This window comes from Haematobia irritans, chromosome 4 (assembly GCF_050003625.1).
Source record: "Haematobia irritans isolate KBUSLIRL chromosome 4, ASM5000362v1, whole genome shotgun sequence".
Classification (NCBI taxonomy): domain Eukaryota; kingdom Metazoa; phylum Arthropoda; class Insecta; order Diptera; family Muscidae; genus Haematobia; species Haematobia irritans.
The window spans coordinates 18,110,889-18,182,977 of record NC_134400.1 but is presented as its reverse complement, the minus strand read 5'-3'; the positions used below and the strand labels follow the sequence as shown (position 1 = coordinate 18,182,977).

General features: G+C 26.8%; 6 protein-coding genes and 1 long non-coding RNA gene across 8 annotated transcripts in view; 5 read left to right on the top strand and 2 right to left on the bottom strand.

Moving 5' to 3' along the window:
* LOC142234280 (uncharacterized) overlaps positions 1-10,459 on the top strand; it is an 86,609-nt gene extending 76,150 nt beyond the window's left edge. Inside the window, exons 7-8 of the mRNA XM_075305371.1 lie at positions 5,676-5,989; positions 9,523-10,459. Of these exons, the coding sequence (XP_075161486.1) occupies positions 5,676-5,989; positions 9,523-9,789 (581 nt within the window). The 3' untranslated portion in view covers positions 9,790-10,459. The remainder of the gene's footprint in view (positions 1-5,675; positions 5,990-9,522) is intronic.
* A 13,307-nt stretch (positions 10,460-23,766) lies between these two features.
* Hsc70-1 (Heat shock protein 70 cognate 1) lies at positions 23,767-36,331 on the bottom strand. Of its 2 annotated transcripts, XM_075303529.1 has the most exons (3): positions 35,832-36,331; positions 35,520-35,724; positions 23,767-25,684 (listed from the first exon to the last, which is right to left on the bottom strand). In XM_075303529.1, exons 2-3 carry the CDS (start codon positions 35,722-35,724, stop codon positions 23,961-23,963), a joined length of 1,929 nt encoding a protein of 642 aa, XP_075159644.1. In that variant the 5' UTR covers positions 35,832-36,331; the 3' UTR covers positions 23,767-23,960. The 2 variants fall into 2 exon arrangements, with proteins under 2 accessions (XP_075159644.1, XP_075159645.1); XM_075303530.1 differs by lacking the exon at positions 35,832-36,331 and having other exon boundaries at positions 35,520-35,765.
* Positions 36,332-38,819: 2,488 nt separating this feature from the next.
* LOC142235164 (U3 small nucleolar ribonucleoprotein IMP4) lies at positions 38,820-39,948 on the top strand. Its single transcript, XM_075306421.1, has 2 exons — positions 38,820-39,081; positions 39,155-39,948. The coding sequence occupies exons 1-2, from the start codon at positions 38,898-38,900 to the stop codon at positions 39,865-39,867; spliced, it is 897 nt and encodes a 298-aa protein (XP_075162536.1). The 5' UTR covers positions 38,820-38,897; the 3' UTR covers positions 39,868-39,948.
* An 848-nt stretch (positions 39,949-40,796) lies between these two features.
* Positions 40,797-52,389, top strand: emei (transmembrane protein 161-like emei). The gene is made up of 8 exons (XM_075307569.1): positions 40,797-41,036; positions 41,247-41,630; positions 41,694-41,773; positions 41,849-42,064; positions 44,134-44,391; positions 44,457-44,631; positions 44,691-45,008; positions 52,036-52,389. Exons 1-8 carry the CDS (start codon positions 41,034-41,036, stop codon positions 52,153-52,155), a joined length of 1,554 nt encoding a protein of 517 aa, XP_075163684.1. The 5' UTR covers positions 40,797-41,033; the 3' UTR covers positions 52,156-52,389.
* A 330-nt stretch (positions 52,390-52,719) lies between these two features.
* On the bottom strand, positions 52,720-57,863 carry Hem (Nck associated protein 1 Hem). Its single transcript, XM_075307567.1, has 3 exons — positions 56,404-57,863; positions 55,160-56,348; positions 52,720-55,099 (listed from the first exon to the last, which is right to left on the bottom strand). The coding sequence occupies exons 1-3, from the start codon at positions 57,581-57,583 to the stop codon at positions 54,100-54,102; spliced, it is 3,369 nt and encodes a 1,122-aa protein (XP_075163682.1). The 5' UTR covers positions 57,584-57,863; the 3' UTR covers positions 52,720-54,099.
* A 3,517-nt stretch (positions 57,864-61,380) lies between these two features.
* LOC142234158 (uncharacterized) lies at positions 61,381-62,470 on the top strand. Its single transcript, XR_012721577.1, has 2 exons — positions 61,381-61,599; positions 62,257-62,470. It is a non-coding gene; the product is annotated as an uncharacterized LOC142234158 (long non-coding RNA).
* Positions 62,471-63,324: 854 nt separating this feature from the next.
* On the top strand, positions 63,325-69,383 carry IleRS (Isoleucyl-tRNA synthetase). Its single transcript, XM_075308358.1, has 6 exons — positions 63,325-63,466; positions 63,527-63,710; positions 63,882-64,500; positions 66,184-67,661; positions 67,719-68,211; positions 68,274-69,383. Exons 2-6 carry the CDS (start codon positions 63,541-63,543, stop codon positions 69,210-69,212), a joined length of 3,699 nt encoding a protein of 1,232 aa, XP_075164473.1. The 5' UTR covers positions 63,325-63,466; positions 63,527-63,540; the 3' UTR covers positions 69,213-69,383.
* Positions 69,384-72,089: the final 2,706 nt, after the last annotated feature.

Sequence of the window (72,089 nt, the reverse complement as noted above, 5' to 3'; positions counted from 1 at the left end):
AAATTTTCTATAGAAATAAAATTTTGCTAAAGTTTTCTATAGAAGTGAAATTTCGACAAAATTTTCTATAGAAATCAAATTTTGACAAAATTTTCTATAGAAATAAAATGTTGATACAAATTCAAATTTTGACAAAATTTCTATAGAAATAAAATTAAAAATTTGAAAAAATTGTCTATAGAAATAATCTTGACAACATTTTCTATAGAAATAATTTTGAGAACATTTTCTATCGAAATTAAATTTTGAGAAAATTTTCCATAGAAATAAAATTTGGAGAAAATTTTCTATAGAAATTAAATTTGGAGAAAATGTTCTATAGAAAAAAAATTTTGACAAAATTTTCTATAGAAAGAAAATATTGACAATATTCTACACAAAAATAAAATTTTCTATAAAAATAAAATGTTGAGAAAATTGTCTATATAAATAAAAAAAAATTATAGAAATAAAATTAAAATTTTCACAAAATTTCTATTGAAATAAAACTTTGACAAAATTTTCTACTGAAATAAAATTTTGACAAAATTTTCTATGGAAATAAAATTTATTTTTGACAAATTACTCTAAAGAAATAAAATTTTGACAAAATTTTCTATAGAAATAAAATTTTGACAAAATTTTCTATAGAAATAAAATTTTGACAAAATTTTCTATAGAAATAAAATTTTGACAAAATTTTCTATAGAAATAAAATTTTGACAAAATTTTCTATAGAAATACAATTTTGACAAAATTTTCTATAGAAATACAATTTTGACAAAATTTTCTATAGAAATACAATTTTGACAAAATTGTCTATAGAAATAAAATTTTGACAAAAGTTTTTATCTATAAATTTTGACAAAATTTTCTATAGAAATAAAATTTTGACAAAATTTTCTATAGAAATAAAATTTTGACAGAATTTTCTATAGCAATACAATTTTGACAAAATTTTCTATAGAAGTGAAATTTCGACAAAATTTTCTATAGAAGTGAAATTTCTATAAAAAAAAATTTTTCAATAGAAATTGACAAAATTTTCTATAGAACTTAAATTTCGACAAAATTTTCTATAGAAGTGAAATTTCGACAAAATTTTCTATAGAAGTGAGATTTTGACAAAATTTTCTATAGCCTTAAAATTTTCAATAGAAATAAAATTTTGACATAATTTTCCATAGAAATAAAATTTTGACAAAATTTTCTATAGAAATAAAATTTTGATAAAATTTTCTATAGAAATAAAATTTTGACAAAATTTTCCATAGAAATAAAATTTTGATAAAATTTTCTATAGAAGTAAAATTCAAATTTTTGGCAAAATTTCTATAGAAATAAGATTAAAAATTTGAAAAAATTGTGTGTAGAAATAATTTTGACAACATTTTCTATAGAAATAATTTTGAGAACATTTTCTATCGAAATAAAATTTTGAGAAAATTTTCGATAGAAATAAAATTTTGAGAAAATTTTCGATAGAAATAAAATTTTGACAAAATTTTCTATAGAAATAAAATTTAGAGAAAATTTTCTATAGAAATAAATTATTGACAATATTCAACACAAAAATAAAATTTTCTATAAAAATAAAATGTTGAGAAAAATAAATAAAAATAAATTTTTGACAAAATTTTCTATAGAAATAAAATTTTCAATAGAAATAAAATTTTGACAAAATTTTCTATAGAAATAAAATTTTGACAAAATTTTCTATAAAAATACAATTTTGACAAAATTTTCTATAGAAATAAAATTTTGACAAAATTTTCTATAGAAATGAAATTTTTATTGTTGTTTTTGATCTCAGCTTAAAGCCATGCATTGACTAAACTACAAGTGTAGCTTAACCAACAGAGGAAATGTATGCTTGTCAAATTTATTTGGACAAAGCCCTATAGACTGCAAGATGGTTGGATGTACAGCTGTTTCGGAATTACCACATTCCTCATCAGCATCCTCTACTTGCAGCAAAACTATCAACCAATTATCAGAATAAATTCGGGTAATTCACTCAACCCAAAGTGAAATACACTTGAACCTTCCGAAAAAGGGTTTAATAGTCGGCTACTGCCTAAACAAATTTGCAAGCATATCTCTTTTCCTTTGCCAAACTCAAATCATCGATTTGTATTTAGTTGGCTGGGTTTGTTTTTGAGCGTGCTTCCTCTATCTTCATTCGTTTTGTTTGTTATTGTTGGCTTCTTTCTATAAAATTTTGACAAAATTTTCTATAGAATTAAAATTTTGACAAATTTTCTATTGAAATAAAACTTTGACAAAATTTTCTATTGAAATAAAATTTTGACAAAATTTTCTATGGAAATAAAATTTATTTTTGACAAATTTTTCTATAGAAATAAAATTTTGACAAAATTTTCTATAGAAATAAAATTTTGACAAAATTTTCTATAGAAGTGAAATTTCGACAAAATTTTCTATAGAAATAAAATATTGACAACATTCTACACAAAAATAAAATTTTCTATAAAAATAAAATGTTGAGAAAATTGTCTATATAAATAAAAATAAATTTTTGACAAAATGTTTTATAGAAATAAAATTAAAATTTTGACAAAATTTTCTATTGAAATAAAATTAAAATTATGACAAAATTTTCTATGGAAATAAAATTTATTTTTGACAAATTTTTCTATAGAAATAAAATTTTGACAAAATTTTCTATAGAAATAAAATTTTGACAAAATTTTCTATAGAAATGAAATTTTGACAAAATTTTCTATAGAAATAAAATTTTGACAAAATTTTCTATAGAAATAAAATTTTGACAAAATTTTCGATAGAAGTGAAATTTCGACAAAATTTTCTATAGAAATAAAATTTTCAATAGAAATAAAATTTTGACAAAATTTTCTATAGAAATAAAATTTTGACAAAATATTCTATAGAAATAAAATTTTGACAAAATTTTCTATAGAGATAAAAATAATTTTTTTTTACTTGTTCTCTGTGATTTTGTTTAAACAGCTGATCAGTGTTGCACCTTAGTGGAACAAGCCTATTGTAAGCTATCAATAAAATAAATATCATCTAGCTGCCCCTTCTACAATAGTGGGAATTTGGTAACACTTCGTTTTAGTCGAATTTAATCAAAAATCTAAGTGTTTCAAATATGAAGGAAATGGATGATTGATCCTTGAATTTATATAAATATAGATTACACATGAAAACATAGGAAACTCTTTTTCTCCTCCTCAGTCATAAAAAACTACAGAACATAGCATTTGAAGTGAACGACAAATTAAAAAAAAAAAAAACAAAAAAAAACATTTTACACAGAATGTTATATTTAGAATAGAATTAATTAAAATGCATTACACATATTTTGATTTACTTTTTTTGGTTAAAAAAAATAACCTCTTTTAGAAAAATAAGTAAATGTGTATAATTAATTTTGCTGCATTCTTGTTTGAATCGATGTTAATCTAATCTAATGTCTAATGTGTTAACGTTTTGTTTTTTTTTTTCCTTTTCCTTTTGTTTTTTTTTTTTTTTTGTTTCTATGTAAAACTTACAATCATAACTATATATGTGAAACTATTATAAACTATATTCTAAATTTATTTAAAAATCTTAACTTAATTTTTTTATTCCTTAAAACAATTTTAATCTTTATAAGTTTATGATTTTTGATTTTTTTTTTGGAACAACACAGAAAAAAAGAAAACCTCAAAACCACATAAATAAAGTGATATATATCCAACACATAACTATTTCACAGGCAAATAGACAAAGACAAATACTATTTATTTCAGAATTTCAAAAGCCAAAAAAACCCAAACGCAAAAAAATTAAGCAAAAAGGTAAAACAGTATAGAAAAATCCAAATGAAAAAGAATTTCCCAAGATGCGATAGTAGTGAGCATTAAAAAGCAATATGGCGGTGATTAAGTCCAAGTTTTATTAAATGAAAAAAAAAATATTTTTTTTTGTTCTTTGTTAAGTTTTTCGTTTATTTTGTTCCTTGTAATATGAGTACTTTGATTATAATTATTTTCAAGAATGCCATGTTTTATAAAAAAAAAACTTTTAATAAAAAAAATATTGTGGAATTTGAAATATTGGTCATTATATTTATCTTCAAAAAAACAGAACTCCTGCTTGAGTAAATGACCTTCAGTGGCAAATGCAAGTAGGATTTTTTTAGAGTTAAAAACCAATCACAAAAAATAGTCATCACTAAAACTCTATATCCTATTTCCATTTAAGCTGAAAGCATGTCATTCATATTTCCATGAAATTTGTTTAGAGAAAATATATATTCCATAATTTGTTATACCCTTATCGAATGTATAGTAAAAACAAAAAAAAACTTTCCAAATATAATTAAATCGATGTTAATTAACTAAAATCAAAATACTTTCAATTTCATCAAAAAAAACATAAAAATTTAATTAAATCTATATAACTTAAATACAATCAAATCAAAATAATTTGTAACTTAAATTAGAAATTAAAAACTTTCAAAATTTAATCAAATCTATGTAAATTAAATCAAATCAAAATAATTTCAACTACATTAAGTAGGTCTGTGTTAACACCAAATTAACTTATACCGCATAGTATGCAATATTGCATCTCAACAAATTGATGATTCTTCGGTAAGGGTATATGTGTAAGTCGGTCTGCCCCGACTGATGCGTGCTTACTTATTTCCTTAACCCTGGACAGTCATCCTTCGTCAAAATGACGACGCGTAATTTCATTTTCGATCTAAAATGCATTTTAGTCGATTGGGAAATGATAAATTTAAGTTATACAAATGCAAATATTTTATGAATTTTTGTTGTATACTAATTAAGAACAAAATGAACAAGAAAATAAATTCAATTTTGGTTCACATTTTTGCTCACAGTGCAAATTATAGCATCTTGAAATAAGCCGTAGTCAAAATGACGAAGGATGACGTTAGTGTACAAAAAATAAGGATGACTGTCCAGGGTTAAAAAAAATTACCACACATATATACACCAGTTTTTCTTGATTTTCCCCTCTCTCAAAATAACAACTATTTTGTGTATCTCTAACTTTGTTTGTTTATTCAGACACAATTCCCTACACCAACAATTTTTTTCCAAAAAAAAAAAAAAAAAAAACAAAAACTTTCAAATATTTTTTCAAAATTTCTATTTATTTCTCTCTATAAATTTATTTTCAAAATTCCAAAAAAAAAATAAATTTTTGTTTAATTGTTGGCTTTTTTATATGCAAGCAATATTAATTGATCTGAAGCTAATGCATTTTGTATGAAACTCATGTTCATAAAAAAAATTAAAAAAAAAACTTTTTTTTTTTGGTTTCCAAAAAATCCAAACATAAATGAATTCTAATGTGGCAATATTTTTTATTAATTTTCTATCATCCCATGCAAACCTTGTAAAACTTATAAGCCTTTTTAGCTTGATTGCTTTCAAAATCCGAAATTCTCCCTCCAAAGAATACTTTCCTCAACCACCTAAAAGTCACTAACAACACCCAAAAAAAAAAAAATATTAACAAAAAAATAAAAACCCAACCAAAAAAACAACCCCAAACTAATGCTGGTCACTTTGTAATTATGGCTTCTATCGTATAAATGCTTCAAATTTATTTATGTATACATTTTTAGATATCCGCTTTAGAAATACAATAAAATTATTGTAATGCTGTTTTATTTTGCTTCTCAACTATAGGTTCTCGAAGACCAAGTCTAGCGTCTGTCCATAGTACCAGTTCATCCGTTCGTAGTTATAGCATGATGCGTTTCGAAAAGGAGCAGCAACAAAAGGAAATACGTCATGAGATGAAATTACGTTTGGCCCGTCTGCAACAACATCAACAGCAACAACAGTTGGGCCAATACAAACCCCAAATAATAATAGGCGATACAGCGACGACAATGCAACAACATGGTATTGCTTTAAATCGAGTAACTATGGCCACGCCCAGTCCCATGACACCAAATTCAACGGATGAACTGCTGCCCTCAGTCGATGAAAATCCAGAGGTAAGTTGGAAATTCAATTGTGACAAAATTTTTTTATTGAAATAAAATTTTTACAAAATTTTATATAGAAATTCAATTGTGACAAAATTTTCTATAGAAATAAAAATGTGACAACATTTTCTATAGAAATAAAATTGTGACAAAATTTTCTATAGAAATAAAATTTTGCCACAATTTTATTTCTATAAGGAAAATTTTGCCAGAAGTTTATTTCTATATAGAAAATTTTGTCAAAATTTTATTTCTATAGAAAATTTTGTTAAAATCTTATTTCATAGAAAATTTTGTCAAAATTTTAATTTCTATAGAAAACTTTGTCAAAATTTATTTCTATAAAAAATTTTGTCAAAATTTTATTTCTATAGAAAATTTTGCCAAAATTGTATTGCTATATGGAAGATTTTCTCAAAATTTTATTTCTATGGAAAATTTTGTCACAATTTGTCAAATCAAATTTTATTCTATAGAAGATTTTCTCAAAATTTTATTTCTATAGAAAATTTTGTCAAAATTTTATTTCTATAGAAAACTTTGTCAAAATTTATTTCTATAGAAAATTTTGTCAAAATTTTATTTCTATAGAAAACTTTGTCAAAATTTATTTCTATAGAAAATTTTGTCAAAATTTTATTTCTATAGAAAATGTTGCCAAAATTGTATTGCTATATGGAAGATTTTCTCAAAATTTTATTTCTATGGAAAATTTTGTCACAATTTTATTTCTATAGAAAATTGTATAAAAATTTTATTTCTATAGAAAAATGTGTCAAAATTTTATTTCTATAGAAGATTTTCACAAATTTTTATTTCTACTATAATTCATAAATTTCAATCTTTTTGTACTGGAAAATTAAATAAATGAAATTTTATTTCTATAAAAATGTTGTCAATTTTTTTTTTCTATAGAAAATTTTGTGAAAATATTATCTCTATATAGCAAATGTTGTCAAAATGTTATTGCTATATAGAAAATTTTGTCAAAATTTTATTCTGATATAGAAAATGTTGTAAAAATTTTATTTCTATAGAAAATTTTGTCAAAATTCTATTTCTATAGACAGGGTTATCAAAATTTCATTTCTATAGAAAATTTTGTCAAAATTCTATTTCTATAGACAATTTTGTCAAAACTCTATGTCTATAAAAAATTTTGTCAAAATTCTATTTCTATAGACAGGGTTATCAAAATTTCATTTCTATAGAAAATTTTGTCAAAGTTTATTTTCTATAGAAGTAAAATTTTGACAAAGTTTAAAATTTTAACAAAATTTTCGATAGAAACGAAATTTTGACAAAATGTTCTATAGAAATAAAATTTTGACACAATTTTCTATAGATATAAAATTTTGCGACAATTGTCTATAGATATAAAATTTTGACAAAATTTTCTATAGAAGTAAACTTCTATGTCAAAATTTTATTTCTATAGAAAATCTTGTCAAAATTCTATTTCTATAGAAAATTTTATCAAAATTTTATTTCTATATAGAAAATGTTGGAAAATTTTCTCAAAATTTTATTTCTATGGAAAATTTTGTCAAAATTTCATTTCTATAGAAAATATTGTCAAAATATTATTTCTATAGAAAATTTTACCAAACTTTTATTTCTATATGGAACATTTTCTCAAAATTTTATTTCTATGGAAAATTTTGTCAAAATTTCATTTCTATAGAAAATATTGTCAAAATAATATTTCTATAGAAAATTTTGCCAAAATTTTATTTCTATATAAAACATTTTCTCAAAATTTTATTTCTTCTATAGAAAAATTTGTCAAAATTTTATTTCTATAGAAAATTTTGTCAAAATTTTATTTCTATATAGAAAATTTTGTCAAAATTTTATTTTTATATGGAACACTTTCTCAAAATTTTATTTCTATGGAAAATTTTGTCAAAATTTCATTTCTATAGAAAATATTGTCAAAATATTATTTCTATAGAAAATTTTGCCAAAATTTTATTTCTATATATAGAATATAGATATAAAATTTTGGCAAAATTTTCTATAGAAATGAAATTTTTACAAAATTTTCTAAAATTTTGAGAACATTTTCTCAAAATTTTATTTCTATGAAAAATTTTGTCAAAATTTTATTTCTATAGAAAATGTTGTCAAAATTTTATTTCTATGGAAAATGTTGTCAAAATTTTATTTCTATAAAAAATTTTGTCAAAAATTTATTTCTATATGGAACATTTTCTCAAAATTTTATTTCTTCTATAGAAAAATTTGTCAAAATTTTATTTCTATAGAAAATTTTGTCAAAATTTTATTTCTATATGGAACATTTTGTCAAAATTTTATTTCTATATGGAACATTTTCTCAAAATTTTATTTCTATGGAAAATTTTGTCAAAATTTTATTTCTATAGAAAATTTTGTAAAAATTTCATTTCTATAGAAAATTTTGCCAAAATTTTATTTCTATATGGAACATTTTCTCAAATATTTATTTCTTTGGAAAATATTGTCAAGATTTTATTTCTATAGAAAATTTTGCCAAATTTTTATGTCTATATGGAACATTTTCTCAAAATTTTATTTCTATGAAAAATTTAGTCAAAATTTTATTTCTATAGAAAATGTTGTCAAAATTTTATTTCTATGGGAAATGTTGTCAACATTTTATTTCTATAAAAAATTTTGTCAAAATTTTATTTCTATAGCAAATTTTGTAAGAATTTTATTTCTATAGAAAATCTTGCCAAAATTCTATTTCTATAGACGATTTTGTCAAATTCTATTTCTATAGACATGGTTGTCAAAATTTCATTTCTATAGAGGTTAGGTTAGGTGGCAGCCCGATGTATCAGGCTCACTTAGACTATTCAGTCCATTGTGATACCACATTGGTGAACTTCTCTCTTATCACTGAGTGCTGCCCGATTCTATGTTAAGCTCAATGACAAAGGACCTCCTTTTTATAGCCGAGTCCGAACGGCGTTCCACATTGCAGTGAAACCACTTAGAGAAGCTTTGAAACCTTCAGAAATGTCACCAGCATTGCTGAGGTGGGATAATCCACCGCTGAAAAACTTTTTTGGTGTTCGGTCGAAGCAGGAATCGAACCTATGACCTTGTGTATTCAAAGCGGGCATGCTAACCATTGCACCACGGTGGCTCCCTTTCTATAGAAAATTTTGTCAAAGTTTTATTTCTATAGAAAATTTTGTCAAAATTCTATTTCTATAGACAATTTTGTCAAAATTCTATTTCTATAGAAATATTTGTCAAAATTTTAAATTCTATAGAAAATTTTGTCAAAATTTTATTTCTATAAAGACAATTTTTTCAGAAGTTTCTTTCTCTATAGAAAATTTTGTCAAAATTTTATTTCTATAGCAAATTTTGTAAAAATTTTATTTCTATAGAAAATTTTGTCAAAATTTTTATTTCTATAGAAAATTTTCTCAAAATTTTATTTCTATTAAAATGTTGTCAAAATTTTTTTCTGTATATAGAAAATTTTGTCATAGTTTTAGTTTCTATATAAAAATGTTGAAAACCTCTATTTTTTATATTTCCAGTATCCGCACACTATGGAACTTCAAACAAAACCCTGCCCCGAATCGGTGGCCTCTGCAACCTTAAGTGCTATAGACAAAGCTGCTGCTACAACGGGAACAAATCCCAAATTGTCTACACCCAGCAAAAATACGGCAACTACCGCTGCTGCTACTAATGTATCTGGTGCTGGAGGTGGTGGCTCCGTTAGTACAGCTGCTACAACATTGGATATAGCTGGTGCTGCTGCTTATATAGGACCTTGCAATTCTTCAACTGAAGCGCTTTAAATTAAATTCTCATATATAAATAAGTATACTAAATGCATTTCATAATTATTTTAAAAATATATATTTAACATTATTTTTTATTTATGTGATAATTTCAAATGACATCGGGCTCGACATCCCCTTCCAAGAAAGCCTTACTTCTGGTAAATACTAAAATCTATAACATCCATAAAACAAACATTCATAATTATCTGAATAATCTGTGTAATAATTTATATCTTAAATTGAACGTAATGAATTTAAAGGGGTGTAAGAGTCAAAGGAAATAAAAAAAACGTTTAAAATCTTTCGAAATTCGACACCCATAAAGGTGAAAATTGACATTCAAAAGTGGAAAATGTTTATGCATTATTACCATTACTTGATGCAATGGTTGACATGTTCGTAGCGATGACATTTAGAATAATTTCGAAGCGGAAAATACTCTTCTTAGTCCGTCATGACATAGTTACGGGTAGTTGGTAAATGGACTATCCGCTGCTTTACAATGGGTAGTGTACAATGGGAGTTCTGCCACTTTACTATCCGCTGCTTTATAATCAGTGTTGCCAGAAGTAGGGGAAATTCCCTACATGTGTTTTTTCTAATATTTAGCGATTTGTAGGGACGTAAGGACACCATTTGGGACTTTTTCACTCAACACATTTTTTAATCATTTTTATTAAAAATTAGAAGCCGGCAAGCTTGATCTTTAGAAAGGGAAATTTCGTCAAAATTTTATTTCTATAGAAAATTTTTGCAAAATTTTATTTCTATAGAAAATTTTATCCAAATTTTATTTCTATAGAAAATTTTGTCAAAATTTTAGTTTTATAGAAAATTTTGTCAAAAATTTGTTTCTATAGAAAATTTTGTCAAAAATTTATTTCTATAGAAATTTTTTTCAAAACTTTATTACTACAAAAGATTTTCTTAAAATTTTATTTCTATAAAAAATTTTGTCGAAATGTTATTTTTTAACTCATAATCTCGGCTATAGGTCTATAAATTAAACTTGAAATTGTTGGTTTCTTGTTTTTTTTATTTTCCGATATTTCGGTTGACTTCGTCAGAACCGTTTTCAAGGATTTTCTCCGCTGTGTTGTTACTTCGCTATCTGTTTTTCTACTCGAAATTTTATTTCATAAAAAATTTTGTCATAATTTTATTTCATAAAAAATTTTGTCAAAATTTTATTTCTATAGAAAATGTTGTCCAAATTTTATTTCTATAGAGAAATTTATCAAAATTTCATTTTTATTGAATTTTTCTCAATATTTTATTTCTATAGAAAATTTTGACAAAATTTTCTATAAAACTAAAATTTTGACAAAATTTTCTATAGAAATAAAATATTGAGAAAAATTCAATCAAAATAAAATTTTGATAAATTTCTCTATAGAAATAAAATTTTGATAATATTTTCTACAGAAATAAAATTTTGACAAAATTTTTTATGAAATAAAATTTTTTATGAAATAAAATTTTTTATGAAATAAAATTATGACAAAATTTTTTATGAAATAAAATTTTTATAGAAAATTTTTGCAAAATTTTATTTCTATAGAAAATTTTTGCAAAATTTTATTTCTATAGAAAATTTTTGCAAAATTTTATTTCTACAGAAAATTTTGTCAAAATTTTATTTCTACAGAAAATTTTGTCAAAATTTTATTTCTATAGAAAATTTTTGCAAAATTGTATTTCTACAATTTTATTCAAAAATTTATTTCTATAGAATTTTTGTTTTCAAAACTTTATTCCTATAGAAGATTTTTTTTTTAATTTTATTTCTATAGAAGATTTTGTTAAAATTTTATTTCTATAGAGAAAATTATCAAAATTTTAATTTTATAGAAAATTCTGTCAAAATTTTATTTCTATAGAGAAATTTATCAAAATTTTATTTTTATAGAAAATTTTGTCAAAATTGTATTTCTATAGAAAATTTTGACAAAAGTTTATTTTTATAGAAAATTTTGTCAAAATTTTATTTCTATAGACAATTTTATCAAAATTTTATTTCTATAGAAAATTTTGTCAAAATGTTATTTTAATAGAAAAGTTTGCCAAAATTTTATTTCTATAGATTTTTTCTCAAAAGTTTTTTTATAGAAACTTTTTCCAAAATTTTATTTTTATATAAAGTTTTTCCATAATTGTATTTCTATAGAGATTTGATCTACATCAAGAACTCTACAAATCTATCTAACAGAATAAAATCTTCTATTTTTTGGTAGAATTCTACCAACTGTGGCAACAGTGGTGGTAATACACATTTATTTTAACCATTTTTGTTTTGTACATTTGGTTTAAATTCAACGAAAAATATTGTAAGGGAAATTATAGGAAATTTTTTTTTTGGGAATGTAGGAAACTTTTTTGTCCTTGTAGGGTAAACCGAAAATTTTCCCTGGCAACACTGTTTATAATGAGTAGTGTAAAATGGATGTTCTGTGTTTTTTATGGACTATCCTCTTCTTTATAATGAGTAGTATAAAATGGGGGTTCTGCCACTTTATACAGTGTAGTGTAAAATGGATGTTATGTCTTTTTTTATAAACTAATAGAAACTGAGCTGTACACCTTTCATTATAAAATAGTGGAGCGCCCAGAGTACTTACATTTATATTAAAAAATATACATATGTTTTGCGGAAGAATACTCCTAATTGCAAATTATTGCGTCGTTCAGACTATAAGTTTATACGGAACATTAACAAGCTGCAGTATCGATTATGTCTTCGAACATAAGTTATAGTGTGGCCCAAAAACCTGGGATATGTCTCGAAAAGTTGGACAAGGGGATTATCGTTCGGTTTAATTTATAATATGAACGATGCACAAGACGTAACACCGGCTCCAATTATTACAGCTTCACTTTACTACAAAATCAAACCGACTGAAACATTTTCAAATCAAATGAAACAGAAACATTTTAGAAAAGTTTCACTTGTTTTGAAAAAAAAAAATTGATTTGAAGAAGGTTCCATTTGATAGGTGTAATTTGTGAAGTGCAAATAATATATATAGTCATCTGCAATTGATTTCTCTCACATTATTTGTACTCTTTAATTACTATTAAGTGTATATGTGATTGAATTTGTATATGTATATGTATATAGGCCATTTCAAGAATTTAATATGAATTGACAGAAGTAGAATTGACTTGCAGGAATAAAAAAAAATAAATATTTTAAAACTAAAAACTTTTCTATTTAGGATAAGTAGTTAAAACAATCAATTTAGTGAATATGTTGATTTACTATAGATTCTGTATAATATCTCAGAAATCGCTTCTCTCTCTCTCTCTGTTTCACTTCCTAATTCTTACAAGAAACTAAAAATAAAAAGTTGTAATATTTTTTTATACAAACTTTTAGAGATGTTTTGAAATGTTAACTTGACAAATATTTATTTATATAGAGTATATAGAGCATACATACAAATATTCTTATTTTGTAATAATTACTTAGGGCAAAAGACTCATCGATGCATTCGCTTTTCATATACTCATTATTTCTTAAACAAATGCGAAAGTGCACATTTTAATATTCCTCTCCTTTTAAGAGGCATTTCACAAATTTTCTATAGAAATTTTGAAAAAAATTTCTATAGAAATAAAATTTTGACAAAATTTCCTATAGAAATAAAATTTTAACAAAATTTTCTATAGAAATAGAATTTTGACAATATTTTCTATAGAAATGAAATTTTGCAAACATTTTCAATAGAAATCAAATATTGAAAAAAAAAAAATCTATAGATATAAAATTTAGACAAACAATTTTATAAAAATTAAATTTGCAAAAATTTTCTATAGAAATAAAATTTTAACAAAATTTTCCATAGAAATAAAATTTTAACAAAATTTTCCATAGAAATAAAATTTTGACAAAATTTTCTATAGAAATAAATTTTTGACAAAATTTACTATAGAAATAAAATTTTAACAAAATTTTCTATAGAAATAAAATTTTAACAAAATTATCTATAGAAATAAAATTTTGACAAAATTTTCTAATAGAAATAAAATTTTGACAAAATTTTCTATAGAAATAGAATTTTGACAGAATTTTGTATGCAAATAGAATTTTGACGAAATTTCCTATAGAAATAAAATTTTGACAAAATTTCCTATAGAAATAAATTTTTGACAAAATTTCCTATAGAAATAAATTTTTGACAAAATTTCCTATAGAAATAAATTTTTGACAAAATTTTCTACAGAAATAGAATTTTGAGAAAAATTTCTATAGAAATAAAATTTTGACAAAATTTTCTTTGGAAATACAATTTTGACAAATTTTTCTGTAGAAATAGAATTTTGACGAAATTTCCTATAGAAATAAAATTTTGACAAAATTTCCTATAGAAATAAATTTTTATGTAATTTTGTTTTTTGACCTTTTTGTTTATAGACCTTTTTGTTCTATAGAAATTTTGAAAAAATTTTCTATAGAAATACAATTTTGACGAAATTTTCTATAGAAATAAAATTTTGACTAAATTTTCTATACAAATAAATTTTTTTCTATAGGAATGAAATTTTGCAAAAATTTTCAATAGAAATCAAATATTGAAAAAAAATCTATAGACATAAAATTTTGACAAAAAATTCTATAAAAATTAAATTATGCAAAAATTTTCTATAGAAATAAAATTTTGACAAAATTTTCCTATAGAAATACAATTTTGACAAAATTTTCTATAGAAATAGAATTTTGACAGAATTTTCTATACAAATAGAATTTTGACGAAATTTCCTATAGAAATAAAATTTTGACAAAATTTCCTATAGAAATAAATTTTTGACAAAATTTCCTATAGAAATAAATTTTTGACAAAATTTTCTACAGAAATAGAATTTTGAGAAAAATTTTTATAGAAATGAAATTTTGACAAAATTTTCTTTGGAAATACAATTTTGACAAAATTTTCTATAGAAATAGAATTTTGACGAAATTTCCTATAGAAATAAAATTTTGACAAAATTTCCTATAAAAATAAATTTTTATATAAATTTGTTGTTTTTGTTTTTTGACCTTTTTGTTTATAGACCTTTTTGTTCTATAGAAATTTTGAAAAAGTTTTCTATAGAAATACAATTTTGACCAAATTTTCTATAGAAATAAAATTTTGACTAAATTTTCTGTACAAATAAAATTTTGACAAAATTTTCTATAGAGATAGAATGTTGACAATATTTTCTATAGAAATGAAATTTTGCAAAATTTTTCAATAGAAATCAAATATTGAAAAAAAATCTATAAACATAAAATTTTGACAAAAATTTCTATAAAAATTAAATTTTGACCAAATTTTCTATAGAAATAAAATTTTGACTAAATTTTCTATAAAAATAAAATTTTAACAAAATTTTCTATAGAGATTGAATTTTGACAATATTTTCTATAGAAATGAAATTTTGCAAAAAGTTTCAATAGAAATAAAATATTGAAAAAAAATCTATAGACATAAAATTTTGACAAAACTTTCTATAAAAATTAAATTATGCAAAAATTTTCTATAGAAATAAAATTTTAACATAATTTTTTATAGAAATAGAATTTTGACAAAATTTCTTATAGAAATAAAATGTTGACAAAATTTCCTATAGAAATAGAATTTTGACAGAATTTTCTATACAAATAGAATTTTTACGAAATTTCCTATAGAAATAGAATTTTGACAGAATTTTCTATACAAATAGAATTTTGACAAAATTTCCTATAGAAATAAATTTTTGACAAAATTTTCTACAGAAATAGAATTTTGAGAAAAATTTTTATATAAATGAAATTTTGACAAAATTTTCTTTGGAAATACAATTTTGACAAATTTTTCTGTAGAAATAGAATTTTGACGAAATTTCCTATAGAAATAAAATTTTGACAAAATTTCCTATAGAAATAAATTTTTATGTAAATTTGTTGTTTTTGTTTTTTGACCTTTTTGTTTATTACCTTCTGTTTTCTTTTAGTAAATTCAAGCTCGAGGTCAGAGTTTTATTTTCTGTTTTATATTTTTATAATTCGATATTTCGATCTCCTTCGGAAATCATCGACGGGAATCTATATTGTATAAACATAAAATCAATTATGTAATAATGACACAAGATTTCGTTTTACATTACAGACTTACAAAATAAATAAATAAATAGGTTTTAATTATATTTATTTATTTTGTAAGTCTGTAATGTAAAACGAAATCTTGTGTCATTATTACATAATTGATTTTATGTTTATACAATATAGATTTCGTCGATGATTTCCGAAGGAGATCGAAATATCGAATTATAAAAATATAAAACAGAAAATAAAACTCTGACCTCGAGCTTGAATTTACAAAAAGAAAACAGAAGGAAATAAATTTTTGACAAAATTTTCTATAAAAATAAAATTTTTGCAAAAATTTTCTATAGAAAAAAAATTTTGACAAAATTTTCTTTGGAAATACAATTTTGACAAAATTTTCTATAAAAATAAAATTTTTGCAAAAATTTTCTATAGAAATAAAATTTTGCAAAAATTTTCTACAGAAATAAAATTTTAACAAAATTTTCTATAGAAATAGAATTTTAATAAAATGTTCTATGGAAATAGAAGTTTGACAAAATTTAAAACAATTAAAAATTAATTAAAAAAACAAATGTAATATTAAATAAAATTTAAATGAATTTTATTTGATATTGAAAAAATATTGATCCAATTCCCGTACCATATACATTTTCTAACGTTACTTCAATGTCATCTTCTAACAAAAATTTTATTCAGTCTTCATAATTCTGACCTCCTTGTTGACCTATTGAGCTAAGTAGGAATGATGTTATTTTACATGAAACCAAATCCGCTTTATTCCCATGTTTCTACTATAAAAGAAATTTAGTTCCCATGAATCGAAAAATACATTTTATTATATTTTTTTTTTTTTATTTTGTCATGTCACATAATATTTTTTTTTTTTTGTTTCAAAACGAAAACATTGAGAACAATTTTATAAATCAATGTATCTAGAGTTGTTAAAATTATTACAAATGAGGAAAATTAAAAATAAATGTAAGCAAAAAAAAAAACAAAACAAGAAGTAAATAAAACAACAATATAAAAAAATTTAATCGTAATTTTACGTTTAATTATACAACGTGTAGACTTGTAAAGAATTTAATAATGAATTTACAATAAGGTTTAAAAAACATATTCGAATTGCATATTTTTTTTATTAAAACCAAAAAAAAAATTAAATGAAAATTAAAATAAAAACTAAAATCCTAAGGAAACAAGAACAACAAAAAAAGAAATCCCTAATTTCAAAGAAAAAATGTATTTTTCATAGCATAAAAGAAACGACACACACATAGAAAAGAGGAATTCTCTTACGAAACATTAAAAGAGTTTCATTTCCAAACCCAAAACAATAAAACGTATGCTTAACGTAAGCTTAACAAAAATGAAAAAAAAAACTCTTAATAAAAGCCTCATAACTATCAAAGGAAACCACCACCACCAAAGCCACCATTACTACTACAACTACTACTACTATCATACAAATATATCCAAACACATACTAAAAAATACTCGTGCATATACATTATACCCCCCAACCTTGCTTTCAAACAGTGTATTTAGAAAAGAACAAGGCCATAAAATAAAAATTCACCAAAAATTTTTGGATAATGGAATAATGAAAATAAATAAAAAAAACCTAAATTTTTTTGGTTGTTCTAATAATATAAACAAAAAAAAAAAACAAACAACAATATTAAATTGACAAACTAACAAATCTAAGAATAAAATTTATAAAAAAAAAAATAGAAATAACAAAACAAATTAGACTTTTCGAGAGACTTATATTCATCAAAAATCCATACACTGAATGTAATGTGAATCATAAATTATAGTTATTTGTTAGTTGCAGTATAATTGATAATATTTACAAAAAATAAAATAAATATAATGGTATTAAATACAAAAAAAAAAATCCGTAAAACATGCAATCATAAAAATCAAAAAAACCAAAAAAATCTTCAATAGAAAATTTCGTCAACATTTTATTTCTATAGAAAATTTTATTTCTATAACAAATTTTGTCAAAATATTATTTTTATAAAAAATTTTGTCATTATTTTATTTCTATAGAAAATTTTTGCAAAATTTTATTGCTATAGAAATTTTTCTCAAAATTTTATTTCTATAGAAAATTTTTGCAAAATTTTATTTCTATAGAAAATTTTTACAAAATTTTATTGCTATAGAAATTTTTCTCAAAATTTTATTTCTATAGAAAATTTTCTCAAAATTTTATTTCTATAAAAAATTTTGTTAAAATGTTGTTTCTATAGAATTTTTTTTTTAAATTTTATTTCTATAGAAAATTTTGTTAAAATGTTGTTTCCATAGAACATTTTTTTAAATTTTATCTCCATAACAAATTTTCTCAAATATTTATTTATATAGCAAATTTTTTCAAAATTTTGTTTCTATAGCAATTTTTTTCAAAATTTTATTTTTATAGCAAATTTTCTCAAAATTTTATTTCTATAGCAATTTTTTTCAAAATTTTATTTCTATAGAAAATTTTATTTCTTAACAAATTTTGTCAAAATATTATTTTTATAAAAAATGTTGTCAATATTTTATTTCTATAGAAAATTTTGTCAACATTTTATTTCTATAGAAAATGTTTGCAAAATTTTATTGCTATAGAAATTTTTCTCAAACTTTTATTTCTATAGAAAATTTTTGCAAAATTTTATTGCTATAGAAATTTTTCTCAAAATTTTATTTCTATAGAAAATTTTCTCAAAATTTTATTTCTATAGAAAATTTTGTTAAAATGTTGTTTCTATAGAAATTGTTTTTAAAATTTTATTTCTTTAGCAATTTTTTTTCAAAATTTTATTTCTATAGACAATTTTTGCAAAATTTTATTGCTATAGAATTTTTTCTCAAAATGTTATTTCTATAGAAAATTTTATTTCTATAACAAATTTTGTCAAAATATTATTTTTATAAAAAATTTTGTCAATATTTTATTTCTATAGAAAATTTGGTCAACATTTTATTTCTATAGAAAATTTTTGCAAAATTTTATTGCTATAGAAAATTTTCTCAAAATTTTATTTCTATAGAAAATTTTCTCAAAATTTTATTTCTATAGAAAATTTTGTTAAAATGTTGTTTCTATAGAAATTTTTTTTTAAATTTTATTTCTATAGAAAATTTTGTTAAAATGTTGTTTCTATAGAAAATTTTTTTAAAACTTTATTTCCATAGCAAATTTTTTCAAAATTTTATTTATATAGAAAATTTTGATTTTCTTTTTTTTTATAGAAAAATTTAGTCAACATTTTATTTCTATAGAAAATTTTCTCAAAATTTTATTTCTAATTTTCTCAACTCAAAAGAACATAACACTATTTTTTCCAATTGCAATAAATTAGCTGCAACTGACAATTTTCTATAATTTAAGTTACAAAACACATTTTTACTACGTAACAACCGTACAGATCAAAACTCTATTCAATAGCTATGGAATTTAAACAAAACAAAAATAATAACATATTTTAATTTTTTTCTGTTATATATTATAAATAAATTAGTAAGACTAACATTTTCTGGCAACATCATATATGTGTTATAGATGTTTTTAGTTTAACTATAAGTTTAGTTCGTATAGGATGATTCTATTGAATACAAATAATAGTATAAAATAACACTAAAAACCCTATATATAATTTGAAATAATTGGTCATTAAAATAGTTGTCCGTCAGTTAAAAAAAATCTACATTATTAGACCTGTTTTCTTTTAGTTCTCAAAAAAAACGTAAACTCACCACGTAAGGAAATGTACGTTTATTTTAGAAATTTTTAAATTTTCATAATTGCAATATAATATAAATAAATTTATATATAATTATATAATTTTTGTCAAATTGAATACAAAAAAATATTAAAGCTTATATATAAATAAAATAATGACCAAATTTTCTATAGAAATAAATTTTTGACGAAATTTTATGTAGAAATAAAGTTTTGATGAAATTTTCTATAGAAATAGAATTTTGTCACAAATTTTCTATAGAAATAAAATTTTGTCAAAATTTTCTATAGAAATAAAATTTTGAAAAAAATATTCTATAGAAATAAAATTTTGTCAAAAATTTTCTATAGAAATAAAATTCTGACATTTTCTATAGAAATAAAATTTTGACAACATTTTCTATAGAAATGAAATTTTCACAAAATTTTCTGTAGAAATAAAATTTTTACCAAATTTTCTATAGAAAATAATTTTGATTGAATTTTATGTAGAAAAAAAGTTCTTACCAAATTTTCTATAGAAATAAAATTTTTTCACAAATTTTCTATAGAAATAAAGTTTTGTCAAAATTTTCTATAGAAATAAAATTTTAAAATTTTCAATAGAAATCAAGTATTGAAAAAAAAATTCTATAGACATAAAATTTTGACAAAATTTTCTATAAAAATTAAATTTTGCAAAAATTTTCTAAAGAAATAAAATTTTAACAAAATTTCCTATACAAATAAGATTTTGGGAAAATTTTCTATAGAAATAAAATTTTGACAAAATTCTCTATAGAAATAAAATTTTGACAAAATTTTCTATAGAAATAAAATTTTGGCAAAATTTTCTATAGAAATAAAATTTTGACACAATTTTCTATAGAAATAAAATTTTGACAAAATTTTCTATAGAAATAAAATTATGACGAAATTTTCTTCAGAAATAAAATAACAAAATAGAAATAAAATTTAGCAAAAATTTTCTATACAATTTTGTAAAAATTTTCTATAGAAATAAAATTTTGTCAAAAATTTTCTATAGAAATAAATTTTTTTATAAAAAATTTGCCAAATGAGAATTGTTTGCTGGTAGTTTGTTGGTAAAATTTTCTCCAAATTTTGGTAGATTATTTTTGGCTCAAGTGGCAACCCTGGTCGCTAACCGTTAACACTTGCCCTCTCTCCATAATAAATAAATCTATGTATGATCGCTTACTGACTGTCGCTATGTATGTGTTCGCCCCTATTAGAAAAGAGAATAATGAATCACACAAGGTGTGCTACAAAATTAATTTCTTCGAATCATCCTATCTATCATCTTAGGATTATTTACTATATGGTATCTGGGTATTCGTTGCTTTTATCATTACTACTACTATAAGCCTATGTTGTTTCTAAATATATGATAAATTAATTTATGATTATTTATGCAAATAAATATTGAATTACACATATAGTTTCCAAGACTAGAAAACTATTAAATAAAATCATTTAAATTTGAGAAGCAACTGTTATCCCAATATAAAACTAAAACTAAATATGATATATACATTCATACATATATATGACAAAAAAAAACAATTTTTAGTGCGAGTACATATCTATATATGAATAATTCTAAATTTTTGTTCAATCTAAGAAAATATTTTTTAGAATTTTATTTCTATGTCATAGATACAGAAAAATAAATAGTTTATATACTACCTGTTAATTACGATTGTTATTATTGTCCTTATTACCAAAATATTGTGAATTTATTGTAATTCAATTTATTTTTTGTTTTTGTGTAATATACTAGAATATGATTAAACAATAATTCAAATATAAAAATAAATAAAATTGAAATTGAAATCAGCCGATGCGAAATAAACCTTACAAACCAAAAACATGAAGAACAAATTAAAAGAAATAAAAGAATTACAAAGAAAAATGTTGAAATAGTTTAAAATAAAGAAATATACATGAAAACTTACAAATTGAGTTTAATTGAAATGGGTTTGGAAAAAAATGACCAGGAAATAAAATTTTGTCACAATTTTCTATAGAAATAAAATTTTGATAAACTTTTCTATAGAAATAAAATTTTGACAAAATTTTCTATAGAAATAAAATTTTGACAAAATTTTCTATAGAAATGAAATTGTGACAAAATTTTCTATAGAAATAAAATTGTGACAAAATTTTCTATAGAAATAAAATTTTGACAAAATGTTCTATAGAAATAAAATTTTGACAAAATTTTCTATAGAAATACAATTTTGACAAAATTTTCTATAGAAATAAAATTTTGACAAAATTTTCTATTGAAATAAAATTTTGACAAAATTTTCTATAGAAATAAAATTTGGACACAAATATATATTAAAAAAAATTTGTATAGAAATAAAAATTTGACAAAATTTTGTATAGAAATAAAATTTTGACAAAATTTTGTAAGAAATAAAATTTTGTCAAAAATTTTCTATAGAAACAACATGTTGACAAAATTTTCTATAAAAATCAAATTTTGACAAGATTTTTTTATATAGAAATAAAATTTTGACAAAATATTTCTATAGAAATCAAAATTTTGCAAAAATTTTCTATAGAAATAAAATTTTGTCAAAAATTTTCTATAGAAATAAAGTTTTGACAAAATTTTCTATAGAAATCAAATGTTGACAAGAGTTTCAATAGAAATAAATTTTTTACAAAATTTTCTATAGAAATAAAATGTTGTCAAAAATTTTCTATGGAAATAAAATTTGTCAAAAATTTCCCATAGAAATAAAATTTTGACAAAATTTTCTATAAAACAAAATTTTGAAAAAAATTTTCTATAGAAATAAAATTTTGACAAAATATTTCTATAGAAATCAAAATTTTGCAAAAATTTTCGATAGAAATAAAATTTTGCAAACATTTTCTATAGAAATAAAATTTTGTCAAAAATTTTCTATAGAAACAAAATTTTGACTAAATTTTCTATAGAAATCAAATTTTGACAAGAGTTTCTATAGAAATAAAATTTTGACAAAATTTTCTATAGAAATAAAATGTTGTCAAAATTTTTCTATGGAAATAAAATTTGTCAAAAATTTTCTATAGAAATAAAATTTTGACTAAATTTTCTATAAAACAAAATTTTGACAAAAGTTTTGTATAGAAATAAAATTGTAACAAAATATTTCTATAGAAATCAAAATTTTGCAAAAATTTTCTATAGAAATACAATTTTGTCAAAAATTTTCTATAGAAATAAAATTTTGACAAAATTTTGTATAGAAATCAAATTTTGATAAGTTTCTATAGAAATAAAATTTTAACTAAATTTTCTATAGAGATAAAATGTTGTCAAAAATTTTCTATTGAAATAAAATTTGTCAAAAATTTTCTATAGAAATAAAATTTTGAAAAAAATTTATAAAAACAAAATATTGGAAAAATTTGTCTATAGAAATAAAATTTTGACAAAATATTTCTATAGAAATCAAAATTTTGCAAAAAATTTCTATAGAAATAAAATTTTGTCAAAAATTTTTAATTGAAACAAAATTTTCTATAGAAATAAAATTTTGTCAAAAATTTTCTATACACTCAAAAAAAAGTGAACTCTCTATTTCACTAAAGCCATATTAACTTTATATTAGTTCATAGAATCATTATGTTTGGAAAAAGTTTATTTTAGTCAAATAATTTTTTGCGTATGTTAGTTAAATGAACTAAAAAACGGGAAAAAGTTATACACAAATAAAGCATAAAGATTTCCTAATTTCGTATTTCTTACAAAATAGTTCATTATTTCTTTAAATTTGTAAATTTTACCAAAAATGTGTCCATCATGAACTTCGTATGTCACTAAAGACATTCTTGCAATTTTGAACTCCAAGATTTCTCTTAAAACTATAAAATTTTCTTTAACTACTGAAAAAATTTAGTTATGTCTAATAAATTTTCTTGAATTTGTCGAAAAATATTTACTTATTTTCGCCATATCGGAGTGATGCCAGCGCTTGTAATACCGTTTAGTTAAAATTTTCTAAAAAAGTTCCAAATTTTCTAAAATTAATCGAAAGTTATCTTTCCTGGTGGGTTCACTGTTTTTTCAGTGTAGCAATAAAATTTTGTCAAAAATTTTCTATAGAAATAAAATTTTGTCAAAAATTTTCTATAGAAATAATATTTTGATAAAATAAAGCATAAAAACACCATGTTTACCAATTTAATAAAAACGTAATTTAATTTCGAATTTTCCATACAAATTAAAATTTTCAAAAATCAAAACAAAAAAGTAATTTCAATAAAAATTAAAAATTATACCAAAAATAACCAATTTAACGATTTAAGATGTTGATGATTATAACAGCAATCGATTAGACCGTACCGCTATCTTCATCTCTCTATAGTTTAATCCACTTCCTCAATGGTGGGTCCTGCTGATGAGCCTGCAGAGGTGGGGCCACCTGCTCCAGGCATACCTCCTGGTGGAGGTGCAGCTCCCTGATATAGACGTGTTATAATGGGATTACATATCCTTTCCAATTCCTTTTGCCTGTGCTCATATTCATCCTTTTCAGCCATTTGATTACCATCCAACCATGAAATTGTCTCATTGCATTTTTGCATAATCATTTGGCGATCCGAGTCCGAAACCTTTGAGCGGATATTTTCATCATCCAATGTGGCCTTCATTTGGAAGCAATATGATTCGAGGGCATTTTTCGCATTAACCCTTTCACGTTGCTTCTCATCCTCATGACGATAGGCTTCGGCATCGTTGACCATACGCTCGATATCCTCTTTGCTCAAACGACCCTTATCATTGGTTATGGTAATTTTATTCTCCTTATTGGTGGACTTTTCCAAGGCGCTGACATTAAGGATACCATTTGCATCGATATCGAAAGTCACTTCGATTTGGGGAACTCCCCTGGGCGCTGGAGGTATACCACTGAGTTCAAATTTACCCAAAATATTATTATCCTTGGTCATGGCCCGTTCACCTTCAAAGACCTGAATTAAGACACCTGGCTGGTTATCCGAGTAGGTGGTAAATACCTGGGTCTGTTTAGTGGGTATGGTGGTGTTGCGTTTAATCAATACAGTCATTACACCACCTGCCGTCTCTATGCCCAAAGATAAGGGAGTAACATCGAGCAGTAAAAGATCTTGGACAGCTTCTGACTTATCACCATGTAAAATGGCAGCTTGAACAGCAGCACCATAGGCTACAGCCTCATCGGGATTAATGGACTTATTCAGATCTTTACCATTGAAGAAATCTTGCAAAAGTTTTTGCACTTTGGGTATGCGAGTGGAGCCGCCCACCAAAACAATGTCATGGATCTGTCCCTTATCCATTTTGGCATCACGCAAAGCCTTGGCCACAGGATCCATGGTTCCCCTAAATAAATCACCATTCAATTCCTCGAAACGGGCCCGGGTAATGGATGTATAAAAATCAATTCCATCCAATAAAGAATCTATCTCAATACTGGCTTGCGAGGAAGCTGACAGTGTGCGCTTGGCCCTTTCGCAAGCGGTACGCAAACGTCTCAAAGCTCTTTTGTTGGTGGAAAGGTCCTTCTTATGCTTACGTTGAAATTCCTGGACGAAGTGATTGACCATACGATTATCAAAATCTTCGCCACCCAAATGGGTATCACCAGCAGTGGACTTCACTTCAAAAATACCATCCTCAATGGTAAGAATGGAAACATCAAAGGTACCACCGCCCAAATCGAAAATCAAAACATTTCGCTCCGAAGTGCCTTTCTTGTCCAAGCCATAGGCTATGGCTGCAGCAGTGGGCTCATTGATGATACGCAAAACGTTGAGGCCAGCAATGGCCCCAGCATCTTTAGTGGCTTGTCTCTGGGAATCATTGAAATATGCTGGCACAGTGACTACAGCATCGGTGACAGTACGGCCCAAATATGCCTCGGCGGTCTCTTTCATTTTTGTCAAGACCATCGATGAGACCTCTTCGGGGAAGAAACATTTCTTTTCGCCCTTGTATTCGACACGAATTTTGGGCTTACCATTGTCACTAACAACTTCGAAAGGCCAATGTTTCATATCACTTTGAACGGTGGCATCATCGAACTTGCGTCCAATTAAGCGTTTAGCATCTGAAAGAAAAAGAAAAACAAACACAAATCAAAAAGGGAATACAATAAAATTTGGACAAAATTTTCTAGAAATAAAATTTTGACAAAATTTTCTATAGAAATAAAATTTTGATAAAATTTTCCGTAGAAATAAAACTTTGTCAAAAATTTAATACAGAAACAACATTTTGTCAAAAATTTTCTATAGAAATAACATTTCGACAAATTTTTCTATAGAAATAAAATTTTGTCAAAAAATTTCTGTGGAAATAAAATTTTGACAAAATTTTCTAGAAATAGAATTTTGACAAAATTTTCTATAGCAATTAATATTTTGGCAAAATTTGTTATAGAAATAAAATTTTCTATAGAAATAAATTTTGACAACTTTTACTATAGAAATATAATTTTGAAAGTTTTTTTTTTATAGAAATAAAATTTTGACAAAAATTTTCTATAGAAATAAAATTTTGACAACTTTTAACATACTATAGAAATATAATTTTAACAAAATTTTCTATAGAAATAAAATTTGCACAAAATTTGCTATACAAATAAAATTTTGATAAAATTTTCTATAGAAATAAAATTTTGATAAAATTTTCTATAAAAATAAAATTTAGACAAAATTTTCTATAGAAATAAAATTTTGACAAAATTTTCTATAGAAATAAAATTTGGACAAAATTTTCTATAGAAATAAAATTTTGATCAAATTCTCTATAGAAATAAAATTTGGACAAAATTTTTTATAGAAATAAAATTTTGATAAAATTTTCTATAGAAATAAAATTATGACAACTTTTACTATAGAAATATAATTTTTACAAAAGTTTCTATAGAAATAAAAGTTTGACAAAATTTTCTATAGAAATCAAATGTTGACAAAATTTTCTATAGAAATAAAATTTTGTCAAAAATTTTTTGTAGAAATAAAATTTTGACAAAATTTTCTAGAAATAAAATTTTGACAACATTTTCTATAGCAAATAAAATTTTGACAACATTTTTTATCGAAATAAAATTTTCACAAAATTTTCTATAGCAAATAAAATTTTGACAACATTTTTTATAGAAATAAAATTTTCACAAAATTTTCTATAGAAATAAAATTTTGATAAAATTTTCCGTAGAAATAAATTTTGAAAACAATTTCTATAGCAAATAAAACTTTGACAAAATTTTTTATAGAAATAAAATTTTCTATAGAAATAAAATTTTGATAAAATTTTCTATAGAAATAAATTTTGACAACTTTTACAATAGACATATAATTTTGACAATTTTTTGTTTTTATAGAAATAAAATTCTGACAAAAAATTTCTATAGAAAAATTTTTTAACAACTTTTACTATAGAAATATAATTTTAACAAATTTTTCTACAGAAATAAAATTTGGCCAAATTTTCTATAGAAATAAAATTTTGATAAAATTTTCAATAGAAATAAAATTTTGACCAAAAATTCTATAGAAATAAAATTTTGAAAAAATTGTCTATAGAAATAAAATTTTGACAAAATTTTCTATAGAAATGCAATTTTGACAAAATTTGTTATAGAAATAAAATTTTCTATAGAAATAAATAAAAAGTTGTCAACTTTTACTACAGAAATATAATTTTGAAAAATATTTCTTTTTATAGAAATAAAATTTTGACAAAAATTTTCTATAGAAATAAAATTTTGACAACTTTTAACATACTATAGAAATATAATTTGAACAACATTTTTTATAGAAATAAAATTTGGACAAAATTTGCTATAGAAATAAAATTTTCACAAAATTTTCTATAGAAATAAAATTTTGATAAAATTATCTATAGAAATAAAATTTTGACAACTTTTACTATAGATATATAATTTTGACAAAAGTTTCTATAGAAATAAAATTTTCTATAGAAATAAATTTTGACAACTTTTACTTTATTTTTTATTTTTTTTTTTTATAGAGATAAAATTTTTACAAAAATTTTCTATAGAAATAAAATTTTGACAACTTTTACTATAGAAATAAAAATTTGGCAAAATTTTCTAGAAATAAAATTTTGACAAAATTTTCTAGAAATAAAATGTTGACAAAATTTTCTATAGAAATATAATTTTGACAAAAATTTTCTATAGAAAAAAAAAATTTAACAACTTTTACTATAGAAATATAATTTTGACAAAATTTTCTACAGAAATAAAATTTGGACAAAATTTTCTATAGAAATAAAATTTTGATAACATTTTCTATTGAAATTAAATTTTGACAACTTTTACTATATAAATAAAATTTTGATAAAATTTTCAATAGAAATAAAATTTTGACAAAATTTCCTAGAAATAAAATTTTGACAAAATTGTCTATAGAAATAAAATGTTGACAAAATTTTCTAAAGAAATAAAATTTTGACAAAATTTTCTAGAAATAAAATTTCGACAAAATTTTCTAGAAATAAAATTTTGACAAAATTTTCTATAGAAATATAATTTTGACAAAAATTTTCTATAGAAAAAAAATTTAACAACTTTTACTATAGAAATATAATTTTGACAAAATTTTCTACAGAAATAAAATGTGGACAAAATTTTCTATAGAAATAAAATTTTGATAACATTTTCTATTGAAATTAAATTTTGACAACTTTTACTATAGAAATAAAATTTTGATAAAATTTTCAATAGAAATAAAATTTTGACAAAATTTTCTATAGAAATAAAATTTTGACAAAATTGTCTATAGAAATAAAATGTTGACAAAATTTTCTAAGAAATAAAATGTTGACAAAATTTTCTAAAGAAATAAAATTTTGACAAAATTTTCTAGAAATAAAATTTTGACAAAATTTTTTAATGAAATAAAATTTTGACAAAATTTTCTATAAAAATCAAATTTTGATAAAAATTTCTATAGAAATACAATTTTGACAAAATTTTCTATAGAAATACAATTTTGACAAAAATTTATTTGGACCCCACGAGCGAGCATCGGTTGTTACAACGGTTGCCAATCGAATTTGTTTTTTGTTTGTTTTTGTTCTCCAATCCCGAAATATAAAAGGCAGCCCTCGTATACGACACCTTGCTCTGATTCATTATAAAAAACATGTCCTTTATCATTGAGCTACCAATGCAACAAGGTAACAACCATGGCCTCCATTGAGATTAAGCGCAAACATTGATAGGATTGGCAACACTATGTAATTTCCCACCAAGTCGTTTGATATTAAGTAGAGGTGTGTGCGTGATACGAAGTTCTGGTGACATGAGTGATTCACGTGAGTCGTGAACAAAATCTAAAGCAACTCTTGCGAATGGGACTAGAATAAATTTCTCGTGCGTGAGAAATAAAATCAATACGTGAATGTGCGTGAATAAAATTTCTGCAAAATCACGCTCACGAAAAAATCAAGATTTAATTCATACGCGTATGTTAACTGAAATTAGTTCAGCTCTCGAACTATATTCTATTTTTGATTTCCGTTTGGAAAATGTCATGAGTCTCGTGAATTTGTCGTGAATCACGTTAATTCTCGTGAATCGTGTTTGAGCGTGGGTCTTTGAAAGTAGTGAATGTGAGTGAGCGTGCGTGAATAAACATTTTGCTTCGTGAATGTGAATGAAATTTCACTTACGCGCACACCTTTAATATTAAGCGCAAACATTGCTAGGATTGGCAACACCATGCCAATACCCCCCAAGCCGTTAGGTTCGATTTTAATTTGGCAACACGTGGAAAGTGAACGAATATGATTTCCTCAAAACTGTTTCAAGAGCCATAATTAAATCGTACTCACAATTGCTTTATATCCCTATAGGATGTTATTTTGAATAAATTTTACTAGTATTTATTATATATTAAACAAATGTTTATATATTTTTGTATAGTTTAATAATTATTTCTTCATTGGGATACATACAACAATGACAAGCTTAAGTATAAGACAAACAAAAATTTTAGGATTGATTTCTGTGTTGGAAGGTAGATAGGGCATACATTTACAAAAAAGGTAAACTGGCAGATTCACAAACTAAGTCAGAGGTCAACGACTTTGTTAAAAGACTGAAATTAAATAAGAAATCACAAAAAAAAAACAACAAAAGTCGGAATTAGTTCCTGTTTACAATTTGGAAGAAACTAAAAAATATTTATTGGGGGGTTGAAATAAGGATATTAAAACATAAGGTGGGACTAACTACTACATGCATTGTTATAACATATATACAGTGGAACCTCTAAAAAATCGATACTCATGGTCACCTAAATTTTATCCACATTTAGGAGTGATTAAGTTTTGATTTAATAATATAGCAAAGATCTCACGCAAAATATCTACATTGGAGAGGTATCCTATTTTGAGAGGTTTCACTGTAAATATATATTTTTTTAAAACTCTATATCCCAAAGCAAATTAGTCACAATTACAATCAGGAAAGCTTTGCTAAGTTTTTAAATTTCTTTTAAATTAATTTAATTTTGTTTTTATTTTTTTTAATTTTAATATAAAAAATTATTTTGTTAAAATATTGCATTAACATTTCTAATAAAATTAAAATTATTAAAGAAAGAATTTTCTAATAATATTAAATTTAAAAAATATATTTATTTAAAAAAAAAACTAAATATTTTTTTTTATTTTATTTTATTATTTATTTTTTAAATTGAATTTTCATTTTATTTACTTAGTTTTAAGATCACCCTAATTTATTTATCCATCCTAATAAACGGACACATGTTCCTCGAGAACCGGCACGTCATTAACTTGTAATTTTTATTAGCTTATCTGTGCCAAAAAACAAAAAACTTGAGTGTTTCGATTATCAGTGGCAAAAACATTTTCTCGCATTAAGTTCTCGAAAGAAAAATAACACAACACGAGCCCCCAAATCCCCACCGCCATTCTTACCAAAAAAAAAAAAAAACAACCTCCTTTCAAGCGGTTTTCGTTTTTCAATCTATTTGTATGATTTTCTATCTAGAAATATATAAACAAAAATTTCATTCATATCCGAATAGCGTACATCTTTTTTTTTTTTTGTTTATATTTTCATTTGTAAAACATTTGCATAGATTTTCAGTGTCATAAATTTCATTAGCTGATGTTTGGCTAAAACCTTGAAATCGTGGAGATGTCATAGTACATTGTAATATATGCTATAGCTAATATTGCATTCATAAATTGGCACATCGTTTACAATTTGTCTCTGTCAAACTATGTAAATGTTGTTAATAATAAATTAATGAGTATGGATAGATTCAGCGTTAGTATATATTCATCAATAATTGCTCAAAATTTTTCTATAGAAATAAATTTTTGACAAAATTTTCTATAAAAATAAAATTTTGACAAAATTTTCTATAGAAATAAAATTCTCTATAGAAATAAAATTTTGACATTATTTTATAGTAGAAATAAAATATTGACAAAATTTTCTATAGAAATAAAATGTTGACAAAATTTTTTATAGAAATAAAATTTTGGCAAAATTTTCTATGGAAATCCAATTATTTGACATTTGCATTGGCAGATAAACCAATAAACCACTGCCGATAAAGTTTTTGGGATTGAATCCATGACCCTTTGGACCATAACTTAATATACATAGACAAGAAATTGAAAAATATCTTTGATGAGAATTTGTTGTATGGAATCCATTAACAACGCCATCTTTGGACCGTATTTGCTATTTGTCATATTTCTCAATTCTCTCAACTCAATTCAATTCATATCGCTTAGATTAATGTATTGAAATCAATCATCATACGCACCCCAGTATTGATTTCATTTTAGCACTTTAAAAAACAATCATACGCTCCCTCATACCTTGAAATAAATTTATTATCAAGTATACGCTCTACAGCACTAATATTGTTCTGAGATTTTGTTTTCAGTTAACAGTATCAATCTCTCCCCATCCTATCTTCCGCATCCCACTCTAATGTAGGTATTTTGATACAGGTGCATATATATAGTGTATGTTTTTGTACAAAATAAAATATTTTGTCGAATGTTTTTAAATCTTCTAAGGCTAACAAAGATTTACTCATCATCATAGTTCACCAATATTATGCGAATGGATGGATGATGATAATGATGGCGGACATAATTACGATGATGTGCCACACATTGATATTGCTGGCAAACGCTACCATAGAGCTGACGACTTTAATGGTTAGCTGGTTAGTGATAGTGCTCATGTACTCAATGAGAAGAAAGCAACAAAAAAAAAAAACGAAAATACAAAATATACAGTTCAGTGTCTATGCTTGAATAAAATTTGAGGACATATAGTAGCAAATAAGAAAAAATAAAAAACAATTTTTTCTTATATAAAAACAAAATTAAATTAAACATTAACAAACAATTTATAGTGTATAAAGATAAATTGGATTATAGATGTAAGTAAACGAAAATTGAAATGCAAAGAATTTTTTGTCTTCGAAACGAAATTTTAAGGTCCTCTTTGATGTTTAGGAAAACCACAAAGAAATCTTGGGAAACTATGGTCACGGTTGCCACAGTTGGTAGAATTCTACCAAAAATGGTAGATTAGTGTTTGGTAGATTGCTAGAATTCCTGATATTTTGGTAGATTTTGCAAAATATTCCTCTCCAAATAAGGGGTACTTTAGAAATTTTCCATAGAAATAAAAAAATTTGAAAAAATTTTCTATGGAAATGAAAATTTTTCTATAAAACTAAAATTTTGAAAAAAATTTCTATATAAATAATATTTTGACAAATTTTTCTATAAAAATAAAATTTTGACAAATTTTTCTATAAAAATAAAAATTTGACAAATATTTCTATAAAAATAAAATTTTTAAAAAATTTTCTATATAAATGAAATTTTGACAAATTTTTCTAAAAAAATAAAATTTTGACAAATTTTTCTAAAAAAATCAAATTTTGACAAATATTTCTAAAAAAATCAAATTTTGACAAAATTGTCTTTAGAAATAAAATTTTGACAAAATTATCTATGGCAATAAAATTGTTAACAGAGCTTCTATTAAAATAAAATTTTGACAAAATTTTCTATAAAAATAAAATGTTGCCAAAATATTTATAGAAATAAAATTTTGACCAAATTGCTTATGGAAATAAAAGTGTTACAAAATTTTTTATGGAAATAAAATTGTGACAAAATTTTTAATGGAAATAAAATTTTGACAAAGTTTTCTATGGAAATAAAATTTTCACAAAATTTTCTACAAAAATAAAATTTTGACTAAATTTCCGATAGAAGTAAAATTTTCTACAGAAATATAATTTCGACAAAATATTCTATTAAAATAAAATGGTGACAATTTTTTCTATAAAAATAAAAATTTGACAACATTGTCTATAGAAATAAAATGTTGGCAAAATTATTTATGAAAATTTGACAATTTTTTCTATAAAACTAAAATTTCAAAAAATTTTCTATATAAATAAAATTTTGACAAATTTTTCTATAAAAATAAAATTTGACAAATTTTTCTATAAAAATAAAATTTTGAAAAAAATTTCTATATAAAAAAAATTTTGACAAATTTTTCTATAAAAATAAAATTTTGACAAATATTTCTAAAAAAATCAAATTTTGACCAAATTGTCTTTAGAAATAAAATGTTGACAAAATTTTCTACAGAAATAAAATTTTGACAAAATTTTCTATGGCAATAAAATTGTTAACAAAGCTTCTATTAAAATAAAATGTTGACAAAATTTTCTATAAAAATAAAATGTTGACTAAATTTCCTATAGAAATAAAATGTTGATAAAATATTTATAGAAATAAAATTTTGACCAAATTGTTTATGGAAATAAAATTGTGACAAAATTTTTAATGGAAATAAAATTGTGACAAAGTTTTCTATGGAAATAAAATTTTCTACAAAAATAAAATTTTGACTAAATTTCCGATAGAAGTAAAATATTCTACAGAAATACAATTTCGACAAAATATTCTATCAAAATAAAATTTTGACAAATTTTTCTATAAAAATAAAATTTTGACAACATTGTCTATAGAAATAAAATTTTGACAAAATTATTTATTGAAATAAAATTTTAGCAAAATTATCTGTAGAAATAAAATTTGACAAAATTTTTTATAAAAATAAAATTTTGACAAAATTTTTTATAGAAATAAAATATTGACAAAATTTTCTATAGAAATAAAATTGTGACAAAGTTTTCTATGGAAATAAAATTTTCTATAGAAATAAACTTTTGTCAAAATTTTCTGTGGAAATTAAATTATGACAAACTATAGAAGTAAAATTTAAAAAAAAAAAATTTCTACAGAAGTAAAATTTTAACAAAATTTTCTATAGAAGTAAAATTTTCTACAGAAAAACAATTTTGACAAAATTATCTATGGAAGTAAAATTGTGACAAAGTTTTCTATGGAAGATAAATTTGGACAAAATTTTCTATGTAAATAAAATTTTCACAAAATTTTCTGTGGAAATTAAATTTTGACAAACTATAGAGTAAAATTTTAACAAAATTTTCTATAGAAGTAAAATTTTAACAAAATTTTCTATAGAAGTAAAATTTTGACAAAATTTTCTATAGAAGTAAAATTTTGACAAATTTTTCTATAAAAATAAAATTTTGACAAATTTTTCTATAAAAATAAAATTTTGACAAATTTTTCTATAAAATAAAATTTTGACAAATTTTTCTATAAAAATAAAATTTTGACAAATTTTTCTATAAAAATAAAATTTTGACAAATATTTCTAAAAAATCAAATTTTGACAAAATTGTCTTTAGAAATAAAATTTTGACAAAATTTTCTGCAGAAATAAAATTTTGACAAAATTTTCTATGGCAATAAAATTGTTAACAAAGCTTCTATTGAAATAAAATGTTGTCAAAATTTTCCATAAAAATAAAATGTTGACTAAATTTCCTATAGAAATAAAATGTTGACAAAATATTTATAGAAATAAAATTTTGACCAAATTGTTTATGGAAATAAAATTGTGACAAAATTTTTAATGGAAATAAAATTGTGACAAAGTTTTCTATGGAAATAAAATTTTCACAAAATTTTCTACAAAAATAAAATTTTGACTAAATTTCCGATAGAAGTAAAATTTTCTACAGAAATACAATTTCGACAAAATATTCTATTAAAATAAAATTTTGACAAATTTTTCTATAAAAATAAAAATTTGACAACATTGTCTACAGAAATAAAATTTTAACAAAATTATCTGTAGAAATAAAATTTTAACAAAATTATCTGTAGAAATAGAATTTTAACAAAATTATCTGTAGAAATAAAATTTTAACAAAATTATCTGTAGAAATAAATTTTAACAAAATTTTCTATAGAAGTAAAATTTTGACAAAATTTTCTATAGAAGTAAAATTTTCTACAGAAATACAATTTTGACAAAAATTATCTATGGAAATAAAATTGTGACAAAGTTTTCTATGGAAGATAAATTTTGACAAAATTTTCTATGTAAATAAAATTTTCACAAAATTTTCTATGGAAATAAAATTTTCACAAAATTTTCTATGGAAATAAAATTTGACAAAAAAAATTTCAAGCTTGAGATCGAACGATCGAATAAAATCAAAATTTCTAACAAAAAATTTTTCCATAGAAATAAAATTTTGACCAAATTTGCTATAATAATAAAATTTTAACAAAATATTTGTTTTTGTTTGGTAGATTTTTGGTCATTTTTTTGTTCAAATGTTGGTACATTATTTTTGACTCTAGTGGCAACGTGACTATGGTTCCTATAATAGCTATAAATTTAGGTTTATTTAATATTTGTTTAAAATTTGGTTTCGAAATAAATGAGATAAAAAAGGCAATATTTTTGCTAAGAAGAAATGGATTAAAATAATTCTTATACTTACCAAAAATGGTGTTATTTGGATTCATGGCAACTTGATTTTTAGCAGCATCGCCTATCAAACGCTCTGTATCGGTGAAGGCCACATATGAGGGGGTAACACGATTGCCTTGATCATTGGCAATGATTTCAACTTTGCCATGCTGAAAGACACCGACACATGAATATGTCGTACCCAAATCGATACCAACGGCTGGGACCTTGGCCATCTTTGTGTTTTTTTTAGGATTTTCAAAATCACAATATAAAAAGAAAATTGCAATGTATAACCCTAAATTATATAATGGCCTTGAAAATGTGGTTAAATTTCACTTACCTTTAGTTTAGAGAAGAGATTTCCACAAGTTCAACTGGCGAAATTTGTAGTAACGCCTTAGATCTTGTTTGGCCTCCCCTTAGAATGTAAACCTATATAGATATAGGGAGATTATCAAAAATAATAGGACAAAGGCCAAAATTCGTAGGAATTCGATGGTTTTTTCCCTTTGCAGCTCCACAGCTAATGAGAATGATGATTACTGCTGCAAAGCCAACAAGATGATTTTTGCAAACTTTTTGCTCGAGCTTGATTTGAGGAATTTATAGAAATTCCTTTTGATTCTTTTGCCTGTGTAGCAGACAATTTTATCACTAACGAATTTTCGAATTTTATTTCTAGGTGTTTTTAGTTTTCCTCGTTTTATTTTTAGTTTTGTTTTACAAATTCTTGATAAATTTTTGAAGAAAAAAAATCCGATTATCTTTCACTAAGTGATGGTTTTCCGTTTACGTTCCGTCAGTGATCGCTGCTAAATGTCGTTTGTTTGGCTTTGTGAGGTTTTCAGTTAATGCACTTTCTTTGGATGTTGTTAGAGAGTGTTCTAGACATATGTCTCCTTTCACTCTCACCAAATCCATTTTACAGCATTTAAAGAGAAGAATTCTCAATTCACCATTTATCTTTTTCACTATCCATCGCACTCTCACTTCCGCCTAATGCCATCCATATTGGTTAGCCAGCCACCTTAAACAATTCTTTAGTTTGTTTTTATTCTAAATTTTAATACAACAAAAACAAAACGCCAACATGTGCAAATAAGTGAAAGTTTAATTAATTTTATCATGTGAACTTTCAATTTTCAATTATTTATGGCTTGACAAAATCAAACAAATGATCAAGTACCAGTCCGGTAGACCAACTTATAAATAAAAAACGGCGTGTGTGTGTGTAAACATAACTAAAGGTGAGTACTATGTTCGGTTTTCGATTTGAAAATCACTTTATTTTCGCGATTACTTTTCCTGAAATAATCAAAATTATAAATGAAAACAAACATATTCCCATATTGTCTTGCCGAAATTTAGAGGAACAAGAAACTGCGCATTAATTGAGTTAATTTTTCTACTTTATATTGAAATATTTTAATAAAGTAACCGCGAAATTTTCAATTTGAAAAGTGAACATAGTATTTACATTAAAGCGGAAGGCGATCATCCTTTTAAGTGTGTTTCTTAGGGGAAGCAGCAGGTATGTGATAGAATTCCTCGCCGACTATTGAATGTCTCTAAATTAAATGTAAAAAAACAACGATTAGCCAGTCGGTAAATGAACAAATAGGCGGCAGTCCTTGGCTTATCGTCATATTAGCTGCTGTCAGTGGACAAACTTTTCGGAAACCCAAAAAGATTGTCGGAAATCCACGTCACCTAGTATAGGATAGAGGTGTGCACGTGACACGAAATTGTCGTGACTCACGAAAATTTTCGTGATTCGTGCGTGAGTCGTGAGTCACGCTCTTGATAACAGCGTGAGTGTGCGTGAGCGTGATTAACAAACCAAAATGTCGTGCGTGAGCGTGAGTCACGAAAATAATATCTTCGTGAGTGTGCGTGAGTAATGAATTACACTCACGAAAATATTCCTGCTCACCAACATAAAACGCTTAAGAGTTAAATTCAATTACAATTTTAGTGACACCTGAGATGTTAAGAGTTTAATAACACTCTCGATTTTAATAATGCTCATGTTTTCAGACACTTCGGTAAGGTAAATTAATCATAAAATTATTCGTGAGTCACGATATTTTTCGTGAGTCACGATATTTTTCGTGAGTCACGGTATTTTGCGTCAGTCACGACGTTTTCGTGCGTGAGTACAAATTTTCTTTTCGTGAGTGTGCGTGAGCGTGAGTCCTACCAAAAAATATCGTGCGTGAGTGTGCGTGAGTATGATTTTTCAGTCGTGAGTGTGCGTGAGCGTGAGTAAACTATTACTCACGTGCACACCTCTAGTATAGGATGCCTAATTTTATTATATTCTACACCCAAAGAAAGTTGTTAGTAGACACAGTAGAAAAATTTATAGAAAATTTTAATTCTATAGAAAATTTTATTTCCATAAACAATTTTGGCTATATTTTCTATAGAAATAAAATTTTGACAAAATTTTCTATAGAAATAAAATTTTGACAAAATTTTCTATAGAAATAAAATTTTGACAAAATTTTCTACAATAAACAAATTTTAAATTTAAATAAAATTTTGACAAAATTGTCTACAATAAACAAATTTTTCCTATAGAAATAAATTATTGACCAAATTTTCTATAGAAATAAAATGTTGACTTTAGAAATAATGTTGAGTCGCTATTATAATTTCTCAAGTATTCAAAATTATAATTGAAAATATGCATAGTCCTGTAAAATCTTGTAGAAATCTAGATTAAAAAGAAAATACGCAACGGTTGAGTTGTATTTATTATCTGCTTTGAAGTCGAAAATTGAACATTGTACCGGTCATAAGCTCGTTATTTACGTATAGCGAAAATTTTGTTACCCACAAGAAATTCATAAACTTTTTGCTAACGAATTTTACGTTAGCACCATGTTATCGATGATTTATATTTTTTAATCAAAATTTTAAACGAAAGCACTCATAGTTCGTTAAAATCTTGACAATGTTATCGATGGCTTATATGATAAAACTGCGTTAGCGGCAGTAATGTTATCTATTATAGTCCCGTATGCACCTGTAACGGAAATTTCGTTTACGTGCCAATAACACAGTTTTGCTATGTATTTCTTATAGGAGCAAAATGTATAAAATCGATAATAAAGCCTCACAGAATTTTCATTAGTAAATATATAACAATGCATTTCTTATGGGTAGTGAAAATTTTCGCTAGAGGTGCATACCGCCCATTTCGATTGAATTGTATCAGACAACCTGCATTACTAGTACGAAACACAAATGGGTTTAAGGCATACAATCTGGCAACTTTATTTCCTATAGAATTTCGATAAGTAATTATCGATTTTTTATGTCATCACAAAAAGCATGCTTTCTTGTGTTTATTTTATTTTGTTGTGATTTGCGAAGAGTTTTATAAATTTTTCTATCAGAAATGTTGCGAAGACAAGCTAGGCTACGTAGAGAATATCTTTTCGAAAAGGCCAAGGAATCCCGCCGTCATAAAATAGATGAGAAAAAACAAAGGCTGGTAAATAGTTTACAAAACAATAAAATAATACATCCCGCTATACAGAAGGAGGCTATTGCTTTGCAAGGAAAACTCAAGTACTCATTGGGTAAGAAATTGTTACAATAACAATGCGAACATAATTCGGATTAGGGGTTAATTTTTGCAATTCTCTTTTCTAGACCAAGAAAATCCCAATATTGATGATGAATATCGTTATGCTGGCAGCGAGGATCCGAAAATTATGATAACAACTTCCCATGAACCATCGGCCCGTCTAAAAATGTTTGTTAAGGAGCTACGGCTTATATTTCCCAATGCACAACGCATGAACAGAGGTAAATATGAGCTGAAACAGCTTATACATGCCTGTCGTGCGAACGACGTTACCGATTTCATTATTGTCCATGAGCATCGTGGTGTTCCCGACAGTCTTGTGATTTGTCATTTACCTTATGGGCCCACAACATTCTTCAATATATCTGGTGTTGTAATGCGGCATGATATACCCGATATTGGTCCCATGAGTGAACAGAAGCCTCATCTAATTTTTCATAATTTTAAAACAGCACTTGGAAAACGTACCATGACAATATTGAAACATCTATTTCCCGTACCCAAAGAAGATTCCAAACGTGTCATAACATTTGCCAATCATGATGATTATATAGCATTTAGACATCATACATATCAATATGTTAATAAGGAATTGGAAATGAAAGAGGTTGGACCAAGATTTCAATTGAAATTGTATCAAATTAAGCTGGGCACATTGGATGAAATTCAAGCAGCTAATACAGAATGGGTACTACGTCCATATATGAATACATCAACAAAAAGAAGATTTTTATCCGATGATGACGGATGGTGTCAAGATGAAACTGAAACTCAATAAGATGTTATTGTTAAAATAAAGATGTATCTAGGCTTTTTTACTATTTGTAAGAATAAATAACGGATCCTTACACACAAAAAATTTTTTTTCTGGTTCAATCACGAAATTAATTGATCCAATTAATTTTTTAATTGAAATGTCTTCAATCACAGAAATGATAATATCAATTAAAAAATTAATTGAAGGTCAATTAAAAAATTAATTGATCCAATTAAAAAATTAATTGATACTATTAATTTTTGTGATTGATTTTGGTTTCAATTAAAAAATTTGTTGAATCAATTCAATTTTTAATTGAATATTTTTTAAAATTCAATTAAAATTTTAATTGGAAAAATTTTCGTGAAATTTTTTTCTGTGTATACTATATCGAGCTTATGCCCAGATATAAATGGTCAGAACTTTAAAAAATCTACCAAAATTTGGAGAAAATTCTACCAAAAAACTACCAAACAAAAAAAATTTATTTAATATTTTATTTAATAGAAAATTTTGCATTTTGTTTTTACAGAAAATGTTGGCAAAATTTTATTTGTATAGAAAATTTTGCCAAAATTTTATTTCTATAGAAAATTTTGTCAAAATTTTATTTCTATAGAAAATTTTGTCAAAATTTTATTTCTATAGAAAATTTTGCCAACATTTTATTTCTATAGAAAATTTTGTCAACATTTTATTCCTGTAGGAAGTTTTGTCAAAATTTTATTTCTATAGAAAATTTTGCAAAAATTTTATTTCTATAGAAAATTTTGTCAACATTTTATTTCTATAGTGTTGAAACACTTTGAAAAAACAATTATTTTTGTGAATTTGATGTGTGGTATTTTTATTAGGAAAATTTTACAAGAAAAAGCGTTTTTCGTCCTTAAAGTTAGTTGGCAACACCGAGCTTGAAAATCTATTTTTATAGCCGAGCGAAAAACAGCTGATCACATCTGTCAACCATTGCCGTGGATGGGGTAGGAAAATCTTTTATACAACGTCGTCGTCCGTCTTTTTAGTTAAAAAAGCATTTCCGTTTTTAATTAACATAAATCTTGGGTCACAAATTAAGAAGAGAGATATGTATTAAATCAGTCTTCAATCAAAAAACCTTCTCACTATCGAAAAACGCATTTAAAGGTTGTGGCGAAAGGGGGCCACCGAGAGTTTTCATTTTCATTAACATGGTAAGGGGATAATTGTCAAATTTTTTATGTTTTTGGAAAAATGTGGCCTTTATGAATGCTATTAAGACCAAAAATAGAATTTGACCCACATTTATTTTTCATATGAACGAACGGAATATTTTGAAGGAAAAACGCATAGTTGATACAAATAATTAAAGATTAATTATCAGGCAAAAAAATAATTATCATCTTGTTTTGTATATTTTCCAGGCAGTCTTAGGAGCTCAATTGGTAATCACACTGGTTGTGGTTAGTTTTATACAAAAATTCAATTCACATCTATCATTTGCCAAATGGATATTGTGTTCAACCGGTCTCTATCGCTATTTACATCCCACCGATGATGAATTGAGATCCAAAGCAGGTGTTCCCAAAGAAAAACCACAAAAAGGTGGTAAAGGGAAATATGGTCATCATCAAAATGGCACACATAATCCTAAAGAGGGTCAATTCCATATACCACGTAGCATAGAGGTTGAATTGGAAACGTCGCCAGTGGTGGCCAGAGATGTCATACATTTACGCTACTACACGGAATATCAATGGTTGTTAGATTTTAGTATCTATGCTGGAATTGTTTACGTCATATCTGAGGTAAGTGTGGAAAACGCATACGAGACAGCAATAAGATTTTGATTGATAATTTCTTTCTTTCAGGTTTATCACTATTATATTCCATTAAAAAATGAGGTTAACTTAAGTATGGTATGGTGTCTATTGGTTATCTTTTTTGCCCTGTAAGTGGTATATTATCTATAATATGGTCTAGTTTCTTATAATATTCATTTTAATTTTTTCTTATGTGATTTCAGTAAATTGCTATGTGGTCTTACGGTTTTATATTTCCAAAGTCAAGATTCTATTGGTGAACGTTCTATGGTTATTGTGGCATGTTTGGTTTATCTTTTGATAGCCATGATTGTCTTAATTATTGATGAGAGTATTTTGGAAACTGGTTTAGAGGATGCCTATAGAAGCTTCAATACAAGTGCTTCGAAATTTCTAAACGATCAGGGACTACAATCTTCGTGAGTATATAAGAATTAATAACAAGTATATACTGCCGTAAGTTGGGCCAGGTTGGATCTTATGTACACTCCACCATGGATTGCGTAAAAACTTCTACTAAAGACTGTCATCCACAATCGAATTACTATAGAAATACAATTTTGACAATATTTAAATAAAATTTTGACAAAATTTTCTATAGAAATAAAATTTTGACAAAATTTTCTATAGAAATAAAATTTTGAGAAAATTTTCTATAGAAATAAAATTTTGACAAAATTTTCTATAGAAATAAAATCTTGACAAAATTTTCTATAGAAATAAAATCTTGACAAAATTTTCTATAGAAATAAAATTTTGACAAAATTTTCTATAGAAATAAAAGTTTGAAAAAATTTTCTATAGAAATAAAATTTTGACAAAATTTTCTATAGAAATAAAATTTTGACAAAATAAATTTTGACAAAATTTTCTATAGAAATAAAATTTTGACAAAATTTTCTATAGAAATAAAATTTTGACAAAATTTTCTATAGAAATAAAATTTTGACAAAATTTTCTATACAAATAAAATTTTGACAAAATTTTCTATACAAATAAAATTTTGACAAAATTTTCTATAGAAATAAAATTTTGACAAAATTTTCTATAGAAATAAAATTTTGACAAAATTTTCTATAGAAATAAAATTTTGACAAAATTTTCTATAGAAATAAAATTTTGACAAAATTTTCGATAGAAATAAAATTTTGACAAAATTTTCTATAGAAATAAAATTTTGACAAAATTTTCTATAGAAATAAAATTTTGATAGATTATTTTTGGCTCGAGTGTGTTTTTGTGGATCGGTTTATATAGGCGCTATATATAATTATGGTCTGATATGGACCATAGTTGTTTGAGACCATATACTAACAATTTTGACAATATTTAAATAAAATTTTGACAAAATTTTCTATAGAAATAAAATTTTGACAAAATTTTCTATAGAAATAAAATTTTGACAAAATTTTCTATAGAAATAAAATTTTGACAAAATTTTCTATAGAAATAAAATTTTGACAAAATTTTCTATAGAAATAAAATTTTGACAAAATTTTCTATAGAAATAAAATTTTGACAAAATTTTCTATAGAAATAAAATTTTGACAAAATTTTCTATAGAAATAAAATTTTGACAAAATTTTCTATAGAAAAAAAATTTGATAAAATTTTCTATAGAAATAAAATATTGACAAAATTTTCTATAGAAAAAAAAAAATTTGATAAAATTTTCTGTAGAAATAAAATTTTGATAGATTATTTTTTGCTCGAGTGCGTTTTTGGGGATCAGTTTATATAGGTGCTATATATAATTATGGTCTGATATGGACCAAAGTTGTTTGAGACCATATACTAATACCACATACTTAATTTTAACCGGATCGATATCGACCAAATTTTGCATGGTTGTTAGAGATCATATACTAACACCTCGTACAAAATTTCAACCGGATCGGATAAGTTTTGCTCCTCTAAGAGCCTTCGGAGTTCAAATCTGGGGATCGGTTTATATGGGGGCTATTCGTAAAAGTGGTCCGATATGGCCCATTTGCAATACCATCCGACCTACATCAATAACAACTACTTATGCCAAGTTTCAAGTCGACAGCTTGTTTCGTTCGGAAGTCAGCGTGATTTCAACATTTGGACGGACGGACGATCGTGGCTAGATCGATTTAGAATTTCACCACGACCCTGAATATATATACTTTATATATATTCTGGAATGACAAAGTTAGTATACCGCCCATCCTATGGTGGAGGGCATAAAATGCATTTATATTTAGTGAAAATATTTGTTTTTTGTGAGGTGAAAAGAAAAGTGTAATACAAATTTAAAAAATATTAGATAAATTCGAGAAGTGAAATTTTTAGTCATACTAATCAATCAACGAAATCTTAGTTAGACATAACACTCTCCTAGCATTGCCTCAATTCTTTATTATCCAAATTCAAAGCAGTATGTCTAAAGGCCAGAAAGTTTAACATACCCATTGAGATTCAACAACAATTAAAAACTAAATCGTTTTTTTTTCTTTCTTTACAGTGGACCTGCTTCCAAACTCATAGTGAAATTTGTTATGGCCGTTTGTTGTGGTATATTGGGCTCGCTTTTCACTTTCCCAGGTCTTCGTATGGCCAAAATGCATTGGGATTCTCTAAAATACTGCCAGAATAGCAAAATCAAGCAAGTTCTTTTGAACATAAGCTTTGTATTGCCATTCATTTTGGTAATCCTATGGATTAGACCTATAAGCAGAGACTATTTAACGGTGCGCATATTCCAAGGAATGGATGCCCCCTTGTAAGTGATCATTATTGACTTGTAGATTTTTTTTTTTTCAATATATTGTTTTTCAATGCTTTTAGAATGAAACCTCACATCTTCGAGACTTTGCGCCTAATATTGGTTATATTGGTAGTGATTTTGAGAATAGCTTTAATGCCAATCTATTTACAATCATATTTAAATTTGGCCTATGATAAAATAATGGACTTACGTAAAGAAGCGGGACGCATTACCAATGTGGAATATCAAAAGAAGGTTTGTTTTAAATTTCACATTTTAATTAAATATTTTCTCAAAAAAAAATCCTTTTGCAGATATCTTCGATATTTTATTATCTCTGTGTGGTTACTTTACAATTTGCTGCACCCATAATTTTGTGTTTGTATCTTACATTGATGTATAAGAGTTTGGGTGGTTTTAGTTGGACTGGGATTTTTACCGAAACCGTTTTGCAAAATGAGTGTTCGGCCGAATTGGAACCCCAAGCTATGACATTACCGGCGAATAATGTCCAAGAATTTATTGAAAGCAGTGGTGCTGGTTTAAGTTTAACTGCTGAAGAGCCATCAAATGAATTCAACATTATGGAATCGGCACAACATTTGCACAGCTCTTTTCTTAGCCTGAAAAATGTAAGTTTATCCCTTTACTTGAATTGCTTGTTTTTATAACTTCTATAGAAAATTTTCTCAAAAATTTTATTTCTATAGAAAATTTTTTCAAACTTTTATTTCTATAGAAAATTTTCTCAAAAATTTTAATTCTATAGAAAATTTTCTCAAAAATTTTATTTCTATAGAAAATTTTGTCAAAATTTTATTTCTATAGAAAATTTTATCAAAATTTTATTTTTATAGAAAATTTTGTCCAAATTTTATTTCTATAGAAATTGTTCTCAGAAATTTAATTTCTTTTGAAAATTTTCTCAAAAATTTAATTTCTATAGACAATTTTGTTAAAATTTTATTTCTGTAGAAAATTTTGTCAAACATTTTATTTCTAGAGAAAATTTTGTCAAAATTTTATTTCTATAGAAAATTTTGTCAAAATTTTATTTCTATAGAATATTTTGTTAAAATTTTATTTCTATAGAAAATTTTGTCTAAATTTTATTTCTATAGAAAATGTTGTCAAAATTTAATTTCTATAGAAAATTTTATCAATATTTTATTTCTATAGAAAATTTTCTCAATATTTTATTTCTATAGAAAATTTTTGTCAAAATTTTATTTCTATAGAAAATTTTGTCAAACTTTTATTTCTATAGAAAATTTTCTCAAAAATTTTAATTCTATAGAAAATTTTCTCAAAAATTTTATTTCTATAGAAAATTTTGTCCAAATTTTATTTCTATAGAAAATTTTATCAAAATTTTATTTTTATAGAAAATTTTGTCCAAATTTTATTTCTATAGAAATTTTTCTCAGAAATTTAATTTCTTTTGAAAATTTTCTCAAAAATTTAATTTCTATAGAAAATTTTGTTAAAATTTTATTTCTGTAGAAAATTTTGTCAAACATTTTATTTCTAGAGAAAATTTTGTCAAACATTTTATTTCTAGAGAAAATTTTGTCAAAATTTTATTTCTATAGAAAATTTTGTCAAAATTTTATTTCTATAGAAAATTTTGTCAACATTTTATTTCTATAGAAAATTTTGTCAACAATTTATTTCTATAGAAAATTTTGTGAACATTTTATTTCTATAGAAAATTTTGTCAAACTTTTATTTCTATAGAAAATTTTCTCAAAAATTTTAATTCTATAGAAAATTTTCTCAAAAATTTTATTTCTATAGAAAATTTTGTCCAAATTTTATTTCTATAGAAAATTTTATCAAAATTTTATTTTTATAGAAAATTTTGTCCAAATTTTATTTCTATAGAAATTTTTCTCAGAAATTTAATTTCTTTTGAAAATTTTCTCAAAAATTTAATTTCTATAGACAATTTTGTTAAAATTTTATTTCTGTAGAAAATTTTGTCAAACATTTTATTTCTAGAGAAAATTTTGTCAAACATTTTATTTCTAGAGAAAATTTTGTCAAAATTTTATTTCTATAGAAAATTTTGTCAAAATTTTATTTCTATAGAAAATTTTGTCAACATTTTATTTCTATAGAAAATTTTGTCAACAATTTATTTCTATAGAAAATTTTGTCAACATTTTATTTCTATAGAAAATTTAATCAAACTTTTATTTCTATAGAAAATTTTCTCAAAAATTTTAATTCTATAGAAAATTTTCTCAAAAATTTTATTTCTATAGAAAATTTTGTCCAAATTTTATTTCTATAGAAAATTTTATCAAAATTTTATTTTTATAGAAAATTTTGTCCAAATTTTATTTCTATAGAAATTTTTCTCAGAAATTTAATTTCTTTTGAAAATTTTCTCAAAAATTTAATTTCTATAGACAATTTTGTTAAAATTTTATTTCTGTAGAAAATTTTGTCAAACATTTTATTTCTAGAGAAAATTTTGTCAAAATTTTATTTCTATAGAAAATTTTGTCAAAATTTTATTTCTATAGAAAATTTTGTCAACATTTTATTTCTATAGAAAATTTTGTCAACAATTTATTTCTATAGAAAATTTTATGAAAATTTTATTTCTATAGAAAATTTGCTAAAAAAAATTATTTCTATAGAATTCCATAGATTTTTTTTTCAAATGTTTATGTATTTTTTTATTTTATTGATTTATCGACTACAACATCGAACATTTTGCTCAGGTGGGTATTTGGTTTGTAAAAATGGTTCGTAATACTACTAGGAATAATGAACAGGTCTACTAACAAAAACCAGTAAATAAATTAAAGAGCAAACATACCTTTGATTATAGTCCAGAAAGTGGTCAACTTTAAAATTATTGCAATATAAAAACTCCAAGAGCTTCCACCAATTGATAGATATTATCCACCATTTTTTCCACATTTTAATACAAAATTTATGCACGCTTCAGTAGAGTTCTACTTTGCAAATAAGTTTTAATTTATTTGCAAAGTAAAAAACAACGACGACGGCAATGTACAAGAGTGAAACCCCGATTTTGCTTCGTATAAATGGTTAATCTCATTATAATGCACATTAATAAATCACAACACACAACGCATACAAATTCAGCGCAAAATACATTAACACGTAAACATTGAATTTCTCATGTAGATATGCAATAAGCTATTTAGTAGAGAGAGAGGACGCGGATATAACTCACATTCAACGCAAATGGATAGAAACGGAAACTGACTTAGTTTTAGTTTGTGGGTATGACAGCGGAGAGAGAGAGAGACAGCAAGAGTAACAACCGTAAGCTTGCACATACACTAAGCCATTTGCAACAAAAAGAGATTCGCGCACACCCAAGAGAACACAATTTTGCTACTACACAGAATGAACCGTATTTCGTTTTGCAAATAAAGGTGGGTATTAAGTTCGAGTTTTTTCACTAAAGTGAAAACTAAATCAGTAAAAACAGACATAAAATTATACATATTTGTTGCATATTTTATTATAACTTGATGGGGAATAGCCCAAAGCAAGTTTTCACAAAGTTTGTATTCCTTAAAAAGTATTATTAAAGAAAAGTAATCGTGAAAAAAATGGCGATTTTAGCGGCTAAACTCGAACTTAATACCCACCTTAAAGTAGAAAAGTTTTCTTAATTTCTTTCCAACGAATTTGGATTTTTTTTTTTGCACACTTGTATATAATTTGCAAATCCATAGAGCACAAAACACCTAATCGAAAATGAGAGTAACCCAACAACCGTCTGCACTGCACGAAAGTAAACACCGAACTACTGGTTTCTTGACTGAATGTACAAAATTAAACGGTTGGTTAAAGAGAGGAAGCGGATATAATTCACTTTCAACTCAAATGGATAGAAACGGAAACTCACTTAGTTTTAATTTGTAGGGAGAGAGGTCTCTCTGTATTCAATATTCAATGCTCCAAATTAAGATGTCAATGTGTTGGCAGGCCTAATAAAGGTGAGAGTCGGAATCCACAATTTTGGCGGGAACTTTATTTCTTTGTGGAGAGAAAAAGACAAACAACTGTAAACTTGCACATACACTAAGTCATTTGCAAAAAAAAAAAAAAACATATGTATGTACATATGGTTAATCTAATACGAATAATTACTATTAGACAGAATGAACCGATTTTTTTTTTCAAATAAATCAGAAAATAATTTTGTTCACTTTTTTAATTCCTTTTCAACGAAATTGGATTTTTTGCACTATTACATACAACTCCATAAAACACGAAAATGAGAATAAACGAACAAACGACAGCGCAGTACGAAAGCAAAAACCGAACTACTTGTTTCTTTACTCGATACCAGTGTTGCCAGGTGATTTTTGATTCTTCCCCCCAAATCTTAAGAAAAAAGCCCCTAAATTGGTCAAGACTTTTTTCAAAAACCCCCAAAAATTTAAGAATTTTAATAAGTCAAAAAGGTGTCCCAAATTTCTTTAAAAAATCCTGCAGTGATACACTTTACAAATTTAATTTAATATATATATATATATATATATATATATATATATATATATATATATATATATATATATATATAATATATATATATATATATATATATATATATATATATATATATATATATATATATATATATATATATATATATATATATATATATATATATACATATATATATATATATATATATATATATATATATATATATATATATATATATATATAATATATATATATATATATATATATATATATATATATATATATATATATATATATATATATATATATATATATATATATATATATATATATATATATATATATATATATATATATATATATATATATATATATATACTGAAATTTTTTTTTCTGAAGAACAAAATTTCTTTTGAAGTAAATAAAAATCAGTAGATAACATCATTATACCACTTTTCATATATTCGGGTTTATTTGTCTAAAATTTCGTTCCTGAGGAAAGTAATTTTTCTATGGGTATAATAATACAAAATGTATATCAATATAAAGAGCAGACAAAACAATATAATTCAATGTATAAATCTTTCCAATCAAATTAATTAAAACAATGGCTTATAAAGTACAAATAATAGAAATAAAAAATAAACAAAAATTAAAGTTCAGTAAATATATACATTATTCGCCAAAATTGTAGGCGTGTTTTTTGTTTTTAATTGTATCAAATGTTTTTAATTGTATCAAATATTAAAAATGCCCCTTCAACAGATGCGTTTAAAACAGAATGTCATTGCTTACTTGCTTGTATTTAAGAACATGGGTTGACTTCCCTCATTTTTTTTTTCAAAATTCATGCCAGAATTGTTCCAAATTTTGTTGAGAATTGCTCCACTTTATAGGGTCTAAAATAATTTTTTACCCCCAAAAATCCCCCTAAACGTGTAAAAAACCCCTAAATTTGAAGAAAACCCCCAACCTCGCAACACTGCTCGATACACAAAATTAACCTGTTGAGCGAACTATACAACTACATGATAACAAACGGAAGGCACACCGACATTTTTTTCAAAATTTTATTTCTACAGAAAATTTCTTTCCAAATTTTATTACTATCAATTTTTTTTCAAAATTTTATTACTATAGAAAATTTTTATTTCCATAGAAAATTTTGTCAAAATTTTATTTCTAAAGAAAAATTTATGAAAATTTTTTTTCTATAGAAAATTTTTTAAACATCTATATACAAAATTTTGTCATTTTTTTTCTAAGAAAATTTTGTCGAAATTTAGTTTTGTTGGAAAATTTTGTCAACATTTTATTTCTTTGGAAATTTTTGACAAAATTTTATTTCTATAGATTTTTTTTCAAAATTTTATTTCTATAGATTTTTTTTCAAAATTTTATTTCTATAGAAAATTTTGTCAAAATTTTATTTCCATAAAAACTTTTGTCAAAATTTTATTTCTATAGAAAATTTTGTCAATATTTTATTATACCCTGCGCCACACTGTGGAACAGGGTATTATAAGTTAGTGCATATGTTTGCAACATCCAGAAAGAGACGAGATAGACACATGGTGTCTTTGGCAAAAATGCTCAGGCTGGGCTCCCGAGTCTATATAGCCATGTCCGTCTGTCCGTGAACACATTTTTGGATTCAAAGTCTAGGTCGCAGTTTTAGTTCAATCGACTTCAAATTTGGCACAAGTATGTGTTTTGGCTCAGAATAGAACCCTATTGATTTAGGAAGAAATAGGTTCAGATTTAGATATAGCTCCCATATATATATTTCGCCCGATATGGACATGTATGGCCCCAGAAGCCAGAGTTTTACCCTAATTTTTTTAAAATTTTGCACAAGAAGAACAGTTACTACTATAGTCAAGTGTGCCAAATTTGGTTGAAATCGGTTCAGATTTAGATATAGCTCCCATATATAACTTTCGCCCGATTTACACTTATATGACCACAGAGGCCAATTTTTAACTCCGATTTAGTTGAAATTTTGCACAGGGAGTAGAATTTGCATTGTAGCTATGCGTGCCAAATTTGGTTGAAATCGGTTCAGATTTAGATATATCTTCCATATATAGGTTAGGTTAGGTTAGGTTATGTGGCAGCCCGATGTATCAGGCTCACTTAGACTATTCAGTCCATTGTGATACCACAGTGGTGAACTTCTCTCTTATCACTGAGTGCTGCCCGATTCCATGTTAAGCTCAATGACAAGGGACCTCCTTTTTATAGCCGAGTCCGAACGGCGTTCCACATTCCAGTGAAACCACTTAGAGAAGCTTTTAAACCCTCAGAAATGTCACCAGCATTACTGAGGTGGGATAATCCACCGCTGAAAAATTTCTTGGTGTTCGGTCGTAGCAGGAATCGAACCCACGACCTTGTGTATGCAAGGCGGGCATGCTAACCATTGCACCACGGTGGCTCCCATCTTCCATATATAGCTTTCGCCCGATTTACACTCATATGACCACAGAGGTCAATTTTAACTCCGATTTAGTTGAAATTGTACACAGGGAGTAGAATTAGCATTGTAGCTATGCGTGTCAAATTTGGTTGAAATCGGTTCAGATTTAGATATAGCTCCTATATATATGTTTTTCTGATTTCGACAAAAATGGTCAAAATACCAACATTTTCCTTGTTAAATCGCCACTGCTTAGTCGAAAAGTTGTAAAAATGACTCTAATTTTCCTAAACTTCTAATACATATATATCGAGCGATAAATCATAAATAAACTTTTGCGAAGTTTCCTTAAAATTGCTTCAGATTTAAATGCTTCCCATATTTTTTTACTAACATTGTGTTCCACCCTAGTGCATTAGCCGACTTAAATTTTGAGTCTATAGATTTTGTAAAAGTCTATCAAATTCTGTCCAGATCGAGTGATATTTAAATGTATGTATTTGGGGCAAACCTTTATATATAGCCCCCAATACGGATGTGATATGGTATCGAAAATTTAGATCTACAAAGTGGTGCAGGGTATAATATAGTCGGCCCCGCCTGACTTTAGACTTTTCTTACTTGTGTTTATAGAAACTTTTGTCAAAAGTTTATTTCTATAGAAAATTTTATAAAAATTTTATTTCTATAGAAAATTTGAATACTTTCTTGAGTATATATGCTTCTTGTTTATTTTTTTTTTTTTTTATTTACAGGTATTTACAACCGAAGTGTATAAAGGCTTCCTTGGTTTTGCTGCCTGGTGGAGTTATTTCACCCTTTTCGCCAGTTCGTCTTTAGGTATCATTTATCAATCCTATTTCAATAAAACATGAAATTAACACAACACCATTTGAAGGATGAGTTATAATGGAAAAGAAAAAAAAACTAAGCAATAATATTGAGGAAAAACAGTTAACAAAACGCATAAAGTCATTAGTTAGTAGTGTTTTTTTTTTTTGTTATTTATGTAAGAACTCGAATCAAATACATTTTTGGCTTTTCTATAGAAAAACACCACCTAACATTATGTTCTTCGGAGCGGATATACAAGATATGTATAAAACTAAGGGTAATCCCACGAAAAATAATATTTAAGAAATGCATTTATTATGACTCTCCGATGTTTTTTGGATTTTGGTAGTTTCTTTAGAAAGCCATAAATATTTGGAATCATAATTTCACAAGCCACTTTTTTATTTTTCTTCATAATTTGGTTGCTCCCATTTCGGTATACCTCTTTTATATCCTTTTTAGATTTAATATTTATAGTAAATTGCAACATTTTAATTTATTTATTTTTTTTTTGTTTATTAATATATAGTAAAGATTTTTCTTTTTTTTATAAAAAAACATGATTTTCTTTTTTTGTCCAATGGTAATGATGGTTGTTCAATATGTGTTCTTTTACTTGGATATTTATTTGTGTGTATTGAAAATAGTTGTTTTACTTTTCTACTTAAAAAGATAGACGATTATTTTTAATACTTTTTTTATATAGAATTATATACTTAAATGTGTATATATATATATAAATATGAATTAGTGTTAATAGAGAAGAATAAAAGGCCTATTACTAAAGAAAAAAAAATAACAAAAAGAATGTTTTATTGTATATTTCGTTTGCTCGTTTTCAATATCGTTCTATACTACTGAGAGAAGATTGGACAGGCGTAAAGATCCTATAGCTTTAGGAAACTAAATTTGATGATTATATAGGAAAATATTGGTTGAAATATTAGATGGAAATTTCTTGCTTTTTTTACAAAAAGTCGATTAGTGAAAAAATCAATTTTCAACTTTAGTTATAATTGGAAAAGTCGTCCAACTTAGTACGACTTTCTGATTAATTATTGGCATAAAAGGAGCGACTTTTCCATAAGTTTGTTTAGTCCAATTTTTGATCACTATAAAAAGTTGATTCGACTCGCTTTTCAAAAAAAATCAAACATGGATTTTGAAGATTACAAAAAGACAACTTCAACTTTTCGGTTTTTTTCATAAAATCCGAAAAATCTAAAAATTACGATAAAATTCGATTAGTCCAATTTTTGATCGCTATAAAAAGTCGATCGACTCTATTTTCAAAAAATCAAAAGGGGATTTTGAACAGACAACTTCAACTTTTCGGCTTTTTTTCATATAGTCCGAAAATTTTCGATAAAGTTCGCTTAGTCGAATTTTTGATCACAATAAAAAGTCGATTCGACTCGCTTTTCAAAAAATCTCAAAAGTGTATTTTGAAGATTACAATCAAACAACTTCAACTTTTCGGATTTTTTTTCACAAAGTCCATTGGTGAAAAAATCGATTTTCCAGTTTTTAAGTTCGCCCATTTAAACGATTTGTTAAGATTTTTAAAATCATCGTTTGGGCTCATTCAGGAATTTTCCTGAATGGACCTTGATATCCGATATCCATTAGCTGACTTTGAATAACAAATGGAAACAATCATCCAAAAATCGTTCACCACATAACTGGACATTAATCCAATAATTAACAAAAAAATCATTTGTTCCAAAAATTCTTAAAACCACTTTCTAACATTTCCTTATAAATTTTCGTATGATTAGAAAGCATTTTATTTAGTTTCTCTTTACTTCTCCAACCTCCAATAAGGGAATCCTGCATTTTACCCGAAATGCATGATGGTACCACTCAATATAATACTAATAACTACAGCATATACGTAAGCAACTTACAAAAGATAAAATGTCTATTAAACCTATTGTATTTTTTTGTGTTTTGGGAAATATCCTGTCCTTCTGCTTGCCACTCATTTAGAGACCTATTTGTTCCTGTTTGTAAACGGCATGATAGGCATTACGTATTAATACATAGGGGAAGCAAGATTCCAGCAAATCCATTGTCAAGAAAGGTGATTGTTTAACAATTTCATCCAATAACAAATAAATTGATTCACGATTACGTGTGGCATCACGATCCGATTCTTGCCCCAAGCGTAACAATGATGACGAGGCCAAAGCCAAAAATTCCTTCATACGATCTTCAATATCATTTTGACCGCATATGGTAAAGAGAGCTCCAAATATATTATTTATGGCCACAGACATGCAATGGGTATTGTTGGAATGACCATCGATGGAAGCACGATAAAATGAACTATCATTTCGTGCTAATTTGGGTATTGACACGGCCACAAAGACCATTAGTAAACAGGCAATCAAATGTTCACCTTCATCGAATTCGGGTTTTTTCGATTTCAATGTGGCAGCCAGTGTGGGATCAACTTTACACATTAAACCGGCTGATGCTGCCATTTCAGAAGCCACCCGTATTTGATCACCCCCAGGTAAATGTTCTTGGAAATCTTTCACCGAACTCAATAGGAATGGTATACGTTTCTCCAAAACATCCACCAATGCCTCATGCACTAAATTGCGGAAGCATAAAATTACACCAATAATTGTCATACGTTGTAGAACACGATCTACATCTTGTAGATTCTTGAATTGTCCTTTCATTACTTCGGGTTTATCGAAACTTGTGCGTAGCGTAATAAGAACTTCTTTGTTTACTCCCACCAGGGATTTAAGTTCTTGTACTTGATTGGCTATGTGCCACATAAGAGTTTCATTTAAAGATTTTATACCATAGGGACCCACCAACTCAGCCAAAGCCCGTAATTCATTAAGATCGGAAAACTCTTGGGGATTGAAGGGGACCCAACCTTCGGGTGATATGGGAACAAAAGCTTTTTGGTTGTTGCTGAAGACAATATTACCGGCCGATACACGTCGCAAAAGAACTTCACTATACCTAAAAGAAAAAAAACACAATAAGCTTATGGTTAATCCTTTAAAATGACACACACCCTACCATGTATTATACAACGCCGCTATGGTCTTCTCACCATGTGAATCCAAAGCCTGTGTCTGTTGCAAGAGACAATTATTGAAAACTCTGGTCATATCAATGTGTACATAATTTTCCACCGTTTGCAAAACATTCATATATGCTCGCACGGAAGCCAAAAGCTCTGAGGGCTTTGCTATTTCCATGGTATCTGGATTGAACATCACCATACCCACCAAATCACGTGAGAAACGATGCTCCAGATTTTGACATAGATATTCTCGAGGGGCAAAGGCAAATTCCCACACATTGACCGTAGCACAATAGTTGATGGCGTAACACAATTCCGTTAAAGCCATATGCAGTTTATCCATGGTGGTCAAATCCTCGCGGGTCTTGCGATATGATTCATCGCCAGGTTTGCGAATATCATCGAATTGTTTCTTGGATTTGTCTTTCTTTTTCCGGGCCGATTGTACCGATAAGATTTTAGCACAATGTTTTGGCAGCAAAGCATCAGCCATGGTACACTGTTCATCGCATATGGTCGTAATAATATTCTTAGCCTCTTTGGCCATTTCCTCAAGAAATATATTGACCACACTTAGTGATCGTTCCCGGATATGATGACGCTCTTCGGGACACATTTCATGTGTGCAATTTTGGAAGTGGCTACAAATTAAGGGGAATGCTATGATATAGCGATTCTGTGCCGGAAACTCCAAGCACATATGGAATTGATCATCGAACATTTTGCTATAGAAACAGAAAATACTTAAATCGGAAGTCTCCACCAAAATCTCATCCAAATTGTCCACCACACGGGTATGGAAAACCATCGAGTCTAGTAGGCGAGCCAATTCCACATGCTCTTGAATGCGCAGTACTGCCTTGCCCACACTCATGTATGTTTGCAAACGGAACCAATCCAAACGGAAAGCTCTAAAATCGAACAATTCATTATCCTCCACCTGTTTCACTGTCAAACTTGAAGCGGTATTGTAGAGCGATGAGAAAATTACACTCTCATCTTCGGGACACATTTGTAAGCTTTGCATGCGTATATTAAGATCTGTAGAATCGAAACCGGAAAGATATTGCACATAGTAGCGTTGCATCACCTGACTGTATTTGCGAACCAAGGCACGTAATTCTTCCATATGGAACAACAACTCGGGTAATTGACGATCCACAAGATCTTCGTTGCTTTTGCCTGCAATTGGTAGGAGATGAATATACCTCTATAATTTGGGAAATTTATATCAAACCTTTATTCTTTAAAAGAGGCGGATTGTCATTATGCCTCAGTAGCCATAATATCTCATCTCTGGCCAAACACAAGCCAATAAATATGAATATAGCCTTGGGACCCAACAGGCCAGGCTGATCGGTCATTATCAATGCCAATTCTTTCAAAGCGGTGCGCAAAAATTTTCTACGTTCACGATGCATAAGGGCGGCCTTTTGAACAGCACAGGAATAGGCCTCCTTTACCTCACTGATACGTTTATTATAGCCCTTAATACCATCGAAGAAAGTTTGTATATATTGATGTATCTGCAAGACCTCATCACGGAACAAAGCTACAACCCAGCTAGACTCCAAAGCCGATAGCCATATCTTATTCACTTCTGGATATTGACCCAACATTGGATGATTTAATAGCAAACCAAAAATTATCCATCTATCCATGGCCTCCAATGATAGATATTCACAGGACATGGTGTCAGTGCGCACTGCCTTTAAGAGTATTGCAGGATTGCCTACCAAACTCAATTTTTGCATTTCGCGCCACTTATCAGCAGGCAAATTACGCAAGGGATATATGGTGGTAAGGGAACGCAAGGCATTTGTCAACAAACGTTGATGTGGTATAAATTCTTCAGAGAGCTTTTTCAATGGTACCTCATAGTCTAGAATCATTTGACCCAAGCGAGGAAAGCCTGCATCCGAGGCATTATTTTGCAATTCAAAAGCGGCATTGTATAGACCCAATACAGCTTTGCGATCCTCTACACGAGACAAGAGTATCATAAGAGAAACATATGTTACCACCAAATCCAAATAGTTCTTGGTCAATTCAAAATTCAATGTTATGTCCAGGTGTATTTGGCACGCATCCATGGTGGTGAGTAGCTCGCACACATTATCCTTAAAATCCAACAAATCCACAAATGTATGATAGTACAACGACAAAGATTTTATTATCTCAGCTTTGATGTTTACTATGGCATTGAGGCCTTTAACATCGATATTAGGGAAACGTTTTACAATGAATTTTATTGATGATTCCAATGATTTCTCCGATAGGAAACCGGGCTTAGATTTTGTATCTCCACATGCCTTCTTGATGTTATAGACTCTTGTTAATATACCCAAACCACGATCGTTTAGAATAATTAGTTTTTCAGCAATTTTTTGCTGATTGGGATAAATGGGTCGTGCCATATTTACCCCACTACTTATATGCTGTCTGGACCACAATTGATATTACACACTTTTGGGGGCCCCACCTAGATAATCTTATCTGGCCAATTATTCGTTGCAAAATGTCGTTACACTATTTTATCTATATGCACTTCTTCTGTCAAATTAGTCACATTTGTTTTCTAATCACTTTTGGAAATATTTTATCCACTATTTTTGATTTTTAATAGAAATCATTTTGCTTTTTCTTCAATTGATGACAAATTTTCCCCACTAGACGACAAATTTTGACGTTTATAGATCATCTCTATATGGCGTATTAGTTATCGGTTAGATTTATCGATTACCAAGTTAAATGGACACAACAAGGTGACTCACGTTAATCCGAATTCATTTTTTACACGCCGTCAAATTTTGTCACTCGGCTTTTAATTTAATTTATTTATTTTCATATGTAACTAAGCCTTACAAAGGCCTTATACAGTTACTTAAATCAACATTTTAAATACTACTCAAAACAATTCTCTTATTTCTAACATTAATATACTACCCTGCCAACATTTTTTGAATTTGGGGGCGCTTCAGAGAATCCCCACTACGTCGAAAACAGTCGTATACGATATCCAAAACTCCTCGGAAAAGCGCCGTCACTATTGAGAAATTGTACCACGCCAAGTTACTACAAAAAAGTATCGCATGAGTGCAATTATTAGGAGCCCTTCTGGATACATTTAGAAGGACGCTAATAAGAGCCCCTTCAAACAATCAGACAAAGTGCATTTTAAGATAGTTTTAAAAGAATCATTGTGGTCAAGTAAAACACGATTATTTAGATGTTTATTAATTTTATGAAACATTTATAAATTCTCATAAATATAACATTTATACGGCTATCACATCACATTTAACACATTTTTATGCATTAATAAGAGATTGATGTTGAGTTACAAGTTGTAAGTTAAATGTTGTAGCGTCTATCAGCCAGTACTTTTATTCCCAATGGAGGCAGCGTGTCTGGAAAAATAATTGAAAAACTATCACTTTATTCCGTTTGGAAAGTCAAAAATTGTTCACCAATTTACTTTTCACAATTTTAAGGCCGGTACTATGTTCATTCTTGCGAAAAAATTTTATGGAAACCATTATTTCGCACATAGAAAGCGGCGTTTTTTTAGGTAGCTTGGAGCGCTATTTTACAGGGAGCGATATTGGATTAAGTTGGTGGTTGTTGCTTGTTTTTACAAAATAACATTTTATTTTTCCTTGGGCAATTGATCTGCTATTCCTTTGATCCTTTGTATAGTTTCGGAACAAAAATATGGTCCGTGTTTGATTTATAAACCCGCACAAATAGTTTTTAATAAATAAATTATTTCTTAATTCACATTGCAAATGGCGCCGTGCTATAAACGTCAGTTTTTCAACACGAAAAAACAAAGTATCACAAATGGAAAAAATTTCGCAAATTTTTCGCATTTTTTGGTTTTGTATGGAGTTTCAACGCGAAAACCGAACAGAGTACCGGCCTTTAAGCGTAATAACTTTGTTTTCAGCACTTTATTTTAGTTTTCATTGAAATAAATTATAATAAGCCAGTTGCGCTTGGGGTTTCACAAAATATAAAATGGCTCTTGTAACAATAGTGATGGCAAGTGATGGCAAAATACTAGCACAGTTGGCGATTGTTGCAGTGTCACTTACGAGTCTGTTGTAGCGATGAGGATGAAATGGAACATAGAAATGCTGGCAGGGTAACAATAATACAACAACAGGATACTACTCTATTACCCTGCCAGCATTTCAAAGTTCCATTTCATCCTCATCGCTACCACAGACTCGTAAATGTCACCACAACCATCGCGAACTGTGATGGGGGAAGCATATCAAAAAGTACAAAATGTACATGAAAGTATTTTGCCATCACTACTGTTAGAAGAGCCATTTTATTTTTTGTGAAACGCCAAGCGCAACCAGCTTGTTATATTTTATTTAAATAAAAACGAAAATAAAGTTCTGGAAACATAGATATTAAAATTGTGAAATGTATATGGTGAACAATTTTCGACTTTCCAAATAGAATAAAGTGATCGTTTTTCAAATATTTTTCCAGGCACGCTGTCTCCATCGAAAATAAACAAACTGGCTGATAGACGCTGCAATATGTAACTTGCTACTTAAAACTCAACATCATTCTTTTATTAATGCAGAAAATTATGTTAAATGTGATGAGATAAACCGAAAAATGTTATATTTATATAAAATTATAAATGTTTAATCAAATCAATAAACATCTACACAATCGTGTTTTACTTGACCACAATGATTCTTCTACAATTACCTTAAAATGCACTTTTTCTGATAGTTTGCAGGGGTTCTTATTGGCGTCCTTCGAAATTGATCTAAATAGGCACCTAATAATTGCACTGATGACAAACTTTTTCGTAGTAACTTGGCGTGGTACAACTTCTTAATAGTGACGGCGCTTTTCCGACGAGTTTTTGATGTCGTATATGATTGTTTTTGACGTAGTGGGGATTCTCAGAAGCGCCCCCAAATTCAAAAAATGTTGGCAGGGAACATGCTCCTCAAAAATGTTATTTCTTGTTTACTTAAACGCCGTCAATAGGGCTGTTTTCTTTTAGCACTGGATACCCTAAGCCGTAAAGGACTAAAAGAAAACAGAGTACTCGTTTATCCAGGACATCTCCAAAAATATGCAACACTGTCATCAGCTGTTTAAAAACAATCACAGAAAAGAAGTGAAATCTTGCATTTTTAATGTAGGTTAGGTTAGGTTAAAGTGGCAGCCCGATTAAGATTCAGGCTCACTTAGACTACCCTGCCAACATTTTTTGAATTTGGGGGCGCTTCTGAGAATCCCCAGTACGTTGAAAACAATCATATACGATATCAAAAACTCGTCGGAAAAGCGCCGTCACTATTGAGAAGTTGTACCACGCCAAGTTACTTCAAAAAGGTTTCGCATGAGTGCAATTATTAGGTGCCTTTATAGATCAATTTAGAACGACGCCAATAAGAGACCCTCCAAACAATCAGAAAAAGCACATTTTAAGATAGTGGTAAAAGAATCATTGTGGTCGAGTAAAACACGTTTGTTTAGATATTTAATAATTTGATTAATTATTTACAAATTCTTAAAAATATAACATTTATACCACTATCACATCACATTTAACATAATTTTTTGCATTAATGATGAGGTAGAGTTACAAGTAGCGAGTTACATGTTGCAGCGTCTATCAGCCAGTGTTTTTATTCGATGGAGGCAGCGTGTCTGTAAAATATTTGAAAAAGAATCACTTTATTCCATTTGGAAAATCAAAAATTGTTCACCAATATACCTTTCACAATTTTAAGCGTAAAATCTATATTTTTAGAAGTTTATTTTCGTTTTTATTTAAATAAAATATAACAAGCTGGTTGCGCTTGGCGTTTCACAAAAAATAAAATGGCTTTTGTAAAAGTAGTGATGGCAAAATAGATGTATGAAGTACATTTTGTACTTTATGATATGCTGCCCCCCATCACAGTAGGATGGTTGTAGTGACATTTACGAGTCTGTGGTAGCGATGAAGATGAAATGGAACTTTGAAATGCTGGCAGGGTATTCAGTCCATTGTGATACCACATTAACTAAAAGTACCTATTACATATGGGCACTTCTAGTTTTAACCGCTGAACCTTCTTGATTATTTTTCTTTGTTGAACCAACCAGATTGTTCCAAAAATATTAGCAGACTGCTTAAGTTAACGTTTTCCAGATCCGCCAGTAATCTGAAGCTACCCTGCAAGCATTTCAAAGTTCCATTTCATCCTCATCGTTACCACAGACTCGTAAATGTCACTTCAACCATCATGAAAAGGTACATCAAAAAGTACATGAAAGTATTTTGCCATCCCTACTACGATTTTATTTTTTGTGAAACGCCAAGCGCAACCAGCTTGTTATATTTTAATTAAATAAAAACGAAAATAAAGTTCTGAAAACATAGATTATACGCTTAAAATTGCGAAAGGTATATTGGTGAACAATAGAGGTGTGCACGTGAGTAATATTTTACTCACGCTCACGCACACTCACGACTGAAAAATCATACTCACGCACACTCACGCACGAACTTTTTTGGTAGGACTCACGCTCACGCACACTCACGAAAAGAAAATTTGTACTCACGCACACTCACGCACGAAAACGTCGAAAAATACCGTGACTCACGAAAAATATCGTGACTCACGAAAAATATCGTGATTCACGAAAAATATCGTGACTCACGAATAATTTTATGATTAATTTACCTTACCGAAGTGTCTGAAAACATGAGCATTATTAAAATCGAGAGTGTTATTAAACTCTTAACATCCCAGGTGTCACTAAAATTGTTATTGAATTTAACTCTTAAGCGTTTTATGTTGTTGAGCAGAAATATTTTCGTGAGTGTAATTCGTTACTCACGCACACTCACGAAGATATTATTTTCGTGACTCACGCTCACGCACGACATGTTGGTTTGTTAATCACGCTCACGCACACTCACGCTGTTGTCATGAGCGTGACTCACGACTCACGCACGAATCACGAAAATTTTCGTGAGTCACGACAATTTCGTGTCACGTGCACATCTCTAGTGAACAATTTTTGATTTTCCAAATGGAATAAAGTGATTGTTTTTCAGATATTTTACAGACATGCTGCTTCCATCAAATAAAAACACTAGTTGATAGACGCTGCAACATGTAACTCGCTACTTGTAACTCAACATCATCATTAATGCCAAAAATTATTTAAAATGTAATGTGATAGTGGTATAAATGTTATATTTTTAAGAATTTGTAAATGTTTACACAAATTAATAAATATCTAAACAAACGTGTTTTACTCGACCACAATGATTCTTTTACAACTATCTTAAAATGCACTTTTTCTGATTGTTTGGAGGGTCCCTTATTGGCGTCGTTCTAAATTGATCTATAAAGGCACCTAATAATTGCACTCATGCGAAACCTTTTTGTAGTAACTTTTGCGTGGTACAACTTCTCAATAGTGACGGCGCTTTTCCGACGAGTTTTTGATATCGTATACGATTGTTTTCGACGTGGTGGAGATTCTCAGAAGTGTCGTCAAATTCCAAAAATGTTGGCAGGGTATATGCTCCTAAAAGTTGCTTGCGCTTTACACAAAATGCAGGACACTCACACAAGAGGTGTTTAATTGATTCTTTTTCCTCCGCATCATGACAGCTCATACAATAGTCATTATACTTCGCGCCAATAGTTTTTGCAAAATCTCCTATCAGGCAGCGACCCGTTATAGCAGATATCAGGAGTGATATCTGACGTCTCGAGAACATTAGCATATCTAGTGTGTGGTTTAAGTTGAAATTTTTAATGTATGAAATGCTCCAATTAGTAATAAATATTTACTGCTGCGATTACTTATGACACTATACCACTTTGAATTACATGTTTTTCGATAAATTAGTCACAATAAAGTGCTATTGTGAATCGATGAAGCTTCACTTATCAAAACACAATCTGGCAAGATCGGCTCGACTTGCACTGATGAGATGTTCTGGATAGAACACCAGTGCAACGATCTTCTGGATAGCCCATACAAATGTTGTATCCAGTGCAAAAAGAAAACAGCCCTATTATTTACGTCAGCTGTATAATAAAAGCGCTCCAATCGCACAACCCTCAACACATCAATCCAAGAACAATCATCGTCACATGGTTGCCGAAGATCTACGTTTGTCAAGACGTATTGGTAATGCGGTGAGGGGGACGATGGAACGCTTTTGAATTAGGATAGAATTTGAAAATAACTAGGTTACTACAAGTGTTGACGAGTTGTTGGCTAAATTTAAATTTACGGATCGCTGGAATGTAAAATAAAACTTTTATTTTCACCTAAGTGTAAATAAACATTGTTATCAATTTTTTCAGAATACAGCAAAGTAATGGTGGTAAATAAAAACAACAGTGTTTCACCCGAACGATTGACCAGAGAAGATGTGTGCCGCGTGTCAGAAAATATTTCATTTCCAGCTGAAGAGGAAAATGTTCTAAATGACTGGAAGACTAATAAAACATTCGAAAAATGCATGCAATTGTCCAAAGGGAAACCCAAGTAAGTTCTAATAAGATTCTAACCCACATGGCACATGGTTTGCAATTGTAAAAAACAACAAGAATTGCATCATGTGTGAATTTCTCAATGCAATCGGTGTATGCAAGTGTGTGTGTGGGGGGGTTTCTTGTCAGAATATTAGTAATTAGCATGTGCATTTTCTCATTTCAGATACACCTTCTACGATGGCCCCCCATTTGCAACGGGACTTCCGCATTATGGCCATATTTTGGCTGGTACTATCAAAGATATTGTTACTCGATATGCTTATCAACAAGGCTATCATGTCGACCGCCGTTTTGGTTGGGATTGTCACGGTTTACCAGTCGAATTTGAAATTGACAAAGTTTTAAACATCAAGGGACCCGAAGATGTGGCAAAAATGGGAATTTCTGCCTATAATGCTGAATGTCGTAAAATCGTGATGCGTTATGCTAATGAATGGGAAAATATTATCACTCGTATGGGCAGATGGATTGACTTCAAAAATGACTACAAAACCCTATATCCTTGGTATATGGAATCAATATGGTGGGTTTTCAAGCAGCTATACGATAAGGGTCTGGTTTACCAAGGTGTAAAGGTGATGCCCTATTCAACAACCTGTACTACGGCTTTGTCTAACTTCGAGTCGGGTCAAAATTACAAAGAAGTTGTTGATCCTTGTGTAGTTGTGGCTCTGGAAGCCGTGGGAAATGAAAATACATACTTCTTGATATGGACCACAACTCCGTGGACATTGCCATCGAATTTTGCGTGCTGCGTTAATGCGAATATGATCTATGTAAAGGTGAGTTGGAAATCCAAAATAGTTATAGAGAATGTCGTTGAAAATATTTTTGGTCGAAATTTTATAGAATTTTTTCTTGGATTTTTTAAAATTTCGTCGTAATTTTATATTTACAGAAACTTCGTAAAAATTCTATTTTCATAGAAAATTTCGTCAAAAAATTCATCGACATTTTATCTCAAAATTTGAGTTTTAAAGAAATTAGATTTTTATAGAAAATTTCGTATTTTGTAGAAAATTTCCGTCACCATTTGATTTTTATAGAAATTTTTGCTGAAATTTGATTTTTGTACATATAAAAATTCCGTCAAAATTTCATATTTATAGAAAATTCCGTCACCATTTGATTTTTATAGAAATTTTTGCTGAAATTTGATTTTTATATAAAAATTCGTTGACATTTGTTTTTTATAGAAAAATTCATTGAAATTTGATTTTTGTCGAATATTTCGTTGAAATTTGATTTTTGTAATTTTTATAGAATATTTCGTAAAAATTTGATTCTTATAGAAAATTTTATTTTTATAGAATATTTTTTGGTGGAAATTTTATTTTTATAGTAAATTCCGTCTAAATTTGATTTTTATAGAAAAATTCGTCAAAATTTGATTTTTTAAAGAAAATTAAAAAAAAAATTTATTTCTATAGAAAATTTTGTCAAAATTTTATTTCTATAGAAAATTTCATCAAAATTAGATTTTTATAGTTAATTTCGTTGAAATTTTATTTCTATAGAAAAATTTGTCAAAATTTTATTTTTATAGAAAATGTCATCGAAACTATTTCTATAGGAAATTTTGTCAAAATTTTATTTCTATAGAAAATTTTGTCAAATTTTTATTTCTATAGAAAAATTTTATTTCTATAGAAAATTTTGTCAAAATTTTATTTCTCTATAAAGTTTTGTCAAAATTTTATTTCTATAGAAAGTTTTGTCAAAATTTTATTTCTATAGAAAATTTTGTCAAAATTTTATTTCTATAGAAAGTTTTGTCAAAATTTTATTTCTATAGAAAATTTTGTCAAAATTTTATTTCTATAGAAAGTTTTGTCAAAATTTTATTTCTATAGAAACTTTTGTCAAAATTGTATTTCTATAGAAAATTTTGTCAAAATTTTATTTCTATAGAAAATTTTGTCAAAATTTTATTTCTATAGAAAATTTTGTCAACATTTTATTTCTATAAAAAATTTTGTCAAAATTTTATTTCTATAGAACATTTTGTTAAAATTTTATTTCTATAGAAAATTTTGTCAAAATTTTATGTCTATACAAAATTTTATTTCTATGGAAAATTTTTTCAAAATTTTATTTCTGTAAAAAATTTTTATCAAAATTTTATTTGTATATAATTTTTCGTCGAATCTTGAGTTTTGTAGAAATTTTAGTAAACATTTGGTTTTTATAAAAAATTTCGTTGAAATTTTATATTTAGTGAATTTCGAAATTGTATTTTTTAGAATATTGAGTTAAAAATTTATTTTTATAGAAAATTTAGTTAAAATTTTATTTTTGTGTTTAGAAAATTTCTTGGAATTTTTGTTTTTATGAAAAATTTGGTCAAAATTTTATTTTTTATAAAATTCATTGAACTGACAATTTGAGGCTAAAATTTTATATAAATATTTGTAGAAACCGAAAAAAAACTATTTTGAAACTAAAATATATTTTGTTGTTTTCAGGTCACCGATATTAAAACTGGTCGATTCTACATCTTAGCCGAAAGTCGCCTCAGTTATGTATATAAAAACGAAAGCGAATATCAAATTATGGAAAAGTTTGCTGGCAAAACTTTGGGCGGTGCTCACTACAAACCTGTGTTCCCCTATTTTGCCCAACGTGGTGCAGAAGTGAAGGCTTTTCGTGTATTGGTCGATGATTATGTTACCGAAGATTCGGGTACTGGTATTGTCCACAATGCTCCATACTTTGGTGAAGACGATTACCGCGTTTGTTTGCTTGCTGGACTTATAACAAAATCTAGTCCTGTCATATGTCCTTTAGACGATTCGGGTCGCTTCACTGACGAAGTGACAGATTTCAAGGGTCTTTATGTCAAGGATGCAGACAAACAAATTATAGCTATGTTGAAAAACAATGGTAATCTGGTGTCGTCGGGTCAAGTTAAGCATAGTTATCCTTTCTGTTGGCGTTCCGATACTCCTTTGATTTACAAGGCCGTGCCATCTTGGTTCATACGTGTGGAACATATGTCGAAAAATCTCTTGTCATGCAGTTCCCAAACTTATTGGGTACCCGAAAGCGTGAAAGAGAAACGTTTTGGAAATTGGCTTAAGGAGGCTCGTGATTGGGCCATTAGTCGCAATCGTTACTGGGGTACACCAATTCCCATTTGGAGAAATAATGAGGAAATGATATGCATAGGCAGTATCAAAGAATTGGAACAATTATCCGGACAAAAGGTGACTGATTTACATCGTGAATCTGTAGATGCCATTGAAATTCCCTCAGCCATTCCTGGAAATCCACCTTTGAAACGTATCACACCTGTGTTTGATTGTTGGTTTGAATCGGGTAGTATGCCGTTTGCCCAACAACATTTTCCCTTCGAAAACGAAAAAGATTTTATGTCCAATTTCCCTGCAGACTTTATTGCCGAGGGTATTGATCAGACCAGGGGATGGTTCTACACTTTGCTGGTAATATCGACGGCATTGTTTAACAAGGCACCTTTCAAGAATTTAATAGCCAATGGTTTGGTGTTGGCCTCTGATGGCCAGAAAATGTCCAAACGTAAGAAGAACTATCCCGATCCTTTGGATGTAGTTCATAAATATGGAGCTGATGCTTTGCGTTTGTATCTCATTAACTCCCCCGTGGTGCGGGCTGAAAATCTTCGTTTCAAAGAAGAGGGTGTGCGTGACATTGTCAAGGATGTATTTCTACCTTGGTACAATGCCTATCGTTTCTTGTTGCAAAATATTGCCCGTCTCGAAAAAGAAGATTTCAAGGGTAAATCATTGTACACCTACGACAAAGAACGTCATTTGAAAAATATGGACAAGGCTTCGGTTATTGATATTTGGATTCTATCATTCAAAGAATCCTTATTGGAATTCTTTGCCAAGGAAATGAAAGGATACAGATTATATACGGTAGTGCCAAGATTGACCAAATTTATTGATCAGTTAACCAATTGGTAAGTGTTTTTTTTTTTCATGGAGGAGATAATGTTCTAATTTCTTTTGTTGTTCAGGTATGTTCGTTTGAATCGTCGCCGTATTAAAGGTGAAATGGGCACAAATGAGTGCATTCAATCTTTGGATACTCTCTATGATATTCTCTACACTATGTCAAAACTTATGGCACCTTTCACACCCTTCTTGGCTGAATATATATTCAAGCGTCTGGTATTGTTCCAACCCAAAGATATTACAGAAAATGCCGAATCTGTTCATTATCAAATGATGCCAACATCGAATCGTAAATTTATCAGAACTGATATTGAAAAGTCGGTGGGTCTAATGCAAGCTGTTGTGGATTTGGGTCGGGTAATGCGCGATCGTCGCACCTTGCCTGTAAAATATCCTGTATCTGAAATTATTGTCATTCACCAAGATCCCAAATGTTTGGAAGCCATCAAGAGCTTGGAAGATTTCATTCTAAGTGAATTGAATGTACGCAAACTGACATTGAGTTCGGACAAGGAAAAATATGGGGTTACTTTAAGAGCTGAACCAGATCATAAGGTAGGCATATCACTAATAAATGCTGTTACGAATTTAATGTATATTATTGGTTTTATTTATAGACTTTGGGTCAACGTCTCAAAGGCAACTTCAAGTCCGTTATGGCTGCCATTAAATCCCTTAAAGATGAGGAAATTCAAAAATATCTCAATATGGGATATTTCGAAGTCGAAAATCAACGCATTGAATTGGATGAAGTTCGTGTTATTTACTGTACATCTGAACAAGTTGGTGCCAACTTTGAGGCTCATAGTGATAATGAAGTTTTGGTCTTGCTGGACATGACACCAAATGAAGAGTTAATGGAAGAAGGTATGGCCCGTGAAGTCATTAATCGGATACAGAAACTTAAGAAAAAGGCTCAATTGATACCCACGGACCCTGTTCTGATCTACTATGAGTTAAATGCCACCGATAAGAAAAAGGCCGAAATGGAGCAAATGCAGAAAGTAATGAATAATTATCATCAAATGATTAAAACAACAATTAAATCGGAATTTGGCAAATATAATGCCTTGGAGGCTAGTAAAAAGCGTCTAATTATCAGTGAAGATGTAGATCTTAAAGGCATGGATCTTAAACTTACGATTTGCTCATTGGAAGAGGTGCAACTGCCACTAGTGAAATGGATTAATTTGGCATTGGCAGCCGATGTTAAACCCCGTTTTGGTCGTTCAAATAAAGCATCCCTTTTGCTCGAAGATACCCTGAATAAGAAATTCATTTCATTTGAGCAATTACAAAAAGAAATCGATGTTCTTTTTGGCCTTTACGGTTTAAATTATAAAATATATTTGGTTCATCAACAAAAAGCCAATGAAGTCGATAAAGTTGATGCTACTCTTAATGGCAAACTTCTAGTGGTTTCGTCTACACCTGAAGAGGCATTGAAATTCAACCAAGAATCTTTGGCGGCGAGTATGCCTTTTTGCAAATTTGTAAATAAAGCCGGTGCCACAGTGTTTACAGAGAATCCTCAAGGATGTTCTTTAACTGCCTAGAAGACATGTTGGCCCTATAAAGAAGTTGGAAGAGAAGACTCGTTGCTTGCGATATTCTTAGTGGCTTGTATTATTTATTTTACCATTTTTCTTACCCTGACATGTTAAATAAAAAAAGAAATTGTAGAGATCTGAAAGATAACATCTACAATAAAAGATATTGTAAATTTAGTTAATTTATTTTTGTTGTTATAGCCCCTGGGATTCGTAGATACTAAAAAAAAAGGAAAAATCCAGATTAACTCATATATCAAGCGCTTGCATTCAAAATCAAGGAAGTCAACTGAATATATTGCATGCTTCCAGGGTGAAGTGGATGTAAGGTCTGACGGGTTCGCAGGCCACGAAAAGTCGGGCTTTCAACTTGAATTGTCGGGTTCAGAAGCGAGAGTTAACTGGTTCGGTATCAGAAAATACTAGATCGTAGATCCAGATCAAAATTTCTCAAATATTGGACTAAATTTCAACCAACGGATCATTTTTCTAATTTCAAGGTAAACATATTTAAAATTTCTGAATCTTACTGTGTATAAACCAGGACTGTGGAGTCGGAGCCGGAGTCGTAGAAATTTTGCTCGACTCCGGCGAAACAAACTTTGAAAAACACTTCCTATCTTTGTAACTAAAGAAATATTTGGACAAATTAGATTCCATTAGGGTTTTTAATCGAACAACGGAAAACAAAGTAATGGATTTCAGGCCATTCAAAGTGTATTTATATGAGTGAAATTTCACGGTGATCTAAAAAGTAGGTTTTACTAGAATATGGGCTGAATTGATCAATTGTATTGTCCATTTTTAACATATTAAAATATCGATTTTTGACCATATATGTACTCTTGATAAAGGTAAAATTTTAAGGCAATATAGCAGTAGAACCTAATGTTCTAATTTTTTGGCAGGCATGTCGAGTTCGAAGATGTGTCATACCGGACAATTTTGAGATATAGCACCTACATATAAACCCATCTTCCGATTTGTTTTAAGAAGTCAAAAATTTTGAATTTAGAGTTATTTGAGATCCATAAATAAATGCGGAAATTTCTCGTCGGCCCAGATTTTGTATATGGAGATAATTACTTGAGAAATCTCGATATACACTCGATGTCCTTGGAAGCTGTAATTTTAAATTAAACCTCTGCCAACGTGCCATCTGAGCCGGTCTTTTGGCAGAATGTTTGTTTCATCTAATGTCCATAACTGATAGACCATTTATAAATTGATGTTTTACCAGTTTATTTCTATAGAAACAATATTCGTAACTGTCCAGCTATTCCTGCCATCTGTTGTATGGTAGTGATTATTAAAAATTGCGTCCATCCTAATTTTTGGCAGTTTATGTTTGTTTTCTATATCCGGCACATTACATTTTTTAACATCTAAACTTTCTATCTGATTAGCCCGACATTTTGATTTCTGTGTATTTTTCTTTTTTAAATAGATTTATTTTTTATAAAATGCCTATATAGATTAATACCAGGATTTTACTTCTTAAACTTCTGGAAGCCTAACAATTTTTTGAAATTTTTTGTTTTTATAAATACATATTCTGGAGATTGTTGTTATCTACCCATATTTTGATATGGTCTTGTGTCGTATTTTAATTTTTTTGGCCTGACATTAAAATGTAAAGTTCTTTACATCTCTGAAATGCTGAGATTATCAAAATTTTAAATTAGGGTTCTTTAGGACATATAAACACATATGGCAAAATAGAATACTTATATCGGTCTATTTATGGAACACTACACCTTAAAATTACAATTGGAATACTGTTAAAATGAGATTTAGGTACACCACCTGGAGTCGACTCCGGAATCGAAGTCGAGGCTAATAAGAAATGCTGGAGTCTGAGCCGGAGTCGAGCAAAACTGACTCGACTCCACAGCCCTGGTATAAACCACAGCAAAAACAAATAAAATATGTAATGGAAATTTCAAAAAAAAAAATTTTAGAAAATTTCGGCAAAATTTTATTTTTATGAAAATTTTGTCAAAATTTTATTTCTATAGAAAATTTTGTCAAAATTTAATTTCTATAGAAAATTATTTCAAAATTTTATTTCTATAGAACATTTTTGCAAAATTTTATTTCTATAGAAAATATTGTCAAAATTTTATTGCTATAGAAAATTTTTGCAAAATTTTATTTCTATAGAAAATGTTTGCAAAATTTTATTTCTATAGAAAATTTTTGCAAAATTTTATTTCTATAGGAAATTTTGTCAAAATTTTATTTCAATAGGAAATTTTGTCAAAATTTTATTTCTATAGAAAATTTTGTCAAATTTTTATTTCTATAGAAAATTTTGTAAAATTTTTATTCCTATAGAAAATTTTGTAAAATTTTTATTCCTATAGAAATTTTTGTAAAATTTTTATTCCTATAGAAATTTTTTTTTTATTCCTATAGAAAATTTTTTCAATTCTTTTTCCATAGAAAATTTTTGCAAATTTTATTTCTATAGAAAATTTCGTCTATATTTTATTTCTATAGAAAATTTTTGTAAAATTTTATTTCTATAGAAAATTTTTGCAAATTTTTTTTCTATAGAAAATTTTTGCAAATTTGTTTTTCTATAGAAAATTTTTGCAAAATTTTATTTCTATAGAAAATTTTTGCAAAATTTTATTTCTATAGAAATTTTTTCAAAATTTTATTTCTATAGAAATTTTTTCAAAATTTTATTTCTATAGAAATTTTTTCAAAATTTTATTTCTATAGAAAATTTTGTCTATATTTTATCTCTATAGAAAATTTTTGCAAATTTTTTTTCTATAGAAACTTTTTGCAAAATTTTATTTCTATAGAAAATTTTTGCAAAATTTTATTTCTATACAAAATTTTTGCAAAATTTTATTTCTATAGAAAATTTTT

Coding starts and splice junctions, on each gene's coding strand:
- IleRS (XM_075308358.1), top strand. CDS start 63,541: ATGGTGGTAAATAAAAACAACAGTGTTTCACCCGAACGATTGACCAGA. Junction 64,501..66,183: donor CGAATATGATCTATGTAAAG/GTGAGTTGGAAA, acceptor TGTTGTTTTCAG/GTCACCGATATTAAAACTGG. Junction 67,662..67,718: donor ATTGATCAGTTAACCAATTG/GTAAGTGTTTTT, acceptor TTTGTTGTTCAG/GTATGTTCGTTTGAATCGTC.
- Hem (XM_075307567.1), bottom strand. CDS start 57,583: ATGGCACGACCCATTTATCCCAATCAGCAAAAAATTGCTGAAAAACTA. Junction 56,349..56,403: donor GCCTCTTTTAAAGAATAAAG/GTTTGATATAAA, acceptor TACCAATTGCAG/GCAAAAGCAACGAAGATCTT. Junction 55,100..55,159: donor GCGGCGTTGTATAATACATG/GTAGGGTGTGTG, acceptor TTTTTCTTTTAG/GTATAGTGAAGTTCTTTTGC.
- LOC142235164 (XM_075306421.1), top strand. CDS start 38,898: ATGTTGCGAAGACAAGCTAGGCTACGTAGAGAATATCTTTTCGAAAAG. Junction 39,082..39,154: donor AAAACTCAAGTACTCATTGG/GTAAGAAATTGT, acceptor TCTCTTTTCTAG/ACCAAGAAAATCCCAATATT.
- Hsc70-1 (XM_075303529.1), bottom strand. CDS start 35,724: ATGGCCAAGGTCCCAGCCGTTGGTATCGATTTGGGTACGACATATTCA. Junction 25,685..35,519: donor TCCAAATAACACCATTTTTG/GTAAGTATAAGA, acceptor TTTTTCTTTCAG/ATGCTAAACGCTTAATTGGA.
- emei (XM_075307569.1), top strand. Junction 41,631..41,693: donor TTGTTTACGTCATATCTGAG/GTAAGTGTGGAA, acceptor TCTTTCTTTCAG/GTTTATCACTATTATATTCC. Junction 44,632..44,690: donor ATGTGGAATATCAAAAGAAG/GTTTGTTTTAAA, acceptor ATCCTTTTGCAG/ATATCTTCGATATTTTATTA.